Source organism: Muntiacus reevesi, chromosome 3, assembly GCF_963930625.1.
Source record: "Muntiacus reevesi chromosome 3, mMunRee1.1, whole genome shotgun sequence".
Taxonomy (NCBI): domain Eukaryota; kingdom Metazoa; phylum Chordata; class Mammalia; order Artiodactyla; family Cervidae; genus Muntiacus; species Muntiacus reevesi.
Window position 1 is genome coordinate 137,263,654 of NC_089251.1, and position 72,089 is coordinate 137,335,742.

The window sequence follows — 72,089 nt, forward strand, 5'->3', positions numbered from 1 at the left end:
GTTGTTTACATATTACCTATGGAGACTTTGTGCTACAAAGCAGTATCATTCGAGTGGTTGTAACAGTACAATGTGGCCTACTGAGTCCAAAATTAGTTACTACAAGGGTTTTTCCAAAAAAATAAGTTTACCAGCTCTTGTTCTAGTGGTAGGGCATATCACTCAACACAGTTAGCATCAAATGGCAGTCACAAGATGAGTCTGTTTGCAGGGCAGGAATTGAGAGACAGACCTAGAGAATGGACATGTGGATGCAGAGCGGGAAGGCTGAGATGAACTGGGAGATTAGATTGGCATACACACAGTTCCAAGGGTAAAACAGATGCAAGTGTCAATCACTCAATTGTCTCCAACTCTTTGGCCCCCTGGGCTTTTCTGTCCATGGAATTCTCCAGGCAAGAATGCTGGAGTGGGTTGCCATTCCCTTCTCCAGGGGTTTTTCTCAACCCAGGGACTGAGCCTGGGTCCCCTGCATTTCAGGCAGATTCTTTACCGTCTGAGCCACCAGGAAAGACTGGTTAGTGGGAACCTGCTCTATAGCCCAGGGAGCTCAGCTTGGTGCTATCTGATGAGCTACAGGGCTTGGGTTAGGGAGGTGGGAGTGAGGTTCAAGATGGAGGAGATATATGCAGATATATAGCTGATTCACTTTATTATACACAAGAAACTAACCCAACATTTTAAAGCAAATTACATCCCAATAAACTTAAATCCAGCCCATCTTGTGCTGACCCAGTACCTCGTGGCCTTCCTGCCCTTGATCTGCTGTGTGCTGTATTTCAGCGTCGTGTGTTTCCTTCTGCTGTCTTCTATGTCAGCTGCCTTCTGCCTGAGTTAGGACAATAAAAGTTACTATGGAGAGATTGGGAAGAAGGGGAGAAGCCTGGGTATTGGTCTATTGCCGCTCGGCTTCTGGCAGTGTCTTAAATGAGCAGTGTACCACTTCTATGGATCCTGTTCATGACAGATTCTCCTCCTGTGGTTGTAACTTCCACCTCTTGTCTTCTTGGCACAAAACTTCTTTCTTGTCCCTTCAGAGTAGGGATAACCTGACTTCCTGTTGTTAATCGTAGGGTGGCTTTTGATCCTTTGTTTGGATTCTCAGCTCTAATGTCATTTGAGAAACTACCCTTCTGCCTTCAGTCCCCTCTGTTTTAAGTAATTGAAGTGATTTACTCTTTTCTAGTAGACAAGGGTCATACAAGAGGAAGAAAAGCTGTTCTGATTAGGGGCCCTTTTGAGGTGTTATGTGGGATGCTAGAAGCTCCAAAGATCCAACTCAGTTGTCAGGGATAATGACCAATAACCTGGTTTAGTATAGGATGCATTTATGTCACATCGCAAGGATTCTCAGAAACATTTGTGGAGTAATGACGTTCTTGTGAGTAGATGGGAGCTTGCACACAGGCACAAGTATGAATCTGACTTCAACTGTAGAGGGCGTGGTGAAAGCTGGGACATTCAGGTTACAAAAAGTATTCCATTCTGAACTGTAACACCATTGATCTTTCATTATCTGTCATTACACTAATGACATTCAACATTTTCCCTTTAAAACCAATTAACAGAGTTACCATTTCTTCTATGGGTAACAAAAGAGGAAACTGAAGAGATTTCAATCTGTTCATGTTTCCATCACTGTCATTAAAATACATATAAACTTTCAGACTTCAGTGCCCACTGCCGGTTCTGGTCTGCTGAAGTCTGGGAGAGTTGCAGAGGCCACTATAATTTAAACTCATAGCTTGATTGGAACAGTCAGCCCTAGTTAAATGCCATCAATAGTTAATGCAGTTTGGACAGTTTAATTATGTACTTGTCTGGACACTTGTCACACTTCTGGTGAGTTCAAAGCAGTGTAGTTGTCTTTGGCACTAAAATTTGCAAAGTGTTTTATAATCATTTTTATTAGTGCTTCTTCACATTAGATCACCAGACAAAAAAAAATGAGACATGAAGAGGTTAAGTAACTTGACCAAGACTAGACTGAACTGACAAGAAAATATTGAGGCTGATACAATTAGCTAAATGGTTCAAGTAAAATTAAAAGCACATCTTTGGAAGGGAAGGATGGGAGGAGTTTAAATTACTAAGCAAATTATCTGATAATCACTTTAACTTTCTGTTCTAAGATTAAAACCCATGCTCCTCAAGTCAGTGTTAAAATATTCAGTGTAGTGCTTAATGCTATAGCTTTATTGAAATTATGAGCCCTATGTATTTAAAGGTTTTGACGCCTTCCTTTTGAAGTTACATATTGATATCGCCACCTAGTGGACAGATTTGTAATGAAGTCCCGCATAGGGTTTAGGACGGAAAAGGTGAGAGCAGATGCTTCTGGAACCATTATCCCTCATGCACACCTTCTCTCTCAGTAGTTTCACCTCTAATATTGAACCTGAAATTTTTGTTCTGAATTTCAACTCCCAGAGGAAAAAAAAATTCAGCATCACAATATTAACAGACGGGTCTTGCCTCCTCAAGGAGAACCAGATGAATGAAGTTCCCAGTGGCCAGGAAAACATGAACATATGTTAAAGTCATTAATGGCTGCGTTGCTTGCGTTTAGCAGCAAGGTATAATGACACAACTGATTTGCCTTTTCCTCATTATGGAGTGTTAACAAGGAGAGTAATTATGACAGAAAAGATGAGGATGGCAGTATTCTTTAGATAAGAAATAAAGGATACATCTAATATGCAATGCATTTCTTCTGCTAAAAACTATACATTTAATAGAAAATCTATTCAGGATTTATATTGTAAGCTGTATCTGTTATGTCATGGGGATTAATGAGAACTTTGTTTTTGTTCATTCTTTCTCATTTGTCCACTTTTGGACGGAACTGTCTTTACTTAAACAAGTGGCCTGCATTGGTCGGTTTCCATGTTAGACATTTTTTCAGGGTCAGCTTTGTAGGGTTTTCTGAAATGCAATATTCTTCATAGTTACAGTTACTAAAAGTTTGTGCCTTTGTCTTTAGAAACAATGGTATACTTGTAACTGAGGAGCATCTTTAAAAGAAACAAACTTCTTTCTGTTTAATCCACTCCTATCTGTGTCACTTCTTAAGCTTTGTGACAAGAAAGTCTATAAGAAATAATACCTGCAGACATTCTCTATAATATCTAAACTTTTCTACCAATTATAAAATCCAATAAAGGAGCTAAATCCTCAACACCCACTTTATAATTGTTGTAACCTTCTGATTATTTCATAATTTTGTCTTAAAAATGAAAGATATTTTGCTCCATTAAATTACTATCTTGCATAAAATTTCCTCATACATTTTCCACTCCCTTTCTAATTATTATTATTTGGTTAAGCATGTTAAAAAATCCAACCAAGAAGCACCTGGTGATTATAAGCTATATACAATATTGAAAATTTAAATAAGTTTAGACATCAGACAAACATTTCACACCCAGCATATTACTTCAGCATGTTAGCATGAAATAAACACGAAAAGTGTGTATTTGCATTTGGAACTACTGGGTAGGGAAATGACTTTTTGAAACTCTTGAGATCTTAAAACTCATCTACTTATAAACACCAAATGAGATTCATATATTATTAATTTTGGTCATCCATAAAGACATATCTTTAAATGTAACCTCACTTTGCTATTCAGAAAGCAGTTATTTGGGCAATATATTTAAATAGGAATATATAGTTTATAAGGAATTTCACAAGATGTGGGACATTTCAAAGAAACTTAGAGAACACAAAAATTCATTAATTGCTTTCAATTTTCCAATAGGTTTTAGAATACATATGTGTGTATGTGTGGACTTCCGTGGTGGCTCAGATGGTAAAGAATCCTCCTGGATGTGGGAGATCTGGTTTCAGTCTCTGGGTTGGGAAGATCCCCTAAAGAAGGAAATGGCAACCCAGTCCAGTACTCTTCCCTGGAGAATCCCAATGGACAGAGAAGCCTGGTAGGCTATAGTCCACAGGGTCACGAAGAATCAGACACAACTGAGCAACTAAACATGGCATGGCCTGTGTTTATGTGTATGTGGATATATATATAAATATATTCAATGCTTAAAGAGTTAAGAGGTATAATAATCCCATGGACAGAGGAGCCTGGCAGGCTATGGTCCCCAAGATTGCAAAGAATGAGACATGACTAAAGTGACTTAACTCAGGACAGTGCATAATTTAAGATGTAGAATTTTTTGTTTATTTTTTTAATACCTTGAAAAGGTTTTTTGCTTGTTTGTTTGTTTGTTTGTTTTAAACCAAAAATAACGTGCCTAACTTCTCACTATTATGACCCATTCCTCAACAAACAATCATTTTGTTTTCTTATAGATGGTGATTTTGGTAGTTACATCAATGTTTTCAAATAGTGTGGAATTGATATCCATTATGGAGGTGAGAAATCTATTCTTTCTTCCCTTCATTTAACCCCAGGGCCTGAACTTCCTTTCCATACCCCACTTTATATAATATCCTAACATTCTCACTTGGTGTGAATCATTTTCTGAGCTTACATTATCCTATGGTACTTACAATCACAACTGGGTAAGGTGGTAAGATATGATTACTTTTTCTTCCCTGAACAATTTTTTTTTTGCTCTCTCTCCAGAGAGACTAGTGATTATCTTATTTTTTTCATTAGTTCAGCTATATATTTACTTTTAATTCTACTTCCAAGCCTTCAGTCACTTGACATATTCTTTCAAAACATCCAGATGTGTCAGGTACTCATCTTCCTGAAAGGCTCTCTCCCAGAACCTTCTGACCTGCCTCAATCTGAACGGGTTGTCCCCTGTTCCTATGATACAGTTAGAAATTCCCCTTCACCAGATTCCTGGGTTTAGGTCTCATGCTTTCTCTAACTCATGACTTCTTTTTTCTTGAATCACTCCACTATTAGGGCTTCCCTTGTGGTTCAGATGTTAAAGAATCTGCCTGCAATTTAGGAGACCTGGGTTCGATCCCTGGGTTGGGAAGACCCCCTGGAGGAGGGCACAGCAATCCATTCCAGTATTCTTAGGTGGAGGATCCCATGGACAGGGGAGCCTGGTGGGCTACAGGCCATGGGGTCACAAAGGGTCAGACACGACTGAGCGACTAAACACAGCTCAGCATACAGCCTCTCTCCACTATTAATCGGAGCGTATCTTGAGAAAGAATACAAGAAAGGTAAAATTGTGAGACTGAAACCCAGTAGGACCCTGCGGAGCCTTCCCAGGGACTGACCCTTGTGTCCCCCACATCTTGTTTGTAGGAAAACTTTAGCATGCTATGCCTTTCTGATATCCAAAGAGAAAATTTAATTAGAGAGAGAAGTGAGAAAGTACAGAAACAAAGGAAAACAAGACAAATTAAAAATGGTTTAGCTGTAAGACAAAGTCAAGGACCTTTAGCTCATCCTCAAGGGCATAGATAAATCCCCTAAGGTACATGCTTGAGTTGTTTCACAGGTACTAAAATTTCCACCAGGCTTCCCAGGTGACGCTAATGGTAAAGAATCCATCTGCCAGTGTAGGAGATGCAAGAGACGTGAGTTCAATCCCTGTGGCAGGAAGATCCCCTGGAGAGGGAAATGGCACCCGACTCCAGTATTCTTGCCCAGAAAATTCCACGGACAGAGGAGCCTGGCGGGCTACAGTTCATGGGACCGCAAAGAGCTGGACACAACTGAGCAACTGAGCATGCACACACACACACAAACACACAAAAAACTTCTACCGGATGAAAGACATTAAGTGTGACCACCAGCACATAGATCCTAGATCCATTGCAACCAGAAGGTTAATAATGGTTATTCTCCATATACTATAGTCACCTTATCACCAGACAATCAGAAGAATGTCCACGAGCAGATCACACACCCTGTGACACTTTCTTGCATCCCTCTCTAAAAAAACATTCTCTTAAAGCCTTCAGGTAATTCTAGTCTTTCGAGCATGATCTGTTCATTTTCTTTACTTGGCCCCCATTGGGCAACTTGCAATAAATAATGCACATTTTTCACCACAACCAGTTATCAGTAGTTTGGCTTTGTTCACTGGTTTCCTGATGTTATCACTCCAGTCATTGAATTGACATTTTTAGCCAATGTGTTTATTTCATGTCTATAACATTGAATGTGAAGAACACCAACCACACACCTACCCTGTTACACAGTTTAGATATAAGCTTTTCCCAGAAAAATCCTTTTACAAGATTGATATCTAGTTAATTGATGGTATAAATATTTTTTATCAATACTTAACAGAGAAGATTTCGACTTTACATTCTATTCCCCCATAATTAACACCCACATCGATACTGTAGACGAAAGGATGTTGTGTTCATTTTGTTGACAGAATGATTTGAGGCCAAGGAGGAAATGCCGTTTGACAGCCTCTGCATATTCTTCATTCTGGGGAGAAATGCATTCTGCTAGCTGTCCAATCAATTAGGTAGACAAAATGAATTTCATCATAATTCTGTCAACTAAATGCTAACTTGGTTAAATTATTCTCTCCACAAAATGAATTAACTTAAAAATCCTTTTGTCCACAAAATAGATTTAAGCATTTAGTGAAGCCTTGTAAATATTATCATCTGTTAGTTTAGTATGTGTAATGCAAATATGTGGATTGGCTATGTCAGCATTTCTAGTTCTTCAGAGGTTATAGACCTGTCTGTTATAGTTTCCCTTTGCACTTCAGGTCAAGTGGAGAGCAAAGTCAATTATCCAGAGAATAGCATCTGGTAGATAAATGTAGCACTGTCCAAAACTGCTGCAAGTTAGTTCCATTTGAGCATATGCACTTTCACAAAGTCTAATTTAACAAGCTTGCCAACTAATTAAGTCTTTAATTAGGTCTTCAAATGCAACAAGTTGTTTCAGGGATAATTCTTCATAAGGAAAAACAGACTGGTGGCTCAACTTCCCGACAAGGTGCTGCTAAAGGAAATAAGCCTTTTAAACATGTTACAGTATATCATTAAAAAAGTATCCAGTACCACATTCTAAGGTATTTTCTCTTCATTGAGCACATGCATATTTTAAAATGAAGGCCCTAGAAAATGCATGAGATATCTGACCATACTAAAATAACATGTATGGATTTTTATACTCTGAAATGGAAGAGAGTTCTTTGACTACAGGGGCTGTATTTTATGTGTTTTCTGAAAAAACTTTTTGGAATATAACTGATTTATAATGTTGTGTTAGTTTCATTCTTACAGCAAAGTGAATGTATTTGACTTAGTGACCAGACCACTGATTGTCACAAAATAGGCAATAGATATTTGTTACTGAAGGTTGAAATGGCAACCCCTACATTATCTCATTCCTGGATAAAGAATAGATGATGGGGGGGGGGGTGAATTGATTAATATTTAGCATTTAGTAGAAATCCTACTACTGTGTGTTGAGTTGGGAAATAGTGTCATGTTACTGCTTCACATCCATGGATAAACTGAGATTTAAAGAAGTTAATAAAAACACAAATATCTTGAAAGTAATGTTGCTAATGAAGGGCTGATAACAGAGACAAATCATCTGACAGATTCTTTTCATTAAACGAGGCAAGACCACAAAGGAGATTCCACCTACTGTAGGTTGGTGAAATGCAGCGTTGATTTTTTAGCCAATCTGGGAGTCAAATGAAGAACTGTATGTAAAACTGATCAGCAAATGAAAATTTGTATTTTAGTATTCTAAAACTGTTAGCTGTTGTAATTATTTCTGTTGTTACTATTCTGCTAAGCTTTGCACAGTAATCTCTTATTATTAAAATAGCTTACATAACTAATGTTCTGTTCTGTAGGGAAAGTAAATCTTGATTAGAAAACCTATTGCTATTATAGTTTTTGTCTTCACCAGAAGAAGAAACAAAATAGTGCTTCTATACTGATGTTTTCCATTTTGTATTACAATTACATCCATTCCAGCAATTGTATCTTTGAAAGAAATAATAGGAAAAAAGCATGCTATGATAAACAAAGAGGCTTTTTGGGATCCCTTCATGTGCATGTGTCAGTTCTTTGCATTATAGGATAAACAGTGTTTTGGAACTAAAGTGATAACTTGAGATTGGCTACTTTGTATCATCAAACACCATTTCTCATCTACATCTGTTCTTGAATAAGCTGAGAAGTTAATGTTTAGCAGAAGTGAAGGTGAACAATAACAGGAGCAAAATGTAGCATTAATACTTAATGTAATGCTTTTTGAGAGTATAAAGGGAATAAAATCATTCAAATGCAAATTAATCTGCCAGGATGCTTTCAATTTAAATTTTTTGCTAGGAATACCTCTATTTTGCTGGAACTTTACTTGTGAGAAATAAGAACACTATAAATAACTGTAAGCTTGCTTTCTAATGGATGATGGTTTGCTCACTTTTCCTATAATTCTCTAAAATAGTAGTTTTTAGATTTTCAAATGTCATGTATCAGTTTTAACAAATAAAAACATTTATTCATAAGCTACTGTGTGAATGCCAACATAATTTTATTAAATGAAAGAAGGTTTAACCCAGTAACCACAAACTTAATCTTATATGAAATAATTTTTATTTATGTAACATTATTGAAATGATACTTTCCTCCCTTCTTATTAAAGAAAGATATAATATCTGGGTTTGGCATATAGAAAACTTCTCATTTTTATCTCAATTGAAAAAAAAAGATGTACAGACTGATCTTGGATTTGAAATGGTGTGTTTCTATTATGCAATCATGTCCAGTAACACTTACTATTAGATTTTAATTTAAAAGTTAAATAACTGAAGAACTTCACTTTGCTTGTGTTTTCCAGGATTTATTAAATCAGAATATATTCTATGCTCCAACTTCCTTGATTGCATATTTCAAAAAGTGCACTCTTATTGAAATGCTAAATTTCAGTAAGAAACCAATGCGCTATAGAAGAAATCAATTGAACACTTTATAACTCAAGAAAATGAACTATTCTTTTAAGTGTTTTGGGCCAGAGGGTACTTTTTAATGATAAAATCATTTTATCTTTTTCTTGTTATTTACAGGACTGAGTAAAAAACCTAATTCCCCAAGTTATTACATCACAACATCTGAATTTATGCATATGATCAAAATGGCTTCACAAGCTTTCAGAGAAAGACATTAATGCCAGTGGGGGCTATGATTCACTACTTTAATATGTTCGCTTTATGGATTTCAAGACAAATAAAACATATGATTTCCAGTAAGCAACTGGGTAAATAACAGTTGAAATAAATTGGTTAAGAGAGAATTTTGCCCTACTCTCTAAGACCTTGATAAACTCATTGCTGGAAATGATGTTCATACTGAGGAAAATAAGGAATAAGTGGGAAAAAGAAAATGAACGATAAGCACAAATAATAATCAAGGATTTCTATGGGAAAAATAAATAGATGTAGTAAAACTAAAACATTAAGCAAAACAGTAACCAAGCAAAGGTGTATACTAACCACTATGATTTCTAGACAGGCACAAATACCAAAGAGGCTAACGAATCATAAATATATGGGATCAAAAACTGAAACAGCTTAATACAGAAAGGTTTTCTAAAGAAATTTTGGAAGATGAATTCTCTCTGAGACTTTAGAACATGATTTTGAACACTGAATAGAGCATTTCTAAGTTCCAGGAGACTATGATTTATTATTATTGTTCATGTAATTCCAGTCAAAAGAGGTCAAAGAATAAGAGCTTGAGCTTTTCCTATGTCGAGTTCCGAGCTTCGGTGTTAAAGCATTCACTTTAAGTTGCAGGCATGGCAACTCTGGAGAGGAGCTAGGTGTCTTGAAACCCCTCAGGGAACACCGAGCTTTGATGTCTTTTGGGAACCACTTCAGGACCAGGTCATCCTCATTAAGTGTGGTCAATAGCAGAGCTCACCTTTCCAGAAATGGCTGACGCCCAGAGGGCAGACAACGGAAGGAAGAGAGCAGAAGCAATATATTTAGGGGGACATCAGGGTGTCAAGCTATGAGGAAAGAAAACGGGTATAGAAAAGGTGGGGGTCATCCATATTTGAGATGAGCAGAAAATAATGGCAGAAAAAGTGTGAATTGAGCAGAGTATAGGATTATGAGTTTTTAGTCCAAGTAGAAGATTTACATCAGTGCAAATGAGATTCCTGTAAGAACACATGACCTTATAAGAGCAGAAGAAACACCCAAGAACCAGAGGATCAAACCACTGAACTGAGCACATGAGTATAGATTAGAACTCATCCCTGGGGAAATAGAAAGGAAAACTGTGGCTTTAAGCACCAGAGAATAAGCAAAACCCAGTGGCAATAGTAGTAAAGAGCCAGCCTGCCAGTGCAGGAGACATATAAGAGATGCAGGTTTGGTCCCTGGATTGGGAAGGTCCCCTGGAGAAGGAAATGGCAACCAACTCCAGTATCCTTGCCTGGAGAATCCCTTGGACAGAGGAGCCTGGTGGGCTACAGTCCATAGGGTCTCAAAAAGTCAGACATAACAACAGTGACTTAGCATGCACACTCACAAGAGAACTAAAGTCACAGAAGTTGTAAAAGCAGCTGCAAGAGACAAGGCTGATTCATGAAATATTAAGATATTATTCCGAGTTTCCTTTCTTGATACCCTTCTGCTAATCTGAGCTGAACACAGATCTGTGGCAAAGATGAACCACAAAATGAAATTTAGCTAGTGCAGTCTCTGAAGATTCTAATCTTTACATCAGGAGCCCATACCATCTGTAGTATTCCTCCCAAATCCAGAGTTCTTTCTCTCAGATGACAACTTATCTCAAAACAAAGTTCTTTGATGTTGCATTATTATTCCCAAAGATCTATTGGAGAAGGAGAAACTGGACATAAATAGCATTGTGGTATTAATAAAGAATATACAAGAGTATGGTAGTATTAGTTTCTAAAGCACTATGATGAATTGATAAACTGCCACAATTTACCTGACAAATATGTTATTTGCATCAGAAGTTTTCATACCTCAGAGGAAAGTGTTAAAGAGAGCTGAAATAAATTCATTTTATTAAATTCACAATTATTTATTTGGCTATTGGCATGTGGCAGGTATTGTACTAGGGCTTGGAAATATAAAGATGAATAAAACAAAATCATAATTCTCAGAAAGCTCGAATCTAGTAAAGAAAGACACATTAATATATATTTCAAAGCAAATGTTTATGATTCAACTATAAATACAGCAGTAGGACTATGCAGAACAGCAACAAAGAAACACAAAATAGCATAGTGGAAGAGATTAACTCTGACTGTTGAAGGGTCAGCAATGAACTTCGTCATTTGACATTAAAATTTCTCTAATTTCTTCAAACGGCAGCATTGAGTAGAGTCAAAATATCATGAGTTGTGTTACTAATTTTTTAAGGAGAGGTGGTGAGAAAAGCAGGTTGATCACTTTGTTAAATTTTAAAAGTTAATTATAATTCACTGGCATTTCCAGACAATTGCTTTCTCTTTCCCCTTTCCATCCATAAGTCATAATACACTTCATTCAGAGCAAATGCACGAAAGTCTCATAGCTCATTTGTGGTGTCTGTTCACTGCCCTCAGCTGTGCAATAGGAAGTTTCAGGCACTAAGAGAGATATGTCACAGACAGAGAAGACAAAACAGGAGGGGGACTCCTAAGTCCCCAAATTCTTGAGCCAAAAAGAGCTTACATAAAAAGTGTTAACCCAAATTCTACTTTTCCTTCTTATAAGAAGTGCAAATAAGAACTATACAAATAAATTTGAATTTATAAGAATTTTGAAATAAAGATATATAAGTCTGACTAGAGTCATGTACAGTGTTTGGAGTATAATATCTTTTAATAAATGTTCACTGAATAAATTAATAAATGAATGAGTTGGAGAGAAAATTGTTATGGATAACAGGAAAATTTGACATCAAAAAATTCTTTTAATATTCCTAACCCATTCTAATGGGATTATTTTTGACCTTCAGAGTTACGTGACTACTGCGAAAGATGTAACCTTATTTAATTCAGGGAGGTACTAGAACTGATGATGGTGATCAAACTGTACAAATGAAGAGTGCTGAATTACATGCTTTGACCTGCTGATACACTGTTCTGGGACCTGCTGAAAATCACTTACTCCTGGCTAACCCTCTAGGAAAAGTACATGGAATTGATAGGCATGTCATGTAGTTTTGGGCTTCCTCAGTGGCTCAGGTGGTAAAGAATGCACTTGTAATGTAGGAGACTCAGTTTGATCCCTGGGTCGAGAAGATCTGGAAGAGAATGGCTACCCAATCCAGTATTCTGGCCTGGAGAATCCCAAGGACAGAAGAATCTGGTAGGCTAACAGTTCACGGAGTTGCAAAGAGTTGGACACGACCGAACAACTAACACTTTAGTTTTTCACCTATGTAATTTTATACTTTAGTAAGTTGTGCCAAAAAGCTAGTTTTTAGAGTTTAAGGAAACTCTGATGGAAATATGTTAACTATGGTTAGCTATTTTAAAATCATTTATCATTTATTAGTTATAAATGTGAACTTTATTTGTAAATTTGGTACGAATGTGAAATACTCCCAAACAACAGAACCAGCATTATCATTCTGAAATGTTCCTCCACAAAAAGAGGCCTGTCATTTTAAGATTTTGCAAAAAGTGTCTATTTCATCTCAAAACTACTGCCTTTTGTGGGGTTCTGATTAAGCTCTAGAGTGAAAAAGAAGCAAAATGAAGTTACTGATTGCACCCTGGCATTAAAAGGTTATTTGCAGTTTCTGCAAATGGACGGTCATAAGGCAAAGCACGTGCTCCACTGAAGCTGCAGTGTTTGGTGATCAAGGCAGAGCAATTCTAATCTCTTCTTGCACTCTGCTGTTGATTGCTGTCCTCTGTGTTATGGCTACAAAATCCCAGAATAGCAGCTACAGGATGAAGTTGCCATCAGAGACTATAAAAATGATTTTGATTTTATATAGCTTCCTTCATGTGCCCTATGTTTTAAAAATGGAAAAGAGAACTCATGAAAGAGATTTTGAATGACAGAAACAGAAATGAACAATACTATTTGCAGAATGAATACAGTCCAGGCCAGTGGCAATGGAAATTTTTCCCACCAGGATAAATGAAATACAGTCTACTCTAGAGGCACTTACAGGCATTGAAGGATGACCTCTGTCTCTATAAAAAGTCTTTGGCTACATCCTAAAACTACGAACAAGAATTCTGAGACCACGTCTGTTTTATGTCTATTTGGGCAGAGTTCCACAGAACTGTTTATAAAACACTGTTAACTTCTTTGTCTTCAATTAGTACATGAAAATAACATCAAAGTTGGTTTTTCTAGGACTCACAACATGAGAAAAGGGAAAATAAGACAGTCCTCAGTCTAATTCCAATGACGTTCTCTAGGAGTTAAAGTTTAATTGCTCCTCATTGAGGCAATTATTATAATATTTTGTAATGTCCAATCATAATATTTAATTCTTTAGCAAGCTAAAGAAAAGATTGGAGAGTTCCAGTGTAAAGTGGTTTCCCTTGTCTTTGTCTTGCAACTAAGCATGTCTTACTTAACCTATCTTAGAAGGTATTTTTGAGAACAAGGAAAAACATAATTAGATGGCAAAATGCTGTATGCTAAAATCAGTGAGATAATATTGACTTAAATGTATATTATTCAGGGAAGACTTCCCTAACCACCACCACTCTTACAATGAAATCAGATGCTGGCTACATACTCACAAAACTGCACTTTTCCTTCTTGAAGTGTTTCTAATACTATATTTTATTTGAGTCTGCCTTCTCTACTAGACCATAACCTACAGGTTTTGCTCACTATCATGTTGTCAGTAATTACTACAGAGTACATTCAGTTAATATTTATTAAAATGATGAATAAATTATTTCAGAGACAAGCTGCCTTATCTCCTAAAAACCACAATCGTCATCTGGTTCCTATTCTTATATCTATTTCAACAAAAAATTATTTTCATTTTTAGATTATCAAATTTAACCATGTTAATTGGAGCAAACTCAGTGGACAAATGTATCGAAGGCCTTCAAAACAGGATTCTTTAAGATCTTCATTGTCAGTTTCTTCACACCCAACTCAGGAAAGGTCAAGTGCCCCTAATCCAGCTTCTTCCCAAAAGAAGACACTCTGCTTCACTGAGAAACCATATTCGGCTCATTTAAAGCACTTCTAGACAGAAGGAGAAGCGGTGCAGCCAGGGGGATTCACCTACAGAAAGATTTCCCTGTAAGGAACAAAAGTTTTAGGACAGAACTGCGGTAATAATATTTTAAAGATGTAATTATATGGTGCTTTTCTGCCTAGGGGTTCAAGACATTATTGCATTTGTCCTCCCAGGTAGCTTTTTTTTAAATTGCAAATGGCTCATCACACAAAAGCCAAAGACAAAAAAGAACAATATTAGCACTCAGAGGCCATTTTCTTGATTCATGCAGATTATTTATCCTCCCATTAAAGCTTCATCATCTAAAAGATACCAATTGAAAAACCACAATTATCCCCACTGTTTCTTAAATAAAAATAATCGAAATCCATAGCTCATTTATCCTAATAGTGATTTTCCATCCATTTCTTTATTCTTAGCCTCAGATGCTCACAAAAAAATTACACTGACAAAAATTACCTAGGGATTTAAATATATATATATATTTATGTATACATAAATATGTACATGTATATACATATGTATATGTTTATGTATACATAAATATATATTTGTATGTATGTATGTATATTCATTAATATATATGGAGAGATTGAAAGAGAGAAAGAGACTGATGATAGACAGAGAAATAGACATAGAGAGATCTTTGAAGAAAGCTCCATCATAATAGAGTTCAGTAAGAGCAGTGCAAAAAGGATCACATTTTTAATATGGCCCTCCATGGCATGGACATTGAGGAAAGATTATAGAAAGATTAGAATGTTTTCATCTGCAAATAAAAACTTTTAAGAACTTAAACTTCTCTTAGATTATTCACAAACAGGTCTATTACCTAGATAAGACCTCTCGGTCTAGTCTGCTACTTAGGTCCTGAATCTCCTTAACTGTCCTGAAGTCATCTGGGTGCTCTGCATCATAATAGTTCCTAGGGGACCTTCTATTTCTGCATCTTGTCCTACTGTTCCACTTTTCATCTCTGCAGCCTTCACAAACTATTCAAAAAGTCAAAATGTTTCAGAAAATCCTACTGGTACGCTCGTTTGGAATAGAACTTGAAGGGGCACTGGCTGGCCATACTTAGGAGCCTTATGACTTATTACTCTCCAGTCGAAAATATTCAATTCATTGCTGCCATCATAATGAGAGTCCTTTGCCAAGCTTTGAAAATTAATATATTTGCTTCTGATGTCATTTTTTCTCCATGAACTTTATACTCATTTAGCTTTTCTATTGCCATACCATCAATACATAAAATATCCTGCTCTTCCACAAATGAAGGAGCAAAATGTAGCCAAAAGTAAGAAGTAGACAATGTTATTTTGTTTCTGAAGTGAAAGTATTGTATGCTTATTCAGCTGTCTTTTTGTATTTTTGGGGACCCCTCACCAAATGGCCCTAATTATGTGCTTCTTGTGATTCTACCATTTTCTCTACCATCAGAATAGAGTATACAAAACCCATCTCCTCCCTGTGATTAAAATACTGTCAAACATATTTGATAGATTAATATTTGACTGTGTGATGAAACCAAGAAAATAATCAAGAATGAGATAAAACAATCTGATTTGGCATCGATGAAATAGAGTAATACTGTTTTAAGTGACAGCCACTGTGCTATGAAGTTGACATTCATGATTATATTGCTTCCTTATGATAACCATGATTGTATGTGTTTTGTAGATGAGAAACTGAAGTTCAGTGAGGTTGTGAGTGAATTTCCTCAGATTACAAAGCTAGAGAATGGTGGTAAATGATAGAGTTTGACAGAAACCGCTAGTGTTGTGATTTCAAAGCTTGTACTTTCAGTCACTGCTTTATAACAGAGGGCTAGCAAAAGCAGGACCCTTTGTTAACTATTCAGCTGTTACATGTTCAGTTGAAAAGAAAACTCTTAGGGGTATAGAGCTCAAAGCTACATTGAAACAGGAGACCTGAAGTCTGGGAGCAAACAGTGGATCCTAACAGTGGGCTGTCTGAAAAGGGCTTGTCTCCTAGGTCCAGACTGTTTACATTGCTGTTGTTATTGTTTAGTTACTAAGTCATGTCTGACTCTTCTGTGACCCCTTTGACTATAGCCCACCAGGTTCCTCTGTCCATAGGATTTCTCAGGCAAGAGTACTGGAGTGGGTTGCCATTGCCTTCTCCAGGAGGTTTTCCCAACCCAGGGATTGAACCCACATCTCCTACATTGGTAGGAATAGTTTATTTTTTACCACTAAGCCACCAGGAAAGCCCATTAGGATACCACTAAACTCCAACCAAAATCATTGAATTAGTTTTCATAATAGTGGATAATTTAAGATATCAAGAAAGGCTATAAAAGGTTGAAGATAGTACAACAGCTTTTCAGAAAAGTTTTCGCAAACCACAGCTTCCTGAGCTTGACTTTGACACTCAGCAAGATTATCTAACCTAGTAAAAGGATTATTTGTAAACAGCAATGTAAATAATCAGTAATTAGATGAACTCAGAGGTTAAATTAGTGTCTACTCTTTTTTAAAAACACTTAAATTATTAGATCTAGAAAAATGTGGTGGGAAAATTGGAACCCTACTGAATACTTGATAAAATATATCTTAGCAGCCAAGATGGAGTAATATGAATCTTTTAAGGGAAATTTCATTACAGAAATACTTGGATGGAATAGTGATTGTTTGTCAATTGAAAGAGTCCTATGGTTTGTCATGTGGCTCTGACTGGGCAGTACCATAATAAACATTATCTGGATTTTCATTGAGGAGACTGAAGGCTTATACATCAAATTCAATGATGAAATGATGTTGAGATAACTTGAAAACCAATTGAATGAGAGAAAAAATTAGGACTGGTGAAAGATATCCCACAACATGAGAATTACAAGAGTAAAGCTAGGTCCAGAAATCAAACTCTACAAATAGACAATTAGGGAGGCATGGCTTAACAATAGGACAACAATGAAAAAAGAGAAATTCAGGGATCTTTGTTTATACTCAGTGTGATATGAGTAAAGAATAAAGAGGGCTGCAAAATTGGTAAATTGATTTCAAGATATACTAAAAGAATTCAAATGCCCTCTAAATTCAGGTGATCTAGAAAGATCTATGTAATTTCAGCTTTGCCTGGAATATTTGGGTTAATTCAGGGCCCTACACTTAAAAGTGCAATTTAGATAACTAGAAAGTCTTAAGAAACAAAAGCAGAATGATGAGAAGAGTATTATATAAAATTGAAAGAATAGATTACTTAGTTAGTAGTAAAGAAGATTTAGATAGACATATACAGCTATCTTTGAGTGACTTGGGATATAAACGGGAAATAATATAAATGGGAAAGGAAAATGCTGGACGTTGTTAACCTCATGTCCATTTGACTCTACACTTTCTACTCTGTTCATGTACCTTCCTCTAACAATAAGAACTCTCAAAAGAAGTAACAAGCTCAGAGTTACTGTGTTCTCCAAAGAAGTGTTTAGGCCCAGGTGTGAAATATAGACTACTTAACATTGTTGCTACAGAAAGGATTTAAGAATAAAAATGGGATAGGATTATTCAGGTATTTCTCAAGGGGAACGACATTGAATATTTGGAAGGATAAGCCTCTGTTTTTGAGAACTGCCCCATACCTTGAGACATGTGTGTATCTTTATCTCCTGGATAATCAAATACCAGTAGAATCCTTCAGTCATTGTTCCATCCAGAAAAGTCACTAACCATTTTCAAATGTTCCCCTTGGAAGAGTTTATCTCTCCTGCTTGAGAACTACTATATTACAAGCCTTTAAAGCTCTTTTCTGTATGCAAGTCAGAAAGCAACATTTAGAACTGAACATGGAACAACAGGCTGGTTCCAAATAGGAAAAGGAATACATCAAGGCCGTATATTGTCACCCTGCTTATTTAACTTATATGCAGAGCACATCGTGAGAAATGCTGGGCTGGAGGAAGCACAAGCTGGAATCAAGATTGGTGGGAGAAATATCAATAACCTCAGATATGCAAATGACACCACCCTTATGGCAGAAAGTGAAGAGGAACTAAAGAGCCTCTTGATGAAAGTGAAAGAGGAGAGTGAAAAAGTTAGCTTAAAGCTCAACATTCAAAAAACTAAGATCATGGCAACTGGTGCCATCACTTCATGGCAAATAGATGGGGAAACAGTGGAAACCGTGGCTGACTTTATTTTGGGGGTCTCCAAAATCACTGCAGATGGTGATTTCAGCCATGAAGTTAAAAGACGCTGACTCCTTGGAAGGAAAGTTATGACCAAACTAGACAGCATATTAAAAAGCAGAGACATCACTTTGTCAACAGAGGTCCATCTAGTCACTGCTATGGTTTTTCCAGTAGTCATGTATGGATATGAAAGTTGCACTATAAGGAAAGCTGAGTGCCAAAGAATTCATGCTTTTGAACTGTGGTTTTGGAGAAGACTCTTGAGAGTCCCTTGGATTGCAAGGAAATCCAACCAGTCCATTCTGAAGGAGATCAGTCCTGGGTGTTCATTGGAAGAACTGATGTTGAAGCTGAAACTCCAATACTTTGGCCACCTGATGTGAAGAGATGACATTTGAAAAGACCCTGATGCTAGGAAAGATTGAGGGCAGGAGGAGAAGGGGATGACAGAGGATGAGATGGTTGGATGGCATCACCAACTAAATGGACATGGATTTGGGTGGACTCTGGGAGTTGGTTATGGACAGGGAGGCCTGGTGTGCTGTGGTTCATGGGGTCTCAAAGAGTCGGACACAACTGAGAGGTTGAGCTGAACTGAAATCTCTTTTCAATTTTGATTGTAACCAGATTACCTACTGAGATAGTAATTAAATTTGTACATTGTCATAAATACTTATGAATACCTCCCTTTGTGTTTCTGAGTTTTGCCCATACTTCTTTCTTCTTTCAATCTTTCCTCCTTCCTTCCTTCTTTCATTTGGATGTTGATCAAAAGCTTGAGAGAAAAGTCACTGTCCTTGGTGCTGGAGACTCAATACTGAAAAAAATGTAGGGAAAATATAAGTTGCCTGATGGATTATGCATTCTAGTTGACTGTGGGATAAAATTCTCCCCCTACCTCCTCACCACCAGTGCTGAAACTTCTGCCTTAAAAGGTCAAACCTTTTGAATTATTAATCTGGTTACCCAGGAGAAGAAAATTTGAAGACTGTGCAAGTTGGTCTGGAAAGTATGATTGTATCCAGAGACTGAGGGTCAGTGGCAAGGACTGGAGTGTGATTCAGCTCTGAATCGCTGAAGAAGATATGGGCATCTAAATATGTGTTTTGAGACAACAAATTAACTGCAAAGCTCCCTTGGACTTAGCATGGAGTTGGCTGGTGCTGTCAGGGAGATAGCTGGTTTTGAATGGAACTTGCAAGTTGAACCAAATGAAAGAGTCTAAAGAAGTTGCTTAATAGCTGAAGGACAGAAGATCTGCTCAAATCCTTGAACTACGTAATTCCTGAGTTTCTTCATTTTCCAAAGGAAGTGAGGAGAACCCTGCCAAATGAGTAATATTGAATTTCTCAATAATTATCATGGATGGAAATCAAGCCACATTTTATTTTACTTACAAAATATGCTTTTGCATTTGATCATCTTGAAGAAATTGACTATCATTTTTAAATATGATTTTAAGCTTGGCTTTTATCCCCTTAAATAAATTTCATGTATCAGGCAAAACAAGCTGAAGAGGTATAGATGGAATAAAATAATATTTTCCTTGTCTTTAAATCTTATAAGGCTTTAAACTATGCCTGAAAGCCAACTTTCCTCAACTAATTTGGAGTCCTGAGATGGAGTTCATGAGAGCATGAGTGAACAACATAAAATGTCCCTATTTTCTCACAGAACATGTGTGAGGGAGGGGGTTAAAGATTCACTCTATAATTTGATTATTTTCCTTAAAGATTTTAAATAAAAACATAAATATCTATATATTCAAGATAGTTCTCTTATAAGTAGTGTGTGTTAAGTCATTTCAGTTGTGTCTGACTCTTTGTGACCCTGTAGACTGTAGCCCACTAGGCTCTTTTGTCCATGGGATACTCCATCCTGGAATACTGGAGTGGGTTCTTCCTCCAGGGGATCTTCCTGACCCAGGTATGGAATCCAAGTCTCTTATATCTCCTGCACTGGCAGGCAGTTTCCATACCACTAGCGCCACTTGGGAACTAGAGATCAAACCTATATAAATATGCAGAGACAATCATATCAGAAATTCTAAATTAAGTGGTCACCACAGTTTCTATATTTGGAAACCTGGTTGGTAGACATTTGTCATCATAGCACTGTTGCTCAGGTACTTTTCCCTTGCACTCAGCAGGGGAAAAGGCATATTTAGTAGATAAAGTTAAAACCATTTCCTCATATATTATAATTCTGTCATTTTCCTTAGCACCATATAATCTTTGACTATCGTCAAACAAGTTGGAAGCTGTTTGTAAATATGCATGAGGAAAAGGGCAATGGGGATGAAGCTTGTGATAATCAATATTAAAGGACTGAAGAAAAATGTTCTTGTAGCATATTCATTCTGGTATATCATCCATGTGCCTCAATGCTGATATGGTTAAATAAACCTTTAGGCCAGCAATAGATAGTCCTTTCCTCATGATGCCTCTTCTGCCACCAGCTGTCCATGTCTGCTGTTTGCTTCAGGGTACAGAAGGAAAGAGCACATGTGGAAAAGAAATACAACATCTTCTTTCTGCTCATCAGAGCACTTGGTCATGAAAATTGAGGTAGTCATTACTGCACTTCACTCGCTATTTCTGGCTCCTTGCCATTCCATTTCATGTTATAATTGCATTTCCCTATTTCTTTGTGATTAGGAGCAAGCAAGGCATCCCCTATGTGACAAGTTCTGGTCAATGAATTATGAAAAGAAATGGCATGTTTTACTTCCATGTTACCACACATAATTGTTAATATGGTACTCTCCAGAGATTTCTGTTCTGACGGTTTTCGAGATGGTGTATGCTCTATTACCCTGATTTCCTGAAGGCTTAAGATGAATGCAGTTCCTCTGCTGACTTGAGTGAAAATGAAACTTTGTTATGTTTCATGATATTTCATGATAGTTTATTACTACCCCATAATCTAGCTTATTCTCATCTGTGCTCTTGGCTGAAGATCTAATAAACACAAAGATATCAGATTCAAACTCTGCCCTTATGATTCTCTCTCAATCATTCATGAAATTTTAAAATTACCTATTGTAAGAACTTGGTATTCTATTATAAAAGTCTCTCTTCCTAGTATGTAAAAAGTTACAGAAAAGTCCTATAATTTTACAGATAATGTGCAATATATTATTTGACTTTAGAAAATTAAATATATGGAAATAGTTTTGATATAAATAAGTTAAAAAAGCAGTATCCCCCACCTCCCAAATAAAACTGTAAAGTGAAATTTTGAAGTTCAATTTCACTTCCAGTAACTTGACCAAATATTTCATCTCATAAGGATGAGTTTGAAATAATATAAAATAAGTGGAAATGTAGGAGGAAATTTAAAACTCCATTCATAATAAAAAAAAGAGTGGAAGGAAATATTTATTCACTTTAGTAGATGAAACATCATTATATACTTATTTATTTTATGGTAATGTATATTTTCTCTGCTGATTTGGTAATAGATAACCTCTAAATTAGGAAATATTTTGATAAAACATTGAATTTTTTAAAAAAATTATAACCTTAGTAGTAAATGACAATTTAAATTATGTTTAAAAGCATCTAGACCTGTCAAATTTTCCAAAAGTCTAAATATTTGGTCTTCTGTAGCTCTGTTGGAAACACAAATGAACAAGACTCTTCTGATTGCATTTAATGGAAATGAGGGCTTAGAGATTTCAGCAAGCATAGTACATTTTTTTTAAAAGAAATTATTTTACAAGTGCTTTATAAAAACTCAAATAGTTTCAGTTGACTTAAATTATGCAATTTATAACTGATTTTGAGACACCGCAGAAGCTTTTATTCTCAAAAAATCTTATAGTCAGCCTCTAAAAACATAGCTTAAAAGAATCACAAGTTAATAGTTAACAGCTCCCTAGAGTAAAAAAGGAATGCAAAGTATATACAAGGTAAAATAGTTTAAGGACCCTTGGCTGTAACTCTCAGATGTGAGAAAAACTTAATTAAGAAAATGACAAAAGCATTAAATAATAATAGTTCCTGCTTCTTCTAGGCCTCTGGCTTCAGAGAGTTTCCAAAATTTGACAGTTTATTTTTTAGTTAACTACTGTGAATAATATCAAGGGCAACAATTATTTTGTTTAGTTTAAAACAACCAATACTTGATAGATCTGTGTGTGTGAGTGTGTGTGTGTGTGTGTGTGTGTGTGTGTGTGTATGCGTGTGCATGCATGCACATATGTTTATGTGTCTATATATAAATCTAAATCTATTTTGTAATTACAAAAGTAGGTAAATGATGGGTAGATAGATATGCTCATAAAGACTTGACTATCTATGCAGAGCAGATTTTTTAAGGCACTTTTATTCTCATTTAATATGAAAGAAAAGAGACAAAGAAATAAAATAAAATTCACCTAAGATTAAGCAATAAAGTAAATACCAGTACTTAGTTGATTGCATTGGTGTCACATTCCTAGAGCCTGAGCAGCATTGGGTCCAAAGGCTAGAGCGTCGTGGTCATGATGGAGCTGGGAAACTGACTGACAGTGTTGCCCCCACAATGGACCAAACGTGTCCCTTGCCCTCTGCATGAGCCCCCAGTCAGAAGATAGGAGTGGGATAAATTAAGAATTTTGAATTAACATATACACATTTATAACAAATGTGTGTGCTCAGTCATTCTGACTCTTTGTGACTCCATGGACTGTAGCCCACCAGGCTCCTCCCTCCATGAGATTTTCCAGGCAAAATACTGGAGTGAGTTGTCATGCCTTCCTCCAGGGGATCTTCCAAACCCAAGGATCAAACCTACGTCTCTTATTTCTCCTACATTGGTAGGTGAGTTCTTTACCACAAGCACCACCTGAGAAGCCCATGGGAAGACCAAGAGTTGAATTTAAATGTTCTGTCTCCAAAGTAGAATGATCAGAAGCTAAGCTGGTGTGGGTGTAGGTAATTAGAAATCATTGGTTAATAGGTACCAAGTTATGGTTTTGCATGATGGAAAGAAATTTTGAGAAGGATATTGGTGATGGTTGCACCACAATGTGGATGCACTTTATGCCCCTGAACATACTTAAAAATGATTAAAATAGTAAATTTTGTGCTCTGTGTATTTCAACAAAATTCCAATAAATACAAAAATAAACAAACAACCCACAGATCTTCTCTCTCCAGTCCCAGTGATGCACTATATTCTACAGAGAGAGACCCACTAGAAGTTTTACCTTGCACATGATTCTGAGGCATCTCAATAGAAAAGTAAGTCATTGCCTTGTTCATGTACACTCATGCATTGGAATAGCACTGCTCTTGTATTTCGTGGTCATAACCAGATCTGGGTACACACACACCCTGACAGGCTAGGCAGCCTTAGGGAGCTCTGAGTTCTTATCTCCGTGTCATCTCTACATTTCCCTTTTTACTGAGATACGTAGTGGAGATACATGTACTTTTTATTGAAACTGTCAAATTAATAAAGATGGCAAGTGAGGGGGTAGAAGGAGAAAGGCATGTATCCCAATTTTACATGATGACATACCACTCTCCTCTTTGATGAGTAGACCATGACATCATTGAAGGGGAATGTTGATATCATTTAGTCCATTACTAAGGAAAATTCTCAGCTTTGTAATCAAATGTATTTGGAGAAATACCATCTTATTTACCTAACTCTCATCTCTTGGATGTTCTTATTAAAAGAGATTATTAAATATTCAGAAAATTCTCCAAATGAAAATAAAAGCATAAAACAGTTTAAACTGCCATTTTCCAAACAATTTTATCTTTTTATTTTCTAATAAATCCATGCTAAGTTTTATATAACACGTTGTAAAATGCTTTTCTTTATTTTCTAAATGAGGCTAATTTATAGATTGTCAATTATTCAAGGCAAAATATTAAGTTATATTAGAATTTGAATTCCTAAGTTACCATTCACATTATTTTAACTGGATGATACACAACATTACAATTTAAACTTTATGTCAAGAAAATCTATTCTGGCACAGTTTAGGTAGATTCAGAGAATTTGTTTCCACTTTCAAAAGAGTATATAGTATAGTATGAGTGTTTTATAAGATATACATCATACAGTAATTTGATAATTTTTTCATTGATTAAAAAATGTCTCTACATATTCAGTTTTATTTTCATTACAATCTTTCATAGAACAATCATTAACTAGTCACGACCAAGATCATAAAGTCATTAGTCATTTTATGGAGAGGTCCCTTTCATTACCTTATAACAGAAGATGACATTTTATTGTTATTAAAATAATTGTGAACATTAATTATAAAATTATTGGTTTCCATTTTGAATTATATTTCAAATATGATACACTAGAAAGTCATAAAAATAGACAACAAGCAAAAAGACTTTGTTTTAGCAAAGACTGCAAAACTGTTTGGGTCAACTCTACCCTCTGTGGATACATTCTTATGGTAAAATACAACAATTGTATATAGTGTAAAAAACACAAGCCTCCCTTAAATTATACAGTCCAACTGCCATTAAACTGGCAGTTTTTCTTAGCAGTTTGGTGTGAAACTTGTCATTCTATTTTCTTGCTTGTAAAAATAGACATTAAGCTGTTGCTTAGTTGCTCAGTCATATCTGACTCTTTTACCATCTCATGGACTGTGTAACCCACCAGGCTCCTCTGTTCCTGGGATTTCCAGGCAAGAACACTGGAGTGGGTTGTCATTTTCTATATGTTTTATTTTTATACATGTTTTAATGTATTTTGTATATATTTTACATATTTTATGTATTTTCTGAAACCTGTTTCTTAACTTGTTTTGGAGTAATTGCAGATTACTCCAAAGTTGCAAACAATTTATTTTTTAAACTTAATGATATGATCAGAGATTTTTCCATAAAATATATACAATTCTATTATATTCTTATAAGGAATGAATAGCAGTTAATAGTATGCATTGGCTACAGTGTACTTAATTGTTTTGATGTCATTTAGATTGTTTTCTATCCTTTGTATGAAGAAAGGCCTGAGGAATAGCCCTCCAGCTAGAATGAACCTGGAGGGACAGCCTAGCAGCTAACTGGAGGTCAGGGACACTGGAGAATGAGATGTTGCCAGGGGTAGAGCGTGAGAGGAGAAGGGAGGTTTAGGCAGGGAACAGATCACTCAGAACCTTGGAGACCATGGCCACCAAGTTAGATCTTTTCCTAAGGGCAATGGGGAACCACTGAAGAGTTTTAAGCAGTAGCATAACACAACATCCTGTAAATTTAGAGGAAAAAAAACAAAACATAGGTATAGTTTGAGTGTGGAAAATGGGGAAAAGGAGGAAATAGTAGAGGAGGAAATACTGGTTAAGAACTACCCTTGTGGCCTGGGACTTCCCTGGATGTCCAGGGGATAAGACTCGACATTCTTAATGCAGGGGGCCCAGGTTCAATTCATGTTCAGGGAGCAAGATCCCATAGGCCACAACTAAGAGTTAACATGACACAATGAAGACCTGGTCCAGTCAAATAAATAAAGAAATATTTTTTAAAAAAAGAAGCTATTTTTGTGGCCCAAGCAATAGATAAGAGTTTGAACGCAAGTGGTAGCAGCGGAGACATGGATAAATAGACCATATGTTTTGAAGGCACAGCTGGTACAGATAAATGAAATATGAAGGACCAGGTAAGGGAAAGGTCAAGAATTATTTCCAGATTTCTAGCCTTAGTAATGGTGGCAATGATGACATTTATTTGAAATATGGAAACAGTGGGAATAATTAGATTGGTAGAGTGTGAATGAAATGGATGTGTCTTGTTTTCAGTGCAAATTTGGAATTTCCTCTGACACATTCAAATAGGCAAGTTAGAGATATAAATTTAGAACTCAGAAAAAAAAATCTGGATAAGAAATATAAATCTGTGAGTCAGCTGCCCATAAATGACTTTGAAAGTCATGGAAATGAATGAGATCACCTAGCCAGAAGTGTAGTAGGAAAAGAAAAAGCAGCCAGGACTAAGTTGAGAACTTTACCCCAAGTAGTCAAGTACGGAAGCTTAGAAAAGGAAACTGATACAAAGCAAAGTGACAGGAAAGGAAAATTAAAAGAGTATGCTGTTCCTAAAGCAGAGATAGGGAAGCATATCAAGAAGGAAATGGTCGTCTCTGTGGATCATTGCTGAAAATCTACAATAGCAAGGTGATGTCAGAAAAGCATCCATTAGAATTGTATGCCATTAGTGATCTTAACAAGAATGTTAGCTGAGATATGCATTTGGAAGCAAAAGTGGCTCAGATGGTAAAGAATCTGCCTGCAATGCAGGAGACCCAGGTTCAATCCCTGGGTCAAGAAGATCCCCTGGAGAAGGAAATGGATGCTCACTCTAGTATTCTCGCCTAGAGCATTCCATGGACAGAGGAGCCTGATGTGTTTTGGTCCTTGGGGTTGTAAAGAGTTGGACACAACTGAGTGACTGACATTTCCACTTCATTAATATAGGTTAAGAGAAAATTAGAACTAAGTGGAAATTGTATGTGTGTGTGTGTGTGTGAGAGAGAGAGAGAGGGAGAAGGAGATTTTTTAAAAGTCTAGAAATGACAGCGTACTTGAAGGGGCATGTGTGTGCATGCGTGCTAAATCGTTTCAGTCATGTCTGACTCTTTGCAACTGTATAGATCATAGCCTGCCAGGCTTCTCTGTCCATGGGATTCTCCAGGCAAGAATACTTGAGTGGGTTGCCATGCTATTCTGCAAGGAATCTTCCCAAGCCAGGGATAAAACTGCTGTGTCTTAGTTTCCTGCATTGCTTCAGTTCGCTTCAGTTCAGTTCAGTTGCTCAGTCATGACCAACTCTTTGTGACCCCATGGACTACAGCATGCCAGGCCTCCCTGTCCATCACCAACTCCCAGAGTTCACCCAAACCCATGTCCATTGAGTGGGTGATGCCATCCAACCATCTCATCCTCTGTCATCCCCTTCTCCTCTTGCCTTCAATCTTTCCCAGCATCAGGGTCTTTTCCAGTGAGTCAGTTCTTCAAATCAGGTGGCCAAAGTATTGGAGCTTCAGATTCAGCATCAGTCCTTCCAACGAATATTCAGGACTGATTTCCTTTAGGATTGACTGGTTTGATGTCCTTGCGGTCCAAGGGACTCTCAAGAGTCTTCTTCAACACCGCAGTTGAAAAGCATCAGTTCTTTAGTGCTCAGTTTTCTTTATAGAAACTGAACTGAACTGAACTGAGTGCCACCTGGGAAGAAGGTCATGGGATTTTTTTTAAAAACCATGAAATGTATCAGAGCATGTGTTGATGATGGTAGAAATGACAGCTGCAGGAAAGTGGAAGGATATTTGCAGAAGTCAAGTCATCAAAGTAGGAGGCTTATATATCTTGGTTTCCCAGGAATTGTTCTAGCTTCCATTTGCTGAACTGGAATTATTATTAACAACCCCTACCCTACTCCCACAATACAACTGGAGTAATGAAGCTCCTCTGTTATACAGGAGAAATTGGGTGCAGAAACTAGTAAGAACATAGATGAGGGAAGATGGGAAAATGAGAATACTCTGATCATAAGACATATAAAAAAGCTGAATTTGAAGTCTGATGACTAAGGATCTGCCCTTTACAGCTTCCAACCCTATGGAAACCCATGGACTCTGTAGATTCACAGTTTGAAAACCAGTGGAAGCAAGTAAAGCACCATTCACTAAATTCCCTGAGAAAATGTACTATCTGTACTGCCTGGTCCTGGTGATGTTTCTGAACTCTGTGGCAGAAAAAATGAAATACTTCTAGAGAAATGAGTACTCCAATGATTCTCTTGCCTTGGAGTCTTTCAGGAGTAGTCTCTAGTGCTGATCAAATCTGTATTCTGGAGTTTGAATAGTTTTCCCACATACTATATCACACGAGTTCTTCTGAATGATTCATTATATGTCCTTGGATCTATAGTCGAGCAAACATGTGACCCATATGAGCTCCTGTCAGTATGTTGCTGGTACTGCACAGTGTAGAGGGTACTCTTTTTGTATTTGCTTGTCCCTCTTGGCAAGGTTTCCTTTCACATAGTATGGAGATACAACTTTTATTTATTATTTTGCTTTTTATTTACTTTATTAACTTTACTGATAGCTACTCCTTTAAATTTTATAATTTGTAGTGATATTGATGCATTAAGTAGAATTTTCCACAATCCATCATAAACAATAAAAGTTCTTCATGAGTTATATTATTGGGTCACTTCATGAAGAATTCTGTCCAAATTCTGTCCACAAAGCATACTCTCAATATGTCATCCAAAAGATCTTCAAACTACAATGTTGAGACATCGTGGTTCAGTTCTGTAGTGCAAGCAGCTTTATCTTTTTCAGGCTGTTGTTCCCATTTATGAAAAGTAAATCTCTAAATCACAACTGAGGGCTTCAAAAGGAGAATTTTAACATTTCTAAAATTCTGTATGTTGTCTTAAGGTAGAAAGGAAAGGAAAACTAAAATAAGTTATCAGGACAGCTTGATAATATATGTTCCAGTAATCTGTTGGTGTGTTAATAAGACCATGCCAGATATAAAGAGTTAAACTGACAATTGATTATTGTCTCTTGAAGTCAAGCAAATCCCTGAGAGTTTCATCACATTATCATAGTTTCAAAAGTACAGAAGTAGCAAAGAATATGTAGTTACCTTATTTGTATCTACTATTCCATATGAAATTACATATGTAGATGTTTTTACATGGAGACAGCAAGTTAACAAAATAGTTCCTTTCCTATTTTTTTCATTCATTTATCTTATGATTCATTCATTCTTCTTATGATTCATTCATTCATTCATTCAATAATTTTTATCAAGTATCTTCTTTACATCCCTATCTGGGGAGACCTTTCCTGAGGTATAAAAGCGTAGTAGACCTGATCTAGCCTCAGTGAGCTTTCAAGATTGTTGGCCAGGTAAAATAAATATTCTATTTAATAAGGTTTAAAGATTTAAAAGTAATAAAGTATACCAGAAAGTGTTAAACTGAATGCAATAAAGTGCCAGATGCATAAAACTGCCCTGAGACTAAGAACAGATCCCAGGAGTTCTGACTTGTAGTCCAGCACTTGATTTACTGAAAACAAAACAAAACAATAATATGGTGTTTAATAGAAAAGAAAAGGTCTGATCACTGAAATGTTTCAGAATGGACCTTTATCATTTTTGTATGTCACAACCATATCAAGAAGTCCCAAGAAAAATTATTTCTGTGGAAATACTGATTTTTCTTTCCTTTGTTAAAAATTGTGTTACCATCTCATCTCAATATAAAAGAACAGTTGTGATTAGAAGATTCTCTTGTATATAGCTGGCATCCAAACTATGTCCATGTTTGTCAGCCATATTTTATTGACTTTATCATTGTCAAGTCAACAGCCTTAAGGTAGTAGGAATCACAGCCATATGGGAGCTTGGGAATTTTAGTGATGTAGGAAATGCTAGCTGCAAAGGATACCCAAAGACAAACTTCAAGAATCAACAGGCATTTTTTTGTAACAAAATTGGAACTAAAACTGACAAAGTTTAGCTTTGCAAATGCCGTTATTTTCTTTACATATATTCTAGAGAGCAATTAAATTCTAAGCAGCATTAGTGCTCTTTCTCACATCAATGATAAAAAAGCTGGAAAAAAAAATCCTATCATCTGACTTGCTTCTAAGTGAGGAGATAAAAGCAAACTGCAAAATGAGAGCCTCACTTGAGACTCCTGATAGAATTAAAACTTTTCTGAATGAAGATCAGGAAATCATCTTTTACTAAGAAAGCAACCTGAATTCCACTTAGGGAATTTACTCCAGGAACTGGTTGTAAGGAAGATGCATTAGCATTTAAAGAAGCCCTTTTGAGTCAGAATGCAGAATGTCACCAAAGAATGCTATATGCTCCTGTGAGCTTTGGGGATGAAAAGAATTTACCAATAAACTAGGATAACACAGTGAGCTCCTCAAACACACCCTGAAACATTGGCCAACCTCACATTCACAATGCTACAAAGACTGGCTATTCTTTCCATCTCTCTTCTTTTGTCACTACCCACTCCCTACCTCCTGAATATCTCAAAATACCAAATTCATTTTGAAACCTCACAACAGTCATTTGCTATGTATTTTCCTTCATCATTAAGGATGGCATTACTTTCGGAAATAAAGCTTGAACGTTGGCTTCAAATAAGCATTCATTCAAATTCTAATTAAATTACTTTGCTGAAACCTATTTGAAACAATTAGTTATTGGCGCCAGTAGTAATCAGAGATTACAGACACGGAATTTTCAATGCAACCCTGAATTTTGAATAGGTTGTACAATATAATAATGAGGACTACTTAGCAGGCACTATAAAAAGAGATGTGTTTCTCCTTTAAACTGGTATTAATAGTGACTGTACCTTCAAATGTGTCCAAATCTGACGTATGTGGGGAGAAAAGTGTGTAAGTGGAAGAGGTTTAGGTGGGCAGAAAATGAATAGAACCAACAGATTAGTTATGTGATATGCTTAAGAGAGATTAGAAGCATCATGTTAGATTGAACCTAAGAATATGCTTGTGATGTAATGAGATTTGTCAAGAGGGAGGGCCTGGAGCAGAGAAATGTCTCCATGCTCCCATCACAATTTGTTTTAGGGGGTATAGTTGCTTTACAATATTGTGTTAGTTTCTGATGCACAACATCATAGATCAGCCATATGTATACATATATCCCTCCCTCTTGGACCTACCTCCCACGCCCTTCCAATCCCACCCATCTAAATCTCTACAGAGCCCTGAGCTGAGCTTCCTGCTTCACACAGCAACTTCCCACTAGCTATCTGTTTTACACATGGCAGTGTACATCCATCAATCCTAATTTCCCAGTTCCTCTTCCCCTACTTCTCCCATGTCACATGCCAGTTCTCTACATTTGTTATCTGTATTCCTGCCCTGCAAATAGATTTATCTATACTATTTTTCTAGGTGCCACATATATGCATTAAAATATGGTATTTGTTTTTTTCTTTCTGACACACTTTACTCTGTATGACATACTCTAGGCCCATCCACATCTCTACAAATGACCCAATTTCTTTCCTTTTTATGGCTGAGTAATATTCCATTGTATATATGTACCATATCCTCTCCATCCATTTATCTGCGATGGACATCTAGGTAGCCTCATTTCCTGGCCACTGGAAACAGTGCTGCAATGAACATGTGTCTTTTCAAATTATGGTTTTCTCAGAGTATATGTCCAGTAGTGGGAATGCTAGGTCATATGGCAGTTTAACCAGGACGCTTAATCAGTATTTTGGGGTCTTCCACATTCTCAATCATAATGGTTGTGGAACTGAATTAATGATTTGACTTTATTTTGATGATGATGAGGAGGAAGTTCATCTGTTCTTTTCTCTCTTAATTCTTTGGTCTCCCCATACTGGTCCAACCATTGTTTTTAGCCACATCAGTTAATCCAGGACAAATGGCTGTTTAATATTGAAGGAATGAGAAGGCATTCTCTTATTAAGAATTTAAATATGCAGCTCCTCCTAGATAGAATGATTTTTGAGTTAGGTAATTGAAAGAGTTGAGAAGCATAAATAAAAATTTGCGAGGGAAAACAATTAAGAGGAAATTTTCAGGAAGAACATTAAAAATGAGTGAAGATGCAAAACACAGGTCTTTTGGCAAACTATTACGATATAATTAGTGCTTTCATTTTATTTTCAAATGTCTCCTCTTCTAAATCTAAACTCTTTGTTAGAATACCCATAGAAAATCGGCTTACACCTCTAATGGCAGGAATGCTTAATAACTACATTTGGAAATAATCCGTTTTCTTGCCTTTGCTTGTAGCCTCTGCACTTGTCTCCCATTGGATCATGACCTACAGCACTGTAATCCTCTGAGGTTATCCAGAAGGATGTAAATTTAACTGGGGAAAAAAAACCAGGGTTACTTATGGTCTTAATGATATCCTATAATGATCAGGTGCCATAACATGAAATTTTATTATGGAATTTTACTCTCTTTGTCTCATCTTTATAAAAATCTTATATGTTAGTTAGCTACTTCTCTACATTACTTATCTCTTTCTCTCAAGATAGATTGATGGAGAAAGAGAAGGAGGTGGGGAGGAAAAAAGAGATAGAGAACTGCTTATGTACATATACATATACATTTATTCTTGAGATATTTCTTATGCATTTTTGTGCATTGACCATCATGCTTGTTGTTACCTGTATAATATTCTGTGTGTCTTAGCAAATGGTCAAGTGTTTCTTTGTTCTAATAAGTTATTTCCTTTAAGTAAACTCTACTAACATTTTGATTATAAATACAGCACCCTGAAATGCATTTTGAAATTTTTTTTCTACTCATTTCTCTGAATTATTCTTTGATTGCAGATGACCTTGGCCTTTAATGAGAAATACGCTTCTTGAAGGAGGCAACTGTAAGCTTAAATCTCCAATCAGAGCTTCTGCCAATAATGTGAATTGAATAGAAACTAAATACCATGAGAAGCTCAGAAGTAGTCAAACAAAATTCCCCAAGATTGTGCCATTAGAGAATTTCTCCCATATGCAAATGTTTGAAGTCCGTAAAATGCTGGAATCAGTGGTTGGGGGATTCTGAGACCCCACCAAAACACACATTTTTCACACATAACCATATGGACAGGCTTCACCATTTTGTCTCATCCTTTACAGATTGTGTCTTTTCCTTTATTTAAGTGCCCAAGCTGGAAGGAAAAGCCAACTCGAAAAGTAGACTCGTTGAGGCTCAGTATCCCAAAAACGCACTGTCAGCAATTAGTAAACAGATCATGTAAATAAAACTCCTTAACAGAATGCTGACATTTAAGTCCTAAGGCTTACCCTAGCCTTGGGCTTTTTACTTAATTGCAGCCAGCTGAAAGGTAGACCACTAAAGCCCACAATTTCAGAATGCATTATGGATTCATTGAGAGAATATATTAATTTGTCCATGAAAACATTTGTGCCACTGTCATGTAGCCAGAAAGGAAAAAAGAAAAAGGTTTCATTCAAACACTAAAATCAGAGGCTCCCCGTTGACAGTGTAAAAGTAGTATGCTTTCGAAAGGCAATTTAAAGGTGACCTGTTCTTAAAACACTTCACACATTTCACATAGTTTTCAACTTCTGCCACCTCAGGGGTTACTTTTTCTGGGGTTATAGTTTTCAGCTGTGACTCTGCATCATCTGGAGCATGCAAATCTCTTTCCTTAAAACTGTTTTGGGCCATGAATTATTATAAATCATCCACCTGGAGCCTGCATCACAGAGAAAAAAAAGACATTGTTTTACACCATGAAGAGTCCCTCTTTTTTTCTTTTCTGAAACCCTAAAACAGTCTGAATTAAGGATGGAAAACATATTCCTTAGCTACAGAGGGAAGACCTATTTCTTAACAAATGATGATTTATCATTTTAGAACAGAAAGCTGCATTAGCAAACCAATGAAAATGGCTAAAAGTGTAAACACTTTGCTTAGCAATTATATATATGACAGGTTCATTTATCTACCTGTATACAGCCTTAATTTACACCAGCACTTAACGGTTAATTGTTGAAGTGCACTTTTCTGCAATAGGAGTGGGTTTTTTTTAGAGCATCCTGAAACAGAAAACACTTTTAAATAAACACCAATGCCATTAATTTTCCGATCAAAACAACACTGAAAAATGCCAGAAAAAAGAGATAACAAAAAAAAGGTAAAACACCATTTGCGTAAAGAAATTAAAACATCAATTATCAAATGACTAAATATTACCATGTTTCTTCTGGACCAATGGATGATGAAGTTACAAACAGTCCTTATTAGAAACTTCTTAAAAATATCTTCATAACACTGGCATTATTTTCACCTTTTTATACTAATTTAGAATTAAAACATTATTAAAAATCTTTATATACAAGAAAAACCTTGTCAGTATTTGCAATATTCTATAGTCTTCTCTCCTCCAGTTTTCTGTCATTTGTACATTTATTGTCATCCCCTTCCATATATTTTATGCTTTCTTTAAGCTGTTACTTAATGAATCTCTTTTATACAAATGGGTTAGTGACAAGAAAAGTATTCCATCAATACTAGCAATTTCCATGCTGTTTGCCTAGTGAACATAAAATTTCACAAATTTTTTATGTTCTAAAATTGTTTCTATACTGTCATAAGCATCATAATCAGACAATTTGAATAAGATGAATATTTAGAATTCCCTCATCATATTTAGAAGTTTCATTATACAGTTTTAATGGCAAATTTACTGGGTGTTTAGTGAGTAACTTGGAGGAAGAGAATGAACTCTCAAGGTAATAAAAGGATGGTCTGATAAATCTGGAGCTAGTCAACCTTGAACATGAATGCTTCTTTCAACATACCTTTTGAGTAGTCATAGGTAGCTAATTTGCAGACTTCCCTGAAGGCTCAGTAGTAAAGAACCTGCCTGCAACACAGGAGACACAGGAGAAGAGTGTCCAACTCCTGGGTTGGGAAGGTCCCCTGGAAGAGGACATGCCAATGCACTCCACTGTTCTTGCTTGAAAAATCCCAAGGACAGAGGAGCCTGGCAGGCTACAGTTCAAAGGGTCATAAAGAGTCCAACATTACTGAGCATACAGAAATAGAGAGGTAGATAACATAAACTCTCCAAGCTTCAATTTCCTTATTTTAGAAAGAAGATAATACTCTTTTCTTCCAGGTTGTGTGTGTCCATGTGTGCATGTGTGTGGCAGAGAAAAGAGAGAGAGAGCGAATGAGTTGTGATATTACAAACCATCCATTACAGTCTCTGCTCTCTAGCTGCCCCTTGGTACAGGTGACTATCATGGCTTCCCTCTACCCTATTGCACACCCCTCAGATTTCCTTCCTTATAGAGTATCACGAATTCAACCAACGGACAAGAGTGGCTCTCATGAGCCAGCAGCCTGTTATGACCTACAAAGATTAATCAACCACCATCTCTGTACACAAAAGATCTCAAGTTGTCTTCTGCCTGTCCACTTTCTTTTCCTTCTTCTTTCCTATCACTTCAGAGTGTATTTTCCTAGATCTTTCCAAGAATCTCCAATTGTCACCTGCGGTTTTGCCTGTCAGTGAGTGAGAAGCAGGGTTTTCTCAAATACTTCAGGTCCTCTTTTCTTGATCCAGCACTTTACAAGCACAGTCTCAACTTTCCCATTCAGTTGTTGCCCTTTATGAGTCATGCTTAACTCTGATCCCTCTTCCTCCAGGGGCAGGTGGATGTACCAGGTGCCCCGAGGATCAGAGATGCACTTTTCTTGCCCAGAGCCATTATATCAAAAGGCAGAATCCAAAGTTATATCTAAGGAAGAGAAAGAGGGAGGCTCTGAGTGGGCCAGTTGAGAATTTAAAAGAGCACTAAATTTTCCTGAAATCGAATGTAACTCTTTGCCTAAAATAATAGGTCTTAAAAAGGCAATAGATTTGTATATACATACAGATCAAGCTCTCTTATTGATTTTATTATACTATGTTTTGATCTGTAATATTTATAGTTATTAAATTGTGCTTTCTTTTTTAAGTCAGGATATTCAAACTGGCCTTCTGTAATAAATGCTCACTTTACAGTTTTAATTGTATTATGAAGAAATTGAACTAAAACAGACAAGGGAGAAATTAATATATCTTAAATATCTAATTTGTACAAGGCATTAAATATCTGGCCTAAAGAAATAATCACTTTACAGATAAGGAGACAGGATCACAGTGCTTCAGAGACATTTTTAAGATTATACAAATTTACAAAACAGTAGGTGAAGGAATTGGAATTGAACAATGCTTTACTAATGTATTTTTTATATCACCTCTTGACATAGGAAAATTCTTCTACATAGAGAAGTCATATAACTTATCCTTATGTATTTTAACTAGTTAGGATAAGGGGTAAAATTTTTAAGTATAGTCGGTTGTTTTCATTCAAGTCCTTATTCCATCATGCAAAAATGCCTGAAACTTTTAATTCTGAGATAATTCAAAAGCCACAATCACCATATAATAAACTTTAATAAATCTCTTGATTTTTTTTCTTTGAAGGATTTTCTTTAACTCTTTGATACAAGCTGTAGAGGGCATAATTTTTCAATGTTAATTTGTTGTTAGGATTTGTGAAACAGATTGCTTTAAAACTACAGTTATAATTATTTTTTGTTAAAGCTTAAATTTTTTGACATGGAGAAAGCTACTCAGCATTCAAATATTAGGAATAAATGGCTATATGTATTTTTTGTTGAGGCAAGAGACATCTTACAATTGTAGAGCCAGAAAAGATATTCACATGTATTCTATTAATTTACATGTTTTAATTTAGATAGCTATAAGTAATGAAAGTCTTTTAAAAATTCATTCTGCCAGGAAAATTTAGAGGATTTTTGTCTCTGGCTTTCTACTCTTATGTGAAGCCTCATAGATTTATTTCAGGAATAAATGAGAATGTATAAAGCTTTTAGCACAGTAGCATGTGTATTGCCCAAATAAATTTTAGCTTCATTTCTTGGCATACATGGTATATTTCCAGAATATTTAAATTGCTAATTGTAAAAGCAAAATTTATTGAAACTGCAACAAATGTCAAAAATCAAATCATATACAAAAGAAAGAAGCTATACCACCATCACACATCATATACAAAAATTGTCAAAATCGATTAAATACTTAAATATAAGAGCTAATTGTATAAAACTCTTAGAACAAAAGTTTTAGTCTCTTCACGATGTTGGATTTGACAATGTCACCATTAAGCAAGAACAACAAATAAATAAGTGGGTATTCATCAAACTTGAAAACTGTGTACATCAAAAGGGGTTAAAAGAGTGGGGCGGTCCTAAGATGGTGAAGGAATAGCATGGAGAGACCACTTTCTCCCCCACAAATTCATTGAAAGATCATTTGAACGCTGAGCAAATACCACAAAACAACTTCTGAACGCTGGCGGAGGACACCAGGCACCCAGAAAGTCAGCCCATTGTCATCGAAAGGAGGTAGGACAAAATATAAAAGATAAAAAGATAGACAAAAGAGTTAGGGATGGAGATTCATCCCAGGGATGGAGTCATAAAAGAGTAGTTTCCAAACACCAGGAAACCCTCTCACTGGCAGGTCTGTGGGGAGTTTTGTAATCTCAGAGGGCAAAATAACTGGGAGGAAAGAATAAATAAATAAAACCCAGATTATGCACCTAACAGCAACTCTCAGTGGAGAAGTAGCCCAGACACTTGTGTCTGTCACCAGCAAATAGGGGCTGAAAAGGGAGGCGCTGGCTGCTTTGCTTAGGGTAAGGACCTGGCCTGAATTACCGGAGGGCAATCTGAGGGAGCTAACATGAGATAGCAACTCAAACTGTGGGATAGCCAGAGAGGAAAAAAAAAAAAAGAAGAAGAAGAAGAAGAGAGAGAGAGAGAACTATCCCGCAAAAAGTTCTAACCTAAGGTACTGCCTGGGTGAGTGAATACCAGAGGAGAATCAGCCAGCTGCAAACCAGTCCCTTCCCCTGCCAGAAGCAGGAAGGCAGGCGGGCGACAGCCAGAGCCAGAAGGCAAGGGGCAAACTTGGCCTCAGAGACGGCATCCTCTACCAAACTGTGAGCAGGCTGCCAGTTGCTAACCAAGTCTTCCTGGAATCCTGGACTGTTGACACCTGCCAGGAGGGTCGCAGCCAGAGATCAGCTCCCCAGAGGGGACACATGGCACACCTGAGATGGCGCTCTCACTGCGCACCCAGGAAACTGAGCGGCTGGGATAGGGGAGGTGACAAGATGCACCCCCACATGGGGAGAGTGCACTTGCCAAGTACCTGGTCGCCTGAGCTGCTCGGACCTGGGAAGGGCACAAAACGCATGCCCAACTGAGTTTGTGCCTTTGTGGAGTACCCGAGAACCTGAACCTGAGCGGCTAAGACCTGGGAAGTGCACACAACCCAGGACCCACCTTAGACTGTTCCCCTGCAGAGCAACCTGGACCCTGAGCAGTGTAGACAGGGAAATCACACACGCCGTGAGCGGGGGTAAACCTAGTGTGGCCCAGACGCTGTGAGCACTTCCCACACACTCCAGTGATGTTTGTCTACAGTGTTCCTCTCTTCCTGCAGCACAACTGAACAAGTGAGCCTAAATAAATGACTATCTTCACCCCTTCTGTCTGGGTGGAAGTTAGACACTGAAGAGACTTGCAAACAGAGGAAGTCAAAATGAACAAAGAAGAGCGAACTGCTTTGGAAGTGACAGGTGCAACAGATTAAAACCCTAAGGGACCTATAGACCTTGAGAAGAAGTATAAGCTGTAACAAAGAACTATCTGAAACTGAACTGACTCCATACTGCCCTCAACAGCTCCAGAGAAATTCCTAGAAATATTTTACTTTTATCTTTTTAATTTTTTTTATCTTTAAGGTTTTTATTACTCCTTTAATTTTCATTTTTAAAACCTATTACTACTTTGCAAAAAAAAAAAAAGACCCTATTTTTAAAGCAAATTTCATATATATATATATTTTAATAACTTTTGTGATTTTGTTTTGTTCTTTTTAATATTGTATTTTTGAGAGCTTAACCTCTACTCTAGAATTTTAATCTTTGCTTTTGGGTATTTGCTATCAATTCTGTACCTTTAAGAATCCAATCTTCAGTACCCATTTTTATTAGGAGTGTGATTACTGGCTTGATTGCTCTCTCTCCTTTTGACTCTCCCTTTTCTCCCCCAGGTCACCTCTATCTCCTCCTTCCCCCTTCTATTCTCTACTTAATTCTGTGAATCTCTTTGGTGTCCTGGGTTGTGGAGAACACTTAGGGAAATGATCACTGGCTAGATTGGTCTCTCTCCTTTTGATTTCCCCTCCTTTCCTCCTGGTCACCTCTATCTCCTTCCTCCCTCTTCTCTTCTCTATGCAACTCCATGAACCTCTCTGAGTGTTCCAGACTGTGGAGAGCAAATAGGGAATTGATTACTGGCTAGATTGCCCTCTCCCTCTTTGACTCACCCTCTCCTCCTCCTGGTCACCTCTGTCTTCCTCCTTCCTCTTCTCTCCACGTAACTCTGTGAACCTCTCTGGGTGACCCTCACTGTGGAGAATATTTCCACCATTAACCTAGATGTTTTATCATCAGTGCTGTATGGATGGAGAAGTCTTGAGGCTACTGTAAGAATAAGACTGAAAGCCAGAGGCAGGAGGCTTAAATCCAAAACTTGAAAATACCAGAAAACTCCTGACTCCAGGAAACATTAAGCAACAAGAGCTCATTGAAAAGCCTCCATACCTACATGGAAACCAAGCTCCACCCAAGAGCCAACAAATTTCAGAGCAAGACATACCAGACTAATTCTCCAACAATGCAGGAATATAACCCTGAGCACAAAAATACAGGCGGCCAAAAGTCACACCAAACCCATAGATACCTTAAAACTCACTACTGGACACTTCATTGCACTCCAGAGAGAAGAGATTCAGCTCCACCCACCAGAACACTGATGCAAGCTTCCCTATCATGGAACCTTGACAAGCCACTCATCCAACCCCACCCACAGGGAGGAACCTCCACAATAAAGAGGAACAACAAACTTCCAGCATACAGAAAGGCCACCCCAAACACAGCAACCTAAACAAGATGAAAAGGCAGAGAAATATTCAGCAGGTAAAGGAACATGATAAAAGCCCACCAAACCAAGCAAAAACAGAGAAGATAGGGAGTCTACCTGAAAAAGATATAAGAATAATGATAGTAAAAATGATCCAATATCTTGAAAACAAAATGGAGTTCCAGATAAATAGTCTGGAGACAAGGATTGAGAAGATACAAGAAAAGTTTAACAAAGACCTAGAAGAAATAAAAAAGAGTCAATCAATAATGAATAATGCAATAACTGAGATCAAAAGCACTCTGGAGGGAACCAACAGTAGAATAACAGAGACAGATAGGATAACTGAGGTGGAAGATAGAATGGTGGAAATAAATGAAGCAGAGGGGAAAAAAGAAATAAAAGAAATGAGAACAACCTCAGAGACCCCTGGGACAATGTTAAATGCCCCAACATTCGAATCAAAGGAGTTCCAGATGAGGACAAAAAGAAAGGCCATGAGAAAATATGTGAGGAGTTAATAGTTAAAAACTTCCCTAAAATGGGGAAGGAAATAGCCACCCAAGTCCAAGAAACCCAGACAGTCCCAAACATGACAAACCCAAAGCAAAAAACCCCAAGACACACATTAATCAAATTAATGAAGATCAAACACAAAGAACAAATTTTAAAAGCAGCAAGGGGAAAAGGGCAAATAACTCACAAGGGGACCCCCATAAGGATACCAGCTGATTTTTCAATAGAAACTTTTCAGGCCAGAAGGGAATGGAAGGACATACTTAAAGTGATGAGACAATAACCTAAAACCCAGATTACTGTACCTAGCAAGGGTCTCATTCAAATATGAAGGAGAAATCAAAAGCTTTACAGACAAGCAAAAGCTCAGGGAATTCAGCAGCACCAAACCAGCTCTTCAACGAATGCTAAATGATCTTCTCTAGACAGAAAACACAGAAAGGTTGTATAAACGCAAACCCAAAACAACAAAATAAATGGCTACTGGATCATACCTATTAATAATTACCTTAAATGTAAAAGGGTTGAATGCCCCAACCAAAAGACAAAGACTGGCTGAATGGATACAAAAACAAGACCCCTATATATGCTGTCTACAAGAGACCCACCTCAAACCTAGGGACACACACAGACTGAAAGTGAAGGGCTGAAAAGAGATATTTCATGCAAATGGAGACCGAAAGAAAGCAGGAGTAGCAACACTTATATTAGATAAAACAGACTTTGAAATAAAGACCATGAAAAGAGAAAAAGAAGGGCACTACATAATGATCAAAGGATCAATCCAAGAAGAAGATATAACAATTATAAATATATATGCACCCAACATGTAAGGCAAATGTTAACAAGTATGAAAGGGGAAATTAGCAATAACACAATAATAGTGGGAGACTTTAATACCCCTCTCACACTTATGGACAGATCAACTAAACAGAAAATTAGCAAGGAAACACAAACTTTAAATGATACAATAGACCAGTTAGACTTAATTGATATCTATAGCTCATTTCACCCTAAAACAATGAATTTCACCTTTTTCTCAAGTGCACACGGAACCTTCTCAAATATACATCACATCCTGAGCCATAAATCTAGCCTTGGTAAATTCAAAAAAATTGAATCATCTCAAGCATCTTTTCTGATCACAATGCAGTAATATTAGATGTCAACTACAGGAAAAAAAAACTATCAAAAACACAAACATATGGAGGCTAAACAAGACACTTCTGAATAACCAACAAGTCACAGAAGGAAGAAAAAAAATCAAAATATGCATAGAAACGAATGAAAAGGAAAACACAACAACTCAAAACCTATGGGACTCAGTAAAAGCAGTGCTAAGGGGAAGGTTCATAGAAATACAAGCCTACCTCAAGAAACAGGAGAGAAATCAAATAAATAACCTAACTCTAAAGCAACTAGAAAAAGAAGAAATGAAGGCTAGTAGAAGGAAAGAAATTATAAAAAATTAGGGCAGAAATAAATGGAAAAGAAACAAAGGAGACCATAACCAAAATCAACAAAACTAAAAGCTGGTTCTTTGAGAAGATAAATAAAATAGACAAACCATTAGCCAGACTCATCAAGAAAAAAAAGGAGAAGAATCAAATCAACAAAATTAGAAATGAACATGGAGAACTCACAACAGACAACACAGAAATACAAAAGATCATAAGAAACTACTATCAGCAACCGTGTGCCAATAAAATGGACAACTTGGAAGAAATGGATGAATTCTTTGAAAAACATAACCTTCCAAAACTGAACCAGGAATAAATGGAAAATCTTAACAGAACCATCACAAGCATGGAAATTGAAACTGTAATAAAAAAATCTTCCAACAAACAAAAGCCCAGGACCAGATGGCTTCACAACTGAATTCTACCAAAATTTAGAAAAGAGCTAACACCTATCCTATTCAAACTCTTTCAGAAAATTGCAGAGGAAGGTAAACTCCCAAGCTCGTTATATGAGGCCACCATCACCCTAATACCAAAACCAGACAAAGATGCCACACACACACACACACACAAAAAACAACTACAGGCCAATATCACTGATGAACATAGATGCAAAAATCCTTACCAAAATTCTAGCAAACAGAATCCAACAACATATTAAAAAGATCATACATCAAAACCAAGTGTGTTTTATCCCAGAGATGCAAGGATTCTTCAATATTCACAAATCAATCAATGTGATACACCACATTAATAAATTGAAAGATGAAAACCATATGATTATCTCAATACATGCAGAGAAAGATTGTGACAAAACTCAATATCTATTTATGAGAAAAACCCTCCAGAAAGCAGGCATAGAAGGAACATACCTCAACATAATAAAAGCCATTTATGATAAACCCACAGCAAACTTTATCCTCAATGATGAAAAATTGTAAGCATTTCCCCTAATGTCAGGAAGAAGACAAGGATGCCCACTCTCACCACTGCTCTTCAACATAGCCTTGAAGGTTTTAGCCACAGAAATCAGAGAAGAAAAAGAAATACAATGAATCCAGATTGTAAAAGAAGTAAAGCTCTCACTGTTTGTAGATAACGTGATCCTCTACATAGAAATCTCTAGAGACTCCACCAGAAAATTACTAGAGCTAATCAATGAATACAGTAAAGTTGCAGGATATAAAATTAACATGCAGAAATCCCTGGCATTCCTATACACTAACAATGAGAAAACAGAAAGTGAAATTAAGGAAACAATCCCACTCACCATTGCAACAAAAAGAATGAAATACTTAGGACTCAAACTACCTAAAGAAACAAAAGATCTATATATAGAAAACTATAAAACACTGATGAAAGAAATCAAAGAGTACACAAATAGATGGAGAAATATACCATGTTCATGGATCAGAGAATCAATATGAGTATACTATCCAAAGTAATCTATAGATTCAATGCAATCCTTATCAAGCTACCAACAGTATTTTTCAGAGAAGCAGAACAAATAGTTTCACAATTTGTACAGAAATACAAAAAAACCTTGAATAGCCAAAGTAATCTTGAGAAAGAAGAATGGAACTGGAGGAATCAACCTGCCTGACTTCAGACTCTACTACAAAGCTAGAGTATTCAACAGTATGGCACAAAGACAGAAACAGAGATCAATGGAACAAAATAGAAAGTCCAGAGATAAACCCATGCACCTATGGACAACTTATATTTGATATAGGAGGCAAAAATATACAATGGAGAAAAGACAATCTGTCTAAGAAGTGGTGCTGGGAAAACTGGTCAACCACTTGTAAAAGAATGAAACTAGAACACTTTCTAACACCACACACAAAAATAAATGCAAAATGGATTAAAGATCTAAATGTAAGACCAGAACTATAAAACTCCTATAGGAAAATATAGGCAAAACACTCTCTTATGTAAATCACAGCAGGATCCTCTATGACCCACCTCCCAGAGTAATGGAAATAAAAGCAAAAATAAACAAATGGGATCTAATTAAAATTAAAAGTTTTGCACAACGAAGGAAACTATAAGCAAGGTGAAAAGACAACCTTCAGAATGGGAGAAAATAATAGCAAAGGAAGTAATTGACAAAGCATTAATCTCAAAAATATACATGCAGCTCCTGCAGCTGAATTCCAGAAAATAAACGACCCAATCAAAAAATGGGCCAAAGAACTAAACAGACATTTCTCCAGAGAAGACATACAGATGGCTAACAAACACATGAAAAGATGCTCAACATCACTCATTATCAGAGAAATGAAAATCAAACCACAATTAGGTACCATCTCACGCCAGTGAGAATGACTGCTATCAAAAAGCCTACAAACAATAAATGCTAGAGAGGGTGCGGAGAAAAGGAGCCCTCTTACATTATTGGTAAAAATGCAAAGTAATACAAAAATGCAAAGTAGTACAGCCACTATGGAGAACAGTGTGAAGTTTCCATAAAAAACTGGAAATAGAATTGCCATACAACCCAGCAATCCCACTGCTGGGCATACACACTGAGGAAACCAGAACTGAAAGGGACACGTGTACCCCAATGTTCATCGTAGCACTATTTACAATAGCCAGGATATGGAAGCAACTGAGATGTCCATCAACAGAAGAATGGATAAGAAAACTGTGGTACATATACACAATGGAATATTACTTGGTTATGAAAAAGAATGCATTTGAATCAGTTCTAATGAGGTGGATGAAATTGGAGTCTATTATGCAAAGTGAAGAAAGTCAGAAAGAAAAACACCAGTACAGTATGTTAACGAATATATATAGAATTTGGAAAGATGGTATCTTTGACCCTATATGTGAGATAGCAAAAGAGACACTGATGTCAAGAACAGACTTTTGGACTCTGTGGGAGAAGGCGAGGGTGGGATGATTTGAGAGAATAGCATTGAAACGTGTATATTATCATATGTGAAAAAGATCACCGGTCCAGGTTCGATGCATGGGACATGGTGCTCAGGGCTGGTGCACTGGGACGATCCTGAGGGATGGGATAGGGAGGGAGGCCAGAGGGAGGTTCAGAATGGGGAACACATGTACACCCATGGCTGATTCATGTGAATCTATGGCAAAAACCACCACAATATTGTAAAGTAATTAACCTACAACTAAAATAAATAAATAAAAATATAAAATAATACATAAAAATAGGTTAAAAGAAAACACAGAATGAGAGAAAATCATTTGCAAATCATATACATGAGTAAATGATTTAAAAGTCATATATCTGATAAAACTAGAGTATCCAGAATAAAAAATAACTGTTATAAATCAATGACAAAAAAATACAAGGAAGCCAATTTTAAAATGGGCATAGAATTTGAACATACATTTCTCCAGAAAAGATATGCAAATATCGAAAAAGCACATGAAAATATAGTCACTACACATTAGGGAAATGCAAGTCAAAATCATAATAAAGTCACTAAGATGACCGTACAAAATTCAATTCAGTTCAGTTCAGTCACTCAGTCATGTCAGACTCTATGCAACCCCATGAATTGCAGCACGCCAGACCTCCCTGTCCATCACCAACTCCAGGAGTTTACACAAACTCATGTCCATCGAATTGGTGATGCCATCCAACCATCTCATTCTCTGTCATCCCTTTCTCCTCCTGCCCCCAATCCCTCCCAGCATCAGTGTCTTTTCCAATGAGTGAGCTCTTTACATCAGGTGGTTAAACTACTGGAGTTTCAGCTTCAGCATCAGTCCTTCCAATGAACACCCAGGACTGATTTCCTTTAGGATAGACTGCTTGGAACTCCTTGCAATCCAAGACACACTCAAGAGTCTTCTCCATCACCACACTTCAAAAGCATCAATTCTTTGGTGCTCAGCTTTCTTCACAGTCCAATTCTCACATCCATACATGACCACTGGAAAAACTATAGCCTTGACTAGATGGACATTTGTTGGCAAATTAATTTCTCTGCTTTTTAATATGCTGTCTAGGTTGGTCATAACTTTCCTTCCAAGGAGTAAGCGTCTTTTAATCTCATGGCTGCAATCACCATCTGCAGTGATTTTGGAGGCCAGAAAAATAAAGTCAGGCACTGTTTCCACTGTTTCCCCATCTATTTGCCATGAAGTGATGGGAAGGGATGCCATGATCTTAGTTTTCTGAATGTTGATCCTTAAGCTAACTTTTTCACTCTCCTCTTTCACTTTCATCAAGAGGCTCTTTAGTTCCTCTTCACTGTCTGCCATAGGAGTGGTGTCATCTGCATATCTGAGGTTATTGATATTTCTCCCAGAAATCTTGATTCCAGTTTGTGCTTCATCCAGTCCAGCGTTTCTCATGCTGTATTATGCATATAAGTTAAATAAACAAGGTAACAATATACAGCCTTGACGTACTTCTTTTCCTATTTGGAACCAATCTGTTCTTCCATGTCCAGTGCTAACTGTTCCTTCCTGACCTGCATGCAAATTTCTCAAGAGGCAGGTCAAGTGGTCTGGTATTGCCAACTCCTTAAGAATTTTCCACAGTTTATTGTGATCCCCCAGTCAAAGGCTTTGGCATAGTCAATAAAGCAGAAATAGATGTATCTCTGGAACTCTCTTGCTTTTTCAATGATCCAACAGATGTTGGCAATTTGATCTCTGGTTCCTCTATCTTTTCTAAAACCAGCTTGAACATTTGGAAGTTCACAGTTCATGTATTGCTAAAGCCTGGCTTGGAGAATTTTGAACATTACTTAACTAATGTGGGAGATGACTGCAACTGTGTGGTAGTTTGAGCATCCTTTGGCATTGCTTTTCTTTGGGATTGGAATGAAAACCTTTTTCTGTCCTGCGACCGCTGCTGAGTTTTACAAATTTGCTGGCATATTGAGTGCAGCACTTTCACAGCATCATCTTTCAGGATTTGAAATAGCTCAACTAGAATTCCACCACCTCCACTAGCTTTGTTCTTCGTGATGCTTTCTAAGGCAATCTTGACTTCACATTCCAGGATGTTTGGCTCTAGGGGAGTGATCACACCGTCAAGATTTTCTGGGTCTTGAAGACCTTTTTTTGTACAGTTCTTCTGTGTATTCCTACCACTTCTTCTTAATATCTTCTGCGTCTCTTAGGTCCCTATAATTTCTGTCCTTTATTGAGTACATCTTTGCATGAAATATTCCCTTGGTATCTCTAATTTTCTTGAAGAGATCTCTAGTCTTTCCCATTCTACTGTTTTCCTCTATTTTTTTTTTTTTTTTTTTTTTTTTTGCATTGATCACTGAGGAAGGTTTTCTTATCTCGCCTTGTAATTCTTGGAACTCTGTATTCAAATGGGCATATCTTTCCTTTTCTCCTTCGCTTTTTGCTTCCCTTATTTTCACAGCTATTTGTTAGGCCTCCTCAGACAGCCATTTGCTTTTTGGCGTTTCCCTTTTTTGGGGATGGTCTTGATTTCTGTCTCCTGTACAATGTCACAAACCTCCGTCCATAGTTCATCAGGTACTCTGTCTATCAGATCGAGTCCCTTAAACCTCTTTCTCATTTCCAGTGTATAGCCATAAGGGATTGGATTTAGGTCATACCTGAATGGTCTAGTGGTTTTCCCCACTTTCTTCTATTTCAGTCTGAATTTGGCAATAAGGAGTTCATGATGTGTGCCACAGTCTGCTCCTGGTCTTGTTTTTGCTGACTGTATAGAGCTTCTCCATCTTTGGCTGCAAAGAATATAATCAATCTGACTTTGGTGTCACCCATCTGGTGATGCCCATGTGTAGAGTCTTAAATGATAGTATACTGAAAGAGGAACTCCCCAGGTCAGTAGATCCCCAATATGCTACTGGAGATCAGTGGAGAAATAACACCAGAAAGAATGAAGGGATGGAGCCAAAGCAAAAGCAATACCCAGTTGTGGATGTGACTGGTGATATAAGCAAGGTTGGATGCTGTAAAGAGCAATATTGCATAGGAACATGGAATGTTAGGCCCCTGAATAAAAGCAAATTGGAAGTGGTCAAACAGGAGATGGCAAAAGTGAGCATCGATATTCTAGGAATCAGTGAACTAAAATGGACTGGAATGGGTGAATAACTCAGATGACCATTATATCTACTATTGAGGACTGGAATCCCTTAGAAGAAATGGAGTAGCCACATGGTCAAACAAAAGAGCCTGAAATGCAGTTCTTTGATGCAATCTCAAAAACGACAGAATGATCTCTGTTCGTTTCCAAGGCAAACCAATCAATATCACGGCAATCCAAGCCTATGCCTCAACCAGTAACCCTGAAGAAGCTGAAGTTGAATGGTTCTATGAAGGCCTACAAGACCTTTTAGAACTAACACCCCCCAAAAATGTCCTTTGCATTATAGTGGACTGGAATGCAAAAGTAGGAAGTCAAGAAACACCTGGAGTAACAGGCAAATTTGGCCTTGGAGAATGGAATGAAGCATGACAAAGGCTAATAGAGTTTTTCCAAGAGAATGCACTGGTCATAGCAAACACCCTCTTCCAACAACAGAAGAGAAGACTGTACACAAGCTAACAAAAAAGCAGAAAATAACAAGTGATGTCAATGTTGTGGAGAAAGTAGACTCTTCTACAGTGCTGGTGGGTATGTGAAATGGTGTAGCCACTGTGGAAAATGATTTGAGAGTTCCTCAATAAGTAAAGCATAGAATTGCCAGGTAAATGTAACACTGTTAGTTGCTCAGTTATGTCCGACTCTTTGGACTGTAGCCTGCTGGTCTCCTCTGTCCACGGAATTCTCCAGGCAAGAATACTGCAGTGGGTAGCCACTTCCTCTTCCAGGAGATCTTCCTGATCTAAGAATTGAACCCTGGTCTCCCGCATTGCAGGCAGATTCTTTACTGTCTGAGCCACAAGGGAAGAATTACCATATGATTCAGCAATTCCACTCCTAATACTCCTATACTGCCCTGAGAATTGAAAAATAGTCTTGAAGCAAAAAATTTTGCACCAACATTTATAGCAGAACAGTCCACAATAACTAAAAGGTGGAAACAACCAAGTGTACAAAATTTGCTAATTTCTTACAATAAAACAATACAATATGCTACTGGAGATCAGTGAAGAAATAACTCCAGAAAGAATGAAGGGATGGAGCCAAAGCAAAGACAACACCCAGTTTTGGATGGGACTGGTGATAGAAGCAAGGTTCCATGCTGTAAAGAGCAATATTGAATAGGAACCTGGAATGTTAGGTCCATGAATCAAGGCAAATGGAAGTGGTCAAACAGGAGATGACGAGAATGAACCTCGACATTCTAGGAATCAGCGAACTAAGATGGACTGGAATGGGTGAATTTAACTCAGATAACCATTATACCTACTACTCTGGGCAGGAATCCCTTAGAAGATACGGAGTAGCAATCAGAGTCAACAAAGGAGTCTGAAATGCAGTACTTGGATGCAGTCTCAAAAACGACAGAATGATCTCTGTTGGTTTCCAAGGCAAACCATTCAATATCAGGGTAATCCAAGTTTATGCCCCAACCAGTAATGCTGAAGAGGCTGAAGTTGAACAGTTCTATGAAGATCTACAAGACCTTCTAGAACTAACACCCCAAAAAGATGTCCTGTTCATTATAGTGGACTGGAATGCAAAAGTAGGAAGTCAAGAAACACATGGAATAACGGGCAAATTTGGCCTTGGAGTACAGAATGAAGCAGGACAAAGGCTAATAGAGTTTTGCCAAGAGAACGCACTGGCCATAGCAAACACCCTCTTCCAACAACACAAGAGAAGACTCTACCCATGGACATCACCAGATGGTCAATACCGAAATCAGACTGATTATATTCTTTGCAGCCAAAGATGGAGAAGCTCTATACAGTCAGCAAAAGCAAGACCAGTAACAGATTGTGGCACAGATCATGAACTCCTTATTGCCAAATTCAGACTGAAATAGAAGAAAGTGGGGAAAACCACTAGACTATTCAGGTATGACCTAAATCTAATCCCTTATGACTATACACTGGAAATGAGAAATAGACTTAAGGGACTCGATCTGATAGACAGAGTACCTGATGAACTATGGACGGAGGTTCGTGACATTGTACAGGAGACAGAAATCAAGACCATCCCCAAGAAAAAGAAATGCCAAAAAGCAAATGGCTGTCTGAGGAGGCCTAACAAATAGCTGTGAAAATAAGGGAAGCGAAAAGCGAAGGAGAAAAGGAAAGATATGCCCATTTGAATGCAGGATTCCAAAGAATAGCAAGGAGAGATAAGAATGCCTTCCTCAGCGATCAATGCAAAAAAAAAAAAAAAAATAGAGGAAAACAGTAGAATGGGAAAGACTAGAGATCTCTTCAAGAAAATTAGAGATACCAAGGGAATATTTCATGCAAAGATGTGCTCAATAAAGGACAGAAATTATAGGGACCTAAGAGACGCAGAAGATATTAAGAAGAAGTGGTAGAAATACACAGAAGAACTGTACAAAAAAAGGTCTTCAAGACCCAGAAAATCTTGATGGTGTGATCAGTCCCCTAGAACCAGACATCCTGGAATGTGAAGTCAAGATTGCCTTAGGAAGCATCACGAAGAACAAAGCTAGTGGAGGTGGTGGAATTCTAGTTGAGCTATTTCAAATCCTGAAAGATGATGCTGTGAAAGTGCTGCACTCAATATGCCAGCAAATTTGTAAAACTCAGCAGCGGTCGCAGGACAGGAAAAGGTCAGTTTTCATTCCAATCCCAAAGAAAAGCAATGCCAAAGAATGCTCAAACTACCGCAAAATTGCAGTCAACTCCCACTCTAGTTAAGTAATGTTCAAAATTCTCCAAGCCAGGCTTCAGCAGTACATGAACTGTGAACTTCCAAATGTTCAAGCTGGTTTTAGAAAAGATAGAGGAACCAGAGATCAAATTGCCAACATCTGTTGGATCATCGAAAAAGCCAAAGTGTTCCAGAACAACACCTATTCTCCTTTATTGATTATGACAAAGCTTTTGACTGTGTAGATCACAATAAACTGTGGCAAATTCTGAAAGAGATGGCAATATCAGACCACCTGACCTGCCTCTTGAGAAATCGGTATGCAGGTCAGGAAGGAACAGTTAGAACTGGACATGGAATAACAGACTGGTTCCAAATAGGAAAAGGAGTACGTCAAGGCTATATATTGTCACCCTGTTTATTTAACTTATATACAGAGTACATCATGAGAAACGCTGGGCTGGATGAAGCACAAACTGGAATCAAGATTGCTGGGAGAAATATCAATAACCTCAGATATGCAGATGACACCACCCTTATGGCAGAAAGTGAAGAGGAACTAAAAAGTCTCTTGATGAAAGTGAAAGAGGAGAGTGAAAAAGTTGGCTTAAGGATCAACATTCAGAAAACTAAGATCAAGGCATCCTGTCCCATCACTTCATGGCAAAAAAATGGGTAAACAGTGGAAACAGTGACTGACTTTATTTTTCGGGACTCCAAAATCACTGCAGATGGTGATTGTAGCCATGAGACTAAAAGATGCTTACTCCTTGGAAGGAAAGTTATGACCAACCTGGACAGCATATTAAAAAACAGAGACATTACTTTGCCAACAAAGGTCCGTCTAGTCTAGACTATGATTTTTTCAGTGGTCATGAATGGATGTGAGAGTTGGACTGTGAAGAAAACTGAGCACTGAAGAATTGATGCTTTTGAAGTGTGGTGTTGGAGAAGACTCTTGAGAATCCCTTGGACTGAAAGGAGATCCAACCAGTCCATCCTAGAGAAGATCAGTACTATTTGTTCATTGGAAGGACTGATGCTGAAGCTGAAACTCTAACACTTTGGCCACCTGATGGGAAGTGCTGACTCATTGGGAAAGACCCTGATCCTGGGAAAGATTGAGGGCTGGAGGAGAAAGGGAGGACAGAGGTTGAGATGGTTGGGTGGTATCACTGACTCAATGGACTTGGGTTTGTGTGGACTCTTGGAGTTGGTGATGGACAGGGAAGCCTGATGTGCTGTGATTCATGGGGTCACAAAGACTCAGACACGACCGAGTGACTGAACTGAACTGAAATGAAAACATTACTCAGACACCAAATACATGCTCAATGGGAATGAAGCTTGGAAATATTCCACTAAAAGTGAAATAAATCAGGCATAAAAGGTCACATGTGTATAATTCCATTTATATAAAATATAAGACCCAATGCTGGAAGACAGAAAACAGATTAGTGTTTGGTAGGGGCTGGGAAAACAGAGGAATGAGGAGTGCCTGCTTAATGGGTACAGGGTTTCCTTTAGGGGTTAATGAAAATATTCTGGAATATACACAACATGTAGGTATACTACTAGACAGGCCAAAAAGCTCTTTTGAGTGTCTGTATGATGTTATGGAAAAATCTGAAGAAAAATTTTTAACAACCCAATGAATGCCACTGAATTGTACACTTTAAAATAGTTAAACTTATAAAATTATGAATTTTAATTTTTTATATTTTACCAAAGTAAAAAATACAAACATTTACATACACACATACCTGTTAATGGATGCAATGTAATAATGTATATATTACACATACTATCTATGTGTGTATGGGGTTTCCTGGCAGGCTCAATGATAAAGAATCTGCCTGCAAATGCAGGACCTATGGGTTCGATCCCTGGATCCTGAAGATCCCCTGAAGAAGGAAATGGAAAGCCACCCCAGTATTCCTGCTTGGGAAATTCCATGGACAGAGGAGCTTGGCAGCCTCCATGGGGTCACAAAAGTGTCGGACACAATTTAGGAACTAAACAATAACATGCAAGTATAAAGTAAATGCAATCTCCATTATAGCTACTGATAATATGATAAGAATGTTTTATCATAATACATTTAATCATTTCTCCATTTAATTGATGACATGATATGATTGCTGATCTTTCCAGTATAGCTGATCTTAGGACTCTGTAACGAGTCATAAAATGTCATGTTAATATGCTTACTTACATTTAAATACACTATTGGCAATGATCACCAAAGATAACAGCAGAGTTCTGAGAATTTTCCATAAGAATATTGATAAATTGAATACTCACAAAGAAAACTTCTTTTCTCTGGTGTTTTTGTTTAATATGTAGCATCTGCTAACAGTCTATTAGGAATCTAATATATGCAACTATATCACTGATCCTGATCATGATGCCAATTGTCTCCCCATATCTCACTGTGCCCACTGTTCGCTGAATCCAGAGTAGCCAAGACTCCACCTAAGAAGCTGGAAGAAGACTTCAGGAGCCTTAGGAACTGCAGGCATGATTTTTCTCTCCCGGCAACATCTATAGCATAACTTCACACAAGACAGCCTCTCTTCTGGCTGGCACAGGGGCCATAGTAGTAGAAATGTTATAGTCTCTTCTCTTGGGCTGGCCCAAAGGACACAGCCATAACACAGCAATAATGCCAGGGATTTTTAAGTGGAGCTCACATAACAAAAGTAGCCTGGGTCCAGCTGAGTACCTTGTGATGCACATGCGCAATGCTATAAATGAGCTCAACAGTTAGATAGTCATTTTTAAACGTGGGTCAAAGAGCCTGAACACACCATCTTGGCTAATTTGCTCTCTCCCCACAGCAACATAGTATCCTGTTTATTTTATACCATAAAAGCACAGCTCACTACAGTTCTGTTAATTTAATCTTAAAAATTTGTATATGGAGAATCTGTAAGCACATTGCCTCTGACATTCATACAGCTATATATTTTCATTTCCAGATTAAGAAAAAAACTATAGCAGTATATACTTTAAAAATATTTTAAATACAAAAGTGTATGTACTAAAAAGTGAAATGCACTTTCACAAACAAATAATCATCTACATATAATATTTTTAAACAATCATCAGAATAATAATAAATACATACTAGTAATTTACATGTACTAAACATTATTGCCAACATCCACTGGATCATCGAAAAAGCAAGAAAGTTCCAGAAAAACATCTATTTCTGCTTTATTGACTATGCCAAAGCCTTTGACTGTGTAGATCACAATAAACAGTGGAAAATTCTGAAAGAGATGGCAATATCAGACCACCTGACCTGCCTCTTGAGAAATCGGTATGCAGGTCAGGAAGGAACAGTTAGAACTGGACATGGAACAACAGACTGGTTCCAAATAGGAAACAGAGTATGTCAAGGCTGTATATGGTCACCCTGTTTATTTAACTCATATGCAGAGTACAGCATGAGAAATGCTGGCCTGGATGAAGCACAAGCTGGAATCAAGATTTCTGGGAGAATTATCAGTAACCTCAGATATGCAGATGACACCACTCCTATGGCAGACAGTGAAGAGGAACTAAAGAGCCTCTTGATGAAAGTGAAAGAGGAGAGTGAAAAAGTTGGCTTAAAGCTCAACATTCAGAAAACTAAGATCATGGCATCTGGTTCCATCACTTCATGGGAAATAGATGCGGAAACAGTGGAGGCAGTGTCAGACTTTATTTTTTTTGGACTCCAAAATCACTGCAGATGGTGATTGCAGCCATGAGATTAAAAGATGCTTACTCCTTGGAAGGAAAGTTATGACCAACCTAGACAGCATATTAAAAAGCCGAGACATTAATTTGCCCACAAATGTCCATCTAATCAAGGCTATGGTTTTTCCAGTGGTCATGTATGGATGTGAGAGTCGAACGGTGAAGAAAGCTGAGTGCTGAAGAACTGATGGTTTTTTTTTTCCCATTTATTTTTATTAGTTGGAGGCTAATTACTTTACAATATTGTAGGGAGAAGGCGAGGGTGGGATATTTCGAGACAACTGATGTTTTTGAAGTGTGGTGTTGGAGAAGACTCTTGAGAGTCCCTTGGACTGCAAGGAGATCCAACCAGTCCATCCTAAAGGAGATCAGTCCTGGGTGTTCATTGGAAGGACTGATGCTGAAGCTGAAACTTCAATACTTTGGCCACCTGATGCGAAGAACTGACTCATTGGAAAAGACCCTGATTCTGGGAATGATTGAAGGTGGGAGGAGAAGGGGAGGACAGAGGATGAGATGGCTGGATGGCATCACTGACTCGATGGACATGGGTTTGGGTGGACTCCGGGAGTTGGTAATGGACAGGGAGGCGTGGCGTGCTGCATTTCATGGGTTCTCAAAGAGTCAGACATGACTGAGCGACTGAACTGAACTGAAACATTATTCTAAGAACTTAATGAAACTATATCTAGTTTAACTTCTATAACAACTCTCTGAAATATTTACTATTACTATCATCTTATTTATAAGCAAACAGAGGCAAAGTCATAACGTTATATAAATATTTCTGAAAATTGCTTTCTCAAACCCAATTATATTTTAAAATCATTCTTCCAAGTAGTAAATGGATCACTACTTTATTTTAGACATTTTAAGAGAGACAAGGTTTTTGTTTTTTTTTTTTTTCCCACCATCATCAAGTATTCCATTTGCTTAAAGTAATATAATTTTTAGTTGGCCAAATGACCATCAAGAATATTCATGTTGAGGTTTGATAGAACACAGTAAAGTTCTCTAAAGCAATTATCCTCCAATTAAAAAAAAGAAAAGAAAAAAAGAATATACACTACAGCCTTGCTTATTCCTCTAAGTTCTGATTAATAAGATGTAAGCTGACATATTTTCCTACATCTTTTACATGTTACATCTTTACACATCATTCCATCTTGCACCTTAAATATGGTTATTTTCAAGCTGGACTGTGAGGATGAAGGGTCACAGCTCAGGGATGATGGTGCAGTGAAATGCATAGTTTGGGTCCTCAAGGGCTTCATGAAGTAGAGATACCATACATTAATATGAAGAAGAAATCAATTTCTAGCTTGGGCCATCTATTTTATTTATATTTTTGTTTTGTGTTTTTTTTTTTTTTCTATTGCTTGCATTTGAACTCAATTTTAATTAAACTGTACAGATGTAACAAACTTTGCCGAAACATTTTCCTATTCCCATATCCCTGGATATATTATCTTCAGTCTTTTTCTTTCTGCTAGAAAATATGCTGCAGTGAATTTTCTCACTTTTTTGCTAGTATAATAGAATTCTAGTAGTCTACTATTACTACTAGTTTAGTAATCTTCTATTACTATTAGTTAGTCTAATAAAATAGGTTCTTACAAGCGGAACTGCTATGGTAAACAGTACGAAACTTTTAAAAATTTGGTAGTTCTATTCTTCTAAAGGTGGAACCAATTCCAACAGAGTATAAGTTAAACCTTTTTCCCACAGACTAATACTGCATGTACCTTTTAAAATTTGTTTTTATTTATGTCACTGTGACAGATAAAAATCCATCTTGGTTATTATTTTTAAATACTAATAAGAAATTAGAAATACTCCAATTACTTATAAAATTTAATATAGTTCCTATGGCTATACAAATTTTTATTTATTAGTCTATTAATTATCTTTTCATCTCTAGCTATATGTATATGGTGTTGATGATAAAAGCTTTCATGAAATAAATCTAATAACCCTTTATTTTTTATCTATTTTTAAACTTTGTTTATATATCTCTTAGCATGTTAATAACTTGAAGTAATGTTTTTTCATTCATCAGCTTCTCTTGTGGCTCAGCTGGTAAAGGACCTGCCTGCAATGAGGGAGACCTGGGTTCAATCCCTGGGTTGGGACGATCCCCTGGAGAAGGGAAAAGCCACCCACTCCAGTATTCTTGCCTGGAGAATTTCATGGACTGTATAGTCCATGGGGTTGCAGAGAGTCTGACACTCCTGAGTCGCTTTCTCTTTTTTCATTCATAGCCTTCTGTTAAGCTTAGGAGGAACAGAATTATAAATAATATTCTCCTATATTATTTCTCAGTTGCTGCTGCTGCTAAGTCACTTCAGTCGGGTCCGACTCTGTGTGACCCCACGGACAGCAGCCCACCAGGCTCCTCTGTCCACAGGATTCTCCAGGCAAGAGTACTGGAGTGGGTTGCCAGTTCCTTCTCCAATTTTTCCTCAGTAAATTAAATTTATTTTCAAATGTAGACTTCCTAAACTTTAATCGTTATATATGTATGTGTGTAAATAGTAAGACAATGATCTAATTTCTTTCCTTTATGAAATAGACACTTGTGCCAGCACAATTTATTGTGTTTATCTTTCCTTACACATTTAAAAAAAATCTCACCTTTATCACACACATTATACTACAATGATCTATTACTCTGAACAATGCCATATTTATAAGTTTGCAATACATTTATGTATCTAATTTAAAAGTTTCTTTTGTATGAGTTTTCAAGTTTTTCTTGGCTATTCTTGAATAAGAACACAATTCAAATATATTAATTATACTTCATAATCATCTAAATGTCTTACTTTTTATTTTAAAGTGCACATGCAAAAATATCTAATTACAAATCCGTAACTTTTACATATGGGTTTTCCTGGTAGCTCAGCTGGTAAAGAATCTGCCTGCAATGCAGGAGGCCCCAGTTTGATTCCTTGGTTGGGAAGATCCCCTTGAGGAGGGATAAGTTATTAACTCCAGTATTCCTGGACTCAGGAATACTAGTGGCTCAGTTGGTAAAGAATCTGCCTGCAATGTGGGAGACTTGGGTTCGATCCCTGGGTTGGGAAGATCCCCTGGAGGAGGACATGGCAACCACTCCATTATTCTTACCTGGAGAAACCCCATGGACAGAGGAGCCTGGTGGGCTACAGTTCATGGGTCACAAAGAGTCGGAAGCAACTGAGCAGAATAGCACAACTTTTACATGTAGGGCAATGAAAAATGAAGCAGATGCTATGTGATCATTCATGCATGTTAGTTGTTTTATAAGAACAAAGTGACATTAGGCATCCTTGGGTCAACCAGGAAGTCTCCTAAAAAGAGATCTAATTCATAATATATCCAGAGTTCAGAGCTTACTCCTCAGTCTCAAACTGTTGGTCTTATTGTGTCCCATCACATATGAATACATTCCCTTAGATATGTCAATATACGTATAAAGGAAGTCTTGCAATCTTATCTGACCATTTGATCAGGGATTCTCCTCTGCTGTGGCCTCTTTTTTCAGTTTCCAGCTCCATTACCCTTATAGGGAGACTACGTCAGGGACAAGGTTACTGGACTGCCTTGAGAAAACCTTCAGCTTTACACAAACCCTCCATTTCAGCAGTGTGTATCAGCACAGCATACTGACGCTTCCTATCACCCAGTAATAGAATAGGTAAGTTTTCCATATTGTAGAGAATAATATGCATCTGGGTTTGAGTCCCAGGAGAATGGACTTGAAAATATCAACTTCTTAGAACTTTAGTTTACTAATCTACAAATGAGGATGATAATGTTACTTTGCCAGGCTGATGAGTGTATTAAATGAAGCAATAGCACAAGTGCCCACTATTGTTCTGGAAATGTATATCACACTCTTAATATATAGTACACACTGATATTATTGTCATTTGCTCACCTTCTCTATCATAGGTGTCATATAACTTTGGATATAGAATTCCAAACTAATCTTCATAAAATATCTTGAACCATTTTATTATTACAATAAAAATATGTACATGTAATGTAGAGATGGTATAAGCAAAAATTTGAACCTTAAGTGAGTATAACTTTGGGTGAAAATTTTGTTAATTTCTAAATAAGATTCTGAAATCTTAAGTTTTACAAAGATGTAAACTTTCAATATTTGGTATCAAAGAATAAAATTTACTTGTGTGACTGATAATACTGGTATTGTACCAAACTTCACAGAAAAGAAGCAAAATATATATTCATGTTTTCTTTTGATGGCAAAGTGTAGATTTGTTGGAAAATAGTATTGATTTGGGAACAGTTTGAAATCCTAAATCAAAAATTTAGCTTCAAATAAAAACAGGTTAGAAAATTTGGAGGAACTGAACCTTTTAGAGATTCAAAAATGTGCACTTAAATGATTTATTTTTCATCATATAAAATCACTCTCAAGAATTTAAAAAGAGGAAACTTGGGACTTCTTATAAAATATATGTATATAAACGACTAGTTATTCCAGTTCTATTGTGACATTTAAAAGAGAATACACACTGAACAGATTATAATATTAAAAGCAAGTTCACAGAAACAAAATCAAGTACCTCTTGAAGGTACCTATTTCTTAAGAAGAAGGTACAATGAAGGTACATTGAAGGTACAATATTTCTTAAGAAGAAAAGCACGTTGGTGGTACATAAACACAAAGTAATCCTATTCAGTGCTAAAAAAATAATGAACTATCAAACCACAAAAGGGCATGGAGGAAAAAAATGCATTTTGCTAAGTGAAAGAAGCCAATGTGAAAAGGATACATAATGCATGATTCTAAAGATATGATGTTCTGGAAAAGGCAAAACTATGGGAATAGTTAAAAGATCAGTGGTTACCAGGGGTCAGAGGGATGGGAGATGAATAAGCAGAAGACAGAAGATTTCTAGGGCAGTGAAAACACTGTATGATATTATAATAATGGGTATACGCCATAATACATTTGATGAAACCCATAGAATGCATGGTACCAAGAGTGAACCCTAAGGTAAATTATGGAATTTGGGTGATTATGATATATCAAAATAGATTCACCTTTGGTTTAAGAAAAAAAAAAAAAAGAAAACAACCACTCATTCTAGTGAGTGATATTGATAAGCATATATTGGGGCAGAGGCTATAGGGAAAGATCTGAACCTTCTTTTAATCTCATTATAAACCTAAAACTGCCCTTAGAAAATAAAATATTAAAAGAGGCCTTTGGAAAAATGCTAAAGGAGTAGGAGGGAAAGGGAAAAAAATGCATTTATTTTTTAAGTATATCAGTGAAAGCTCTTTTGTATGTGGGAGGTACAAACAACTTGGGTTTTCACATTTTCACAGAAAAAGAAAAATATGTACAAACAAAACAACCTTGAGAGACAAGCATCGAAGCTTTTTTTATTCTCTTTGAGATATTGCATAATATAAATAATTAGTGTACTTCAGAGGAAATGGGATTTGTTTCTTCTTGTTTGTTTTGTCTTGTTCAATTTCCTTAGTTGAACAAAAAGCCTTCAAAAATCTTTTCACTTTAACTACCTACAACAATAATAATCACCTATAATTTGCCCCTGTTCCTCTCCATAATAAAGTTAGGTTCAGTTCAAGCTACTTATATAAGCAAAGCTACTATTTCATCGTCCAGTTTCTGCCCATAAAATTGACCTATATAAGGTCCTTTTGTAATGCTTGTCAGAAGAAAATAACATTCCACTGAAACCGTGACTAAGTTTGTACTTTCAATGAGAAAAATTTTCAACAAACATCTTCATTTTGCTTTGCAAAATCTTATATTTAGAGTATTTCTATCTCAAAGAAGAATAATGTCATTAACATTTTCTTGTTTGATCCCCAAAACCCTTGAGTATTCTCCATCTCTCCCACTTTCAGGCCACTGTTTTGCTTCAGGTTTGCATTAGTCGTTTTTCTGACAGTCTGGTGTGCCCTTCCCTATCTTTTATAACTGCATTTGCTCACTGTTACTGTATTTATCATATACCTTTAATGGTTTTATATCAAAAATCACCTCTCCATGATGAGATGGTTCCTGAAGGACTCTCTATTTTAGCATTGACAGACTTGACCATGAGATCTGCTTCATCCAGTGGAATGAGAGGGGAATAGCACTTACCGCTTCTAAAGCCAAGCTTTGACAGAATGCAGTAACTTTTCTCTAGTTCTCAATTTCCCCATCAGTAATATGGGACAAATAATGAAAGATAATACAGCTAAACTATTTAACTTATCTCTAGCCCAGTAGTTGCTTTAAAAGCTTTTAAAATATATCAATAATTATATTATAATCATTGTTTTCCAATTATTCTAGAAGAAAAAAGCACAAAACAGCATATTCAGCCAATAATAGAATAATAGTTATCTGTAACCACTCATCATTTTGAGTGCAAATACTATGCTTCTAATTGTCTTTAGTTAGGATAGCTCATCAACCTTTATAGGAATGATGGCAGCCCTAGACCTCAAATTCATTGTTCAAAATAATTTTCACCTCTAAGATGTGGTAGAACATTCACAACATGACAGATTATTCACCATTTCCCATAGAATATGCACTGTCTACTCTTCTTTGAACCAAAGAATGAAGAGAAGGGGAAAACAGACTTGTTCTGGTTCTATAATAGAATCCATCTTCTGAATCAAGGTTATTCTTGGCAAGAACAATCATTGTCCAGAAAACAATAAAGCCAACTTGTGATTAATGTTCTTGAGTTCCAGCATACACAGAACTGTAAATCACTATTTATGAAATATCCAATTTTCATTGGTATTTTATATGATCATCATAGTCAATAACAAGTAAAATAGCTTAAGAAACTAATTTAAGTTTTCAGCACTAAGAGATGTGATTCCTAGTGTTTAATGGAAGAGTCACTGTCAGAGTTTATATATGTAATTAATCTACAAGACGAATATACATATTTTTGTTTTGTCACAAGGTAAATTGAAATTTATTTCATGCCTTCAAACAGGTGTTTAAAACTGATTGGAATATGGAATGAAAGAGTAGCTTTGGTTAAGCTAGATTTGTTTGCTCCAAATTGAATGGAAGTGCTCACTGGTTATAATAATAAATATACTGAAAAATGTATTAATCTATATTCCACTTTAGGTAGGGCATATTGAAGAAAAAAATTGCTCTTTTTAAAAATTCTTTCATAGAGAATCAATAAAAAGCACTTTATTTGTGTACATTTTTTATCTTAGCACTATCATATTGTTTGTATTTACTGGATCTTAATCTTCTGAAGGCATGGTTGTCAAGAGAATATAGAAAAGCTGACTTTCTATTTTTTCCTTTCTCTCGCTCTCTCCTACTCTCATTCTAAAGGCTTTAGTGGGAAAATTAGGCTATCTGAGCAGAATAATTTAAGAACACACGAGACTGTGATAGTTGTGACTGTGACAAGAGAACTCAGTTAATGATATTATTCTGAACTGGGGTCTGAGGCTACCACAAGAATAAGATTATCCTGGACAAGATAACTCTCATTAAATCATTAGCATTCACTCTCTGCCCTCTTGTGGTAGCTATTGCCGCTCGACTAATATGGGATGAAGGTTATGAATCAATGAGCAATAATAGATAATATCTAATGTTCCTTAAACAGTGCTTATTAAAATGAATGTGCATTTGTATTAAAATCATTTCTTTCCTTTTCTTTCAGTGATACTTTAATACAATTTTAAATATAACTGCTTTAATTTTGCAATTGTACTTTTCAAACCACTTGCATAAAAGTGCCTGATTGGAAATAAACCAGGAGAGCTAATTACAAGCCCCAGATGCTGAAACAGTCTTCCACTCTTCTGTTCGCCGTAATCAGATGGCTTTGTTGTGCTTATCCAGCAATACAAAGAATTTGAGAAAATCAGTGTGTTACATAATTGCTGCATTTATCTACATTTATTGGTTGTATTTTGGACTATTTTAAAGCTGGACAATTCTGCTTTGAGGGATAGATTTATTTTTTCAGACGTTGCATTTGTTCAAACATTAATTAAATGTCTACACTTTTTTTTGTGAAACACATATAATTAGCAGCACTTCGCAACCCCCCCTTAAGGAAGGCCTCCTATGAGAGCTTTGTGATACTACTTATGTGATGTGATTATAGGATGGATAAGAATTATATTTTATCAGCTTCTGCATAAAACAGCTTTCCTACTTGCTTGTTGATAAGTGAAATGCCACCGCTGTAGATTAATTTTCTTGATGTACCTCCAGCGTGTAAGTGGCTGTATTTGGGGTTGGGGGTGACCAGGCAGAATGCCGGTCAATCACACACACTCTCTCGCTTTCCTTCTCGCCCTCACTTTCTCTCGTGCTCTTTCGCTCTCATCCTCCTTTTCCTTTTCTCTCCCTGAACAATGTGTGACTTGATTTGTACATGCAATCTGTGTATGAAGTGACTCCTCTTTTCAACAGGCAGGAGAAGCCGAGGGCTGTAAATACTGTTGTCTGTGGCCTTTCCAGAGGGAGTAAAGACAGTTTCCTCCTTCAAACAACAAAGAATGTGTAACGCTGCTTGCAGTTCATCAAATAAGGATAGATTAAAATCAGAATTCAGTAGTTTATGACAAAGCTTGCTAACTCAAATCAAGCCTGAGACTTAGTTCATTTCTTCTTTTTTTATACTTTTTATTGACTATCCCCTGTCATTTCTATCGCTTGGTTCCATTCAGGAGAAACCAGGGTAGAATGGGTTATGCTGTGCTAACAAACATTTCCAAAATCTCAGCTGAAAATAGCAGTGATTGATCTCTCTCTCCCAATACATGCCCACTGGGTGCCTGCTAATCATAGTTACCGGGGTGATGGGTAATTTTCCCTCTCATTGCCAATGTCAGAATGAGAGAGCAGAAGAGTCTTGCATTCCTGAAATTAAGGTCACATGCATAACTTCTGTTCACAACTCAGTGGCCAGAAACCCAAGGACTCTAGGAAATACAGTCTTATCACATGTCTGGGAGGGGAGTAACCTGGAAACACTTAGTGAATAATAGTAATAACTACCACATATGCTTTCTCCAAAAGTATCTCCCGGTTTGAGAAGACAACAGCTGAGTTTGCTGCAGTTACTAGAGACTCTTAGCACATGATATTTGTCTGCATCCTATTGTTCTGTTCATTCTTCTAATTTGCCTAGTGTATCACTGAATTCATGTTCTTTCTTCTATTTCATTGCACTTCCATTACTCTCTGTGTTCCTGGAGCTAACATTCTGGAGGAGGATGTGGGCATGTAAGTGAGAAATAATAGACAGAAATTTAAGTGCGGTGAAAGGACACAAGGAGGGTTTCCATGTCACAGGGGTAGAGTTAAGAAAGTTTCCAAAAGCGTGATATTAGAGTTGAAGGGCAGGGATGAGAGATTATTACACCAAGAGTCAAAACATATTCAAATACAAGGAGACAAAAAAGAAGTGATGAGGGCTTTCCGGGTGGTTCAGTGGTAAAGACTTTATCTTCCAAAGAAGGGGGTGCAGGTTCGATCCCGGGTCAGGGAGATAAGTTCCCACATGCCTCATAACCCAAAATCCTAAACATAAAACTGAAGCAGTATGGTAACAAATTCAATCAAGCCTTTAAAAATGGCCCACATCACAAAAAATCTAAATAAATAAATTAATTAATTAATTAAAAAACAAATACAAGGAGACATGATGAATGCAGGGATATACTGTTTAGCCTAGTCATCTGAAATTCAAATTTTCAGAAAGAGTCTGTTTAGGTCTATCATGGGTCATACAGCCACTACTTGGCTAAAGGAGAGCAGAACATCATGATTGAAAATAGCATCAATACAATTTGATGAAAAGAGCAGGCTGTTATCAAAGAAATGAGAGAGAGAATTAATGTTGGTCAAGGAAAAAAATACATAAAAATGTATATACAAACATAAAAAATATATATGTGTACATAATTGCCCGCTGCTGCTACTGCTGCTAAGTCTCTTCAGCTTTGCCCGACTCTGTGTGACCCCATGGACAGCAGTCCACCAGGCGCCTCTGTCCACGGGATTCTCCAGGCAAGAATACTGGGGTGGGTTGCCATTTCCTTCTCCTAATTGTCCACTATGGTAAAACAATAACAAAAATGACTAGGGGTTATATATATATATTCCCTGGTGGGCCAGTCATAAAAATTCAGTCTGTCAATGCAGGAGACACAGGATATGAAGGTTCGATCCCTGAATCAGGAAGATCCCCTGTAAGAGGAAATGGCAATCTACTCCAGTATTCTTGTCTGAAAAACCCCATGGATGAGGAGCCTGGGCTATAGTTCATGGAGTCTCAAAGAGTCAGACATGATCGAGCAATGTCCTGCACATACATGCATATACTTATACACATACACACACATACATTCTTTTTCATATTCTTTTCCATTATGGTTTATCAAAGGACATTGAATATAGTTCCCTCATAGGACCTTGTTTATCTCTTCTTTATATAGTAGTTTGCATCTGTTAATCCCCAAATCCCAATCCATCCCTCCATTACCCACCTCTCCATTGACAACCACAAAACTATTCTCTGTGAAAAATGACTAAGGTTTTGTATATCACATCAAAATGTCTGGGTTCCTTCTCAAGGTAAGTAACTTAAGTAACACAAGAATTGAGTGACAGATTCAGATTGTAGTTTAGAAAGATCTTTCTTCTTCTCACAGTATTGCAGAGGATTAATTCAGTGGGACATGAAGCAGAAAGTATTGCTGGGGGCTGTTGCTACAATTTAGTTGAGATACCTCGAAACAATAGAAGTAAAGGCAAGGAGAGCAAAGATCCAAGATGGGTAGAGAATGTATAATTAGTTGCATTTAGGGATCAGCAGTACAATGGGTGTCTATAAGGAGACATGCGAGATGACTTATTTTCTGTCTTTGGCCCTTGGGTGATGCCAGTTACTACAGTGAGCAAAGGTTAGCAGGTTTCCATGAGGTGGTGGGGGTGGCAGTGTGCTCAGTCCCTCACAAGAAAGCCCTCCCTCCACTATCTTGGCATCCTAAAGGGAAATATCTCAAACAGCAAACTTGTTATATTAGCAGTAATAGCTGACAAATCTTCCCAGGTGGCTCAGCAGTCAGGAAGATCCCTTGGAGAAGGAAATGGCAACCTGTTCCAGGGTTCTTGCCTGGGAAATCCCATGGACAGAGGAGCCAGGTGGGTTATAGCCCATAGGGTGGCAAATGAGTCAGACACAACAGCGATTAAACAATAGCAACAATAGCTGACAAAGTGGACCACAACTAGGCTCACGCCTTTCTTAGGGATGAGTTCATCATGACATGTTCAATTTGTGTTGATTCATATTTTAAGAATATACAGTGGAGGAATTCCCTTGTGAACCAGTGGTTAAGACTCCATGCTTCCAATGGGGGGGTGGGGGGGGGTGTACAGGTTTGATCCCTGTTTGGGAAATTAAGGTCCTGCATGCAGTGCAGTGTGTTCAAATAATTAAAAAAAAGAACATACAGTTTGCATGTCCTATAAAATTTAGAGAAATATTTTCAAAGAACTAATCTTCGGAAATGGCTTAAAATCACCAAATTATTGAGTGCTGGTATATACAATGGTAATTGATAAGAAAAGAAAGATGATTTTCAAAATGAAAAAAATCCCTTCATCTGCATCCTTGCCTTAAAAGGTAGAGCAATGTTTCAGTCATCACAGTGCTCATGAAGAGTATCTGCAGACACCTCCATTTTCAAATATCTTTACTCTTTTCCTTCACTCATCTCATAAATTAACATAAATACCAAGTTAAGTGGGTTCCTAGATTTCAAAGTTAATTTTCACCTTCCTCTTTTACACTCATGCTTGGCCACAACACTATAAAACTAGATCTAATTCTCTGCCTGTCCTGGGAAACACTGAATGATCTTCCTGTATTTTTCTAAATGTCACGGCCATATGCCTAAACCTCACAGTCACTTTAAATCTGTTGTAAAGCACCATAGAATACTCAGAAATAACCACTTTAACAAATTTAAACATAACATAATTAAACTTCAACTTGGATGTGCCTTTCAATTGTGATGATTTGAGCTGAAGTTAGAAAAATATTCCTCATTTATTCATTTATTTATGCATGCACTTGTTCAGAAAATATTAAGACCCTTTAATGTGCAAGACCCTGGAAAATGAAACCATGAACCAAAAAGTGCAAGACAAAGTATGTACTTGAATAATAAAAATATGACATAAAATGTATACTGAGTCACAACTTGAAGTAAAAATCCATAACAAATTCCACTACACCCCACAAAGAGAAAGTTACTTTTTCAACTTCCTTTTTAAGAAGCATGATATAAAATTTGGTTTTGTTTTTAGAGAAAAATTAAAAGTGAGGGAGGAAACAAGAAACTAGCATAATTGTGGTGAGGCTGTAGAGAAAAATAAATGTAAAAAACACATGGTTTACATAAAAATAGGTATTGCTAAGTTTTTCTTTTTAATCATTAAGCTTGAATTTTTAATGACAATTTTGCATGTAGAGGAGTGCTTTAAATTGGATTTTAAGATTAAAACTTTGAGAAAGTATCAGATGATTCCAATCACTAGAAGTAGCTCTCCATTATTTCACTCTAACAATATTCTTTTTCTGTGATTCTACTTACTAGACCACAAGCATAATTTCACCAGTGTCTTACTTCAGTTAGAAAGAATCAGCTTAGTTAGCTCAGTGCTATAACAAATTATCACAGTCTGGGTGGCAAAAAACAGACAATTTCCCTGGCAGCTGGGAAGTCAAAGATCAACGGGCCAGCAGATTTGTTTTTTGCCGAGGATCCTCTCCCTACAATGCGGACAGCTGCCTTCTCACTGTGTGCTCACATGGCCTTTCCTGGGTGTGTGCATACGGAGACAGAAGGGGCTCTGGCCTCCTCTCTTATAGGAGCACTGATTCCATCCTGGAGGCTCAGTTCTCATGGCCTCATCTGAACCTAATTACTTCCCAAAAGCCTCACTTCCAAATACCATCTCATTGGAGATAAGACATCAACCTATGAATATAGGGAAGACACAAACATTAAGTCCTAGTACAAGTCAACAGAAATCATAAATCTTAAGAGAAAAGAATAAAAATCCAAACGACGATTTAAGTGTCTCCATCAGGTCACAAGATAGAATATGCAAAAGTCTACTATAGGAGGCAAAGGAACTTTGGTCAAATGAGGTGTAATTTATCTTGTAACTCCATTTGTACATAATAAAACATTTAAAGTAGGCTTCTCTGGTGGCTCAGATGGTAAAGAATCTGCGGGCAATGCAAGAGACTCAGCTTCAATCCCTGGGTCAGGAAGATTCCTTGGGGAAGGGAATAGCAACCCACCCCTGTATTCTTGCCTGGAGAATCCCATGGACAGAGGAACCTGGAGGACTACAGTCCATGGAATCGCAAAGAGTTGGACAGTACTGAGTGAAAAAAACACTTTCAGTTCACTTTCAGAACAAACATTTCTTTTTTCCATTTATTTTTATTAGGTGGAGGCTAATTACTTTACAAAATTGTAGTGGTTTTTGCCATACATTGACATGAATCAGCCATGGATTTACATGTGTTCCCCATCCTGATCCCCCCTCTCACCTCCCTCCCCACCCCATCCCTCTGGGTCTTCCCAGTGCACCAGTCCCGAGCACTTGTCTCATGCATCCAACCTAGGCTGGTGATCTGTTTCACTCTTGATAACATACATATTTTGATGCTGTTCTTTCGAAACATCCCACCCTCGCCTTCTCCCACAGAGTTCAAAAGTCTGTTCTGTACATCTGTGTCTCTTTTTCTGTTTTGCATGTAGGGTTATTGTTACCATCTTTCTAAATTCCATATATATGCGTTAATATACTGTATTGATTTTTATCTTTCTGGCTTACTTCACTCTGTATGATGGGCTCCAGTTTCATCCATCTCATTAGAACGGATTCAAATGAATTCTTTTTAATGGCTGAGTAATATTCCATGGTGTATATGTACCACAGCTTCCTTATCCATTCATCTGCTGATGGGCGTCTAGGTTGCTTCCATGTCCTGGCTATTGTAAACAGTGTTGCGATGAATATTGGGGTGCACATGTCTCTTTCAGATCTAGTTTCCTCAGTGTGTATGCCCAGAAGTGGGACTGATGGGTCATATGGCAGTTCTATTTCCAGTTTTTTAAGAAATCTCCACACTGTTCTCCATAGCGGCTGTACTAGTTTGCATTCCCACCAACAGTGTAAGAGGGTTCCCTTTTCTCCACACCCTCTCCAGCATTTATTGCTTGTAGACTTTTGGATAGCAGCCATCCTGACTGGCGTGTAATGGTACCTCATTGTGGTTTTGATTTGCATTTCTCTGATAATGAGTGATGTTGAGCAACTTTTCATGTGTTTGTTAGCCATCTGTATGTCTTCTTTGGAGAAATGTCTGTTTAGTTCTTTGGCCCATTTTTTGATTGGGTCATTTATTTTTCTGGAATTGAGCTGCAGGATTTGCTTGTAGATTTTTGAGATTAAACAATACCATTCACCATTGCAACAAAAAGAATAAAATACTTAGGAGTATATCTACCTAAAGAAACAAAAGACCTATACATAGAAAACTATAAAACACTGATGAAAAAAATCAAAGAGGACACAAACAGATGGAGAAATATACCGTGTTCATGGATTGGAAGACTCAATATTGTCAAAATGACTATACTACCCAAATCAATCTATAGATTCAATGCAATCCCTGTCAAGCTACCAATGGTATTTTTCACAGAACTAGAACAAATAATTTCACAGTTTGTATGGAAATACAAAAAGCCTCGAATAACCAAAGTAATCTTGAGAAAGAAGAATGGAACTGGATGAATCAACCTGCCTGAGTTCGGACTCTACTACAAAGCCACAGTCATCAAGACAGTATGGTACTGGCACAAAGACAGAAATATAGGTCAGTGGAACAGAATAGAAAACCCAGAGATAAATCCACGAAACTATGGACACCTTATCTTCGACAAAGGAGGCAAGAATATACAATGGAAAAAAGACAACTTCTTTAACAAGTGGTGCTGGGAAAACTGGTCAACCACTTGGAAAAGAATGAAACTAGAACACTCTCTAGCACCATACACAAAAATAAACTCAAAATGGATTAAAGATCTAAATGTAAGACCAGAAACTATAAAACTCCTAGAGGAGAACATAGGCAAAACACTCTCCGGCATAAATCACAGCAAGATCCTCTATGACCCACTTCCCAGAATATTGGAAATAAAAGCAAAAATAAACAAATGGGACCTAATGAAACTGAAAAGCTTTTGCACGACAAAGGAAACTATAAGCAAGGTGAAAAGACAGCCCTCAGATTGAGAGAAAATAATAGCAAACGAAGCAACAGACAAAGGATTAATCTCAAAAATATACAAGCAACTCCTGCAGAACAAATATTTTAAATAAATTCTTATTCTGATACAATTTTGAACTTATAGAAAAATTTGTAAGAATAATACAAGGACTCCCACATACATTCCACCCAGATTTACCTCTTGTTTTGTTGTTATCCAATTTGCTATGTCTCTCTTTCCCTCACTTCTTCTCCTACACCTTTTCTCTCTCCCCCTCTCTCATCTTTGAATCTCTCTTTATATCTATATACAAATACATATTCACCTATATATGTATATATTCCTTTTTTCTAATCCACTTAGAAAAGTTGGAAATAATGTACCCATTCATTTCTAAGTACATTGGAATATATTTCTTAAAACTAGACATTTTTGACCTAATCAAAATGTGATTATAAAAATCAGAATATTTGAGTGATACAATAATATCTAACCTACAATTTATATTTCTTTTAAAATTATTCTAGTAATGTTTTATACTATTTTATTTATACAAATAAAATAGCTGGCCAATACTCCAGATTAAAGCACTGCATTTATTTGTCAAGTTTCTTTAGTTTTCTTTAATCTGAAACATAGCCTCTGTCTTCTTTTGTCTATCTTGACCGGGCATTTTTAAAGTGTAAAGTATACTCATTTTAGAGATTAACAAGCCTGATACAGAAATGATGTTGTATCCTTCTCAATTCAACCTATCATAAATACATAATATTAATTTGAATATTGATGATAATTCTGATCACTTGGTTAAAGAGTTACCTGCTAGATTTCCTCCCAATATATTTTATACATTATTTTTAATATCCTCTGAAGTGATTTCCAGTGATGTTATAGAAGTTTGTTTCTTATTTCCAATTATTTAAGAATGCATTTGCACAGAAAACTAAATACATTCTACTGTGTGACCTTAAACCACATCTTAACAATTAGACAAAGCAGTCAAAAATAGACCCCTTTGTGGTGGTTCAATTAATTAGACAAATATTTACTGTCACTCTGAGAGAGATACTACAGTACTTAAAAGATACCTTAGGCAGGTTCTAATTTTAATGGAGCAAAACAGTTTCATGAATATCTATTCTGCCCTATTTAAGTACAAAATGCCTCAGAAGGTACACAAGTAAACATTACAATAGCAAAAGACAGATATTTAACCAGATTAGGACAAAGTCAGGTCTTTAAAAATACGGAGTGTAGGAGGAAAGCATTTCCAATGGAGTAAAATCCAAAAGCAAGAATAAATAGATATAGATACACAGATGGATACATATGAAAATAAAAGTTAAATAGATAAAACAAAGTGTTGAAAAAAATTTAAGAAAGATGGAATGCTGTTTGACAAGCATATGTATGATATGTTTCATAGTAAATTTGAAAAGGTAGATTGAGTGCAGTAGGTAGAGAACTTTGGCTAATAAAAACAAGAATCGACAGCTTTTCATTCAGTAATGGAGAATCACTGAAAGTTTTTGACCAGAACACAGCTTTTATTAGTATTGTATTCAGATATAGAAATAGAAATGGATTTAAAAGAAATCAATTAGTGGAGTATGACACAAGCTCAGGTGACATATGACAGTGAGCGTTCGTATGGTGATAGGGTAGAATGGGAATGATAAATATCATACCCATAGTAGAGCTAGAAAACTGAAAGAATGTGTGTGTAGATGTAGCAGTTTTGTGACTTTAAAAAATGGTACTTGGAAAATGGTAACCTAAATCTTGCATAGGTTTGATACAGAGAGATGGTAAAAATAGATAAATTGATAAACTAGTAAATAAAACAAGAAAAGACCTTCAGAGAGAGACTACTGAGAAAACAAAGGGAAGTAGTTCATGGGCAGAATCTCAGGGAGAAACTACAATTTGGAGATGTTAAATTGAAAATAAGCCTGTGGAAATAATTCTGAAGAATCAGTCTCTAGAGGAAATGGGATGTCCAGAAAAGAACAGAATATCTTAAAGAGGAGCCAAAGGAGATTAAACCTGAGAAAAGGTTGATCCTTTGGGCAATGAGGACATTGCAGTAATTGCAGAGTTGCTTTTGTATGTTGGCAGAGAAAGAAACCAATGCTGCAAGGGATCAGATTCATTTGAAAGATGCAAGACAACCTTGGTGATTGTTTTTGCCAAGAATTTACTGGGTTGCACAGTTCAGAGAACTCTGCTATGTCTTTCTAGCACACTCAGCATAAGATAACTTGAAGTTAAGCAGCAAATGGACTGTTGATAGAAGCATTCAAAAGCTTGTCCTGATTTATTCTCTGGGACTTCAGAGAGAACATTTTAAAATCTTAAAGTCCTGAGGTTTTGCCTCTGATTTGTGCCATCTTGACTCCTATTATCTACTCTGGATTTCCTTTTTCTTTGAACAGAATCAACAGGAGAAAACATAGAAACTTACACTGAGTCATTT